At 34.3% G+C, this 72,089-nt stretch overlaps 1 protein-coding gene across 1 annotated transcript; it reads left to right on the top strand.

The window, feature by feature from the left end:
* The first annotated feature begins 33,013 nt into the window (after positions 1-33,013).
* LOC131073208 (pentatricopeptide repeat-containing protein At1g63330) lies at positions 33,014-50,976 on the top strand. Its single transcript, XM_059213270.1, has 2 exons — positions 33,014-35,021; positions 50,419-50,976. Exons 1-2 carry the CDS (start codon positions 33,222-33,224, stop codon positions 50,974-50,976), a joined length of 2,358 nt encoding a protein of 785 aa, XP_059069253.1. The 5' UTR covers positions 33,014-33,221.
* Positions 50,977-72,089: the final 21,113 nt, after the last annotated feature.

Genomic DNA, 72,089 nt, shown 5'->3' on the forward strand with positions numbered 1-72,089 from the left:
GGTTCAAGAAATGGAGGAGGAATTGGATCAAATTGAGAAGAACAACACTTGGACTCTGCTACCCCGATCGGTAAACAAGAATGTCATAGGTACTAAATGGGTGTCCAGAAACAAGTTGAATGAGGATGGTGTTGTAATTCACAATAAGGCTAGATTAGTTTGCAAGGGTTATGCACAAGAAGAAGGAGAAGATTATGGTGAAACGTTTGCACCAGTAGCAAGACTGGAAGGTGTCAAAAATTTACTTGCATTGGCAGCCCATAAGAAGTTCAAGGTATACCAGATGGATGTAAAGTCTCCATTTTTTAATGAGATATTGGAAGAAGAGGTATACATAGAGAAACCAGATGGTTATGCTTTGACTGATGAGAAAGACATGGTATGCAGATTGCATAAGGCTTTATATGGATTAAAACATGCACCCAGAGCATGGTATGAAAGGCTTCATACACATCTAATGAAGATAGGCTTTGTAAGAACTAGTGATGATAGTAACATTTATCTCAAGTCTGAAGGAGATCAAATACTGGTTAGTGAAGTATTTGTTGATGATATTATATTTGGAGGTAATGATGTCATGAGTAAAATTTTTGCAGATGAAAGGAAGAATGAGTTTGAAATGTCTTTAGTAGGGGAAATAAAAAATTTCATAGGCTTGCAGATACAACAAATGAAGAATGGTATTTTCATTACTCAATCTAAGTATGTGAAAGAGGTTTTGAAGACTTTTGGCATGAGTGACTGCAAACCAGTTGGAACGCCAATGGTTACAAGTTGTAAATTGTCCAAGGAAGATGGATCTAAGTCTGTTGATGAAAAAGAATATAGGTCAATGATTGACAATTTACACTATGTTGTTCACAGTAGATTGGATATTGCCCATGCAGTTGGTATAGTTGCTAGATTCTAGAAGAATCCAAAGGAAGCACATTTGATATCAACCAAGAGAATTTTTAGATATCTGAAAGCTATAGTTGACTATGGGTTATGGTATCCTTATGGAGGAAATTTTGATTTGAAGGTGTACACAAATGCTGATTGGGCAGGAAATGTTGATGACTAGAAAAGTACTACCAGTGGAGCATTCTTTTTAGGAGGAAGGCTTGTTTCATGGAGTAGTAAGAAGCAAAGTTGTACTTCACAATCTACTGCTGAAGCTGAGTATGTTGCATCTTACATGAATTGCACATAGGCTATTTGGATGAGGCACATTTTGGAAGGTTTTGAGATGAAGATGTCAGAACCTATAAAGATTTTATGTGATAATACAAGTGCCATAAATATTTTTAAGAATCTTGTTTTGCACGTAAGAACCAAGTACATTGAATTGAAGTATCATTTCTTGAGGGAAAAAGTTCAAAGCAAAGATGTTATCTTAGAGCATGTTTCTACCAAGGAGCAACTTGCAAATATTTTTACCAAACCTTTGCCTAAGACTACATTTGAGTGTCTTAGAAGACAACTAGGGGTTGTACCCCTTCATGAGGTCAGTTGAGCATGATGCTGATTGCATCAGTCCCTGAATCACTTACAAAATTTCACATGGCTTGATGTTGAAGTAAATGTATTCCACAGGGGGAGCATCAAGTTGCAGTATGTTGATGGACAGTGAGAATTTACAATTACATGTTTTACTTTCAATTTGGTATTGCTGTCAAAGGGGAAGAAGAATTATGTGATTAGGAGAAGAATTATGTGATTGGCAAGGTGAACCAGCGACAAGATGATGACATATAGATCATGGTGAATACTTGGTATGTAAACAAGGATTTCTATTCACTAATCACAACAACAATTAGAGACATTGATATTTGTATTGCCATCAATGCCAAAGGGGGAGATTGTTGGTATTTTACAAAAAGATTGAATTAATGATATGTTGTCATTGATTTCAATTGAACTGGTAAATGATATTTATTGTATTGTTGATATTGTTGTTATTATTTCTATTGTCTTGTAACCGGTAGGATGAACTTTGTGGAAGATGTTGCAAACCGCTATGTAAGTTTGTAAGTTGAACTAGTAAACCGGTGTATAAGGTTAAACCCTTTCTATGTTATGTAACCGGTAAACCCTACCAGTTGTTTTTGTTAAACCCTAATCGATCAAGATTTGTTGGTTTAAGATCTGATGTTGAGCGATAATGATGGTGACACGTGTAGTCATTGTATGAAGATAAGTTCAAGTTATTTTGACATGTTTGATTGTCTAGGGAAGGAGCAAAGTGGATTGCATCTAATGCATAGCACGTGATGAGTTACAAGTCTGATGAAGTGGTGATCAAAGAGCGGTTGAGGTTTTCCTCTGAGGCAGGGATCCCTTGTTGTTTTTGGAGGAGACTTTAATGCTATATTGGATCCAAGTGAAAAAAGTGGAGGGATCTTACTGAATAAAAGAATTATGGAGAACTTTGGGAATTTCACTCTTCATATGGGTCTTTTTGATTGTAAATATCAAAATTGGATTTTTACTTGGAAAAATATGAGAAGGGATTTCTCACATATAGCAGAAAGATTAGATCGGTTCTTGCTTTCAGAAAATTGGTTGGAATCGAATTTTGAGTTTTTTTCCTCTATTTTGCCTATGCCAGGATCCGATCATTTTTCGATTTCTCTCTGTATTTTGGAAGATAAGGCTCCCTTTCAGTCTCCTTTCAAATTAGAGCTTATGTGGTTTAGGGATGCCTCCTTCTTTCCTCTCCTTAGAAAATGGTGGGAGTTTGCTCCCTTCTGTTCTGGGTCTCGTATGTTTCAACTTGTCAAGAAATTAAAATTCTTAAAATTGAACATTAAAGAATGGAATATTTCACACTTCAAAAACATTTTTCAAGAAAAATAGAGAATTTGGGATTTGATTGAAACTTTTAATAAGCACGTGCTTGATCATGGTATGGTTCCTCAGGTGTTTGATGAATTAAAGTCTTTAAAAATAGAACTTCAAGAGATTCTGGCAAGGGAAGAGATATATTGGAGACAAAAGTCTAGAGAAGTATGGTTGTCTGATGGGGATAGAAATACCAAGTTCTTTCACTCCTCTACTAAGTTAAAGAGGAGTAGAAACAGGATATCTTGCATTGAGGATTCTTCTAGGAAAATGCTTACAGAGCCAGAGGAGATTGCTTCGGAGATAGTTAGATTTTTCAAGTCATTGTTATCTTCTGAAGGTGGCAATTTTAAAGATGATTTTATTTCTGATATACCATCTTTAGTATCTTCAGAGGACAATAGGATGTTGATGTCTGTTTTTCCTCTAGAAGAAGTTAGAATTGCAGTTTTTGCTATGAGTCATGATAAGGCTCCGGGTCTGGATGGGTTTACTCCCTTATTTTTTCAGAAGTGTTGGGATTTTGCGGGTAAGGATCTACTTCTAGCTCTTGAAGAAAGTAGGAGAAATAGGTCGATTTTGAAGGAACCTAATACCACGATGGTTGCTATTATTTCTAAAAAGGAGATTGTTAAATCTTTTGCTGACTTTCGTCCTATTGCTTTATGTAATACCTTATATAAAAATTTTACTAAGGCAATTTCCCTTCGGCTATCCAAAATTCTTCCTAAACTCATTTCAGTGGAGCAAGGTGGTTTTGTACCTAGCAGGGAGACACCAGAGGGGGCTATTGTGGCTCATGAGGTATCGCATTCTATCTCCATTCAGAGAATCCTGTCCATGATTTTGAAATTAGACATGATGAAGGCTTATGATAGAGTTGAATGGAGGGCTTTAGGTCTTGTTTTGGAAAGATTGGGATTTTCTAGGGCTTGGGTCAAATGGATTACTGCTTGTATCTCTTCTGCAAGGTTCTCAATTTTAATTAATGGATCCCCTTATGTTTTTTTTCCTCCTCTCGAGGTTTAAGGCAAGGGGATCCATTATCCCCGTTTCTATTTATACTTTTAGCTGAGTCTTTTAGCTGGGCTATTAAGGCTGCGAAAATGAAAGAACTTTGGTTAGGGGTAAAAATCCCGAGAGTGCCAAGGTCTATATCTCACTGCCTATTTGCAGATGATACCTTGTTATTTGGTCAGGCATCTATGTGGGAAGCCCTCGTCATTAAAAAAATTATTCAAAATTATGCTGCTTTTTCAGGACAGAAAGTGAATAATGAGAACTCAAAAATATTCTTTTTAAATACCCCTCAATTAGTCCAGAATAGATTATTGACTTTTTGGGGTTTTGAGCCTAGTTCTCTTCTATGTACTTATCTGGGTATACCTTTCTTTATCAAATAGGATAAATCAAGCTTTTGGGATAAAATCATTTATGTCATCTCAAAGAGAATTCTTTCTTGGAATCACAGATGGTTGAGTCTGGCTGGAAAAATTGTTCTCATCAAGTTTGTATGGAATGCAGTTCCTATTTATCTCATGCCAGTGTTAAAATCTCCAAAGGATGTGTTGGTAAGCTTGCAGGATACCCTTAGGTTCTTTGGAGTAGCAATAAATATGGGAGGAATAAACTTCCTCTGGTGGCTTGGGATAAAGTTTGTTTTCCTAAGGACATAGGGGTTACAGGGATCGGAAATTTGGAAAAGCAGAACTTAGCTTTTGGGGCTAAATTGATCTAGAATTTGTATGAGAAATCAAGATCTTTATGGGCTCAAATTATGTTTGCCAAGTATCTTAATAATGGTCCTAGAGAGTATATCTTTCAAATTTCGAATTTACCTTCAAGATCAGTTATGTGGAACTTCATATGTAAATGCAGATCTCTTATTTTACCTAATCTCTCTTGGGTTGTCCATAATGGCACAAAGATTAGATTTGGGGAAGAAAGGTGGAATGGTCACCCTCCATTACGAAGCTTAAGGAATTGGTCTCCTCTGATATCTATTCTTTCTTCCCTTTGGGGATTCTTTGTGGCAGATTGTTTTGACACAATACATAATGAAAATTTGAGGTTGGCTAAATGGAAATCTATTGAATTTTCGGATATTGATCAAGATTTGAAGAGGCAGTAGACCAAGGTCTTGAGTGAAAGGGTGGTTATTCTCTCTGATTTTGAGGATGAACTGGTTTGGACAAATAATATTTCTGGTAATTACATGGCGAAGGATGGTTATAATTTTCTTATGAGCAAGAATGATCTTCCTTCTTGGCCTTATAAGCTTTTTTGGCATTCGGCCTGTTTGCCAAAAGATGGTGTTTTTGCCTGGCTGACAGTTCAAGATAGGGTACTTACAGGCATGGGATTGGATAGGCTTGGTATCACTATTGCTTTCCCTTGTGTGTTATGTCATAAAAACTTGGAATCCTCTTCTCATCTATTTCTTCATTGTGACTTTACATATCAATGTTGGCAGTGGTTGTTTGATAAATTGAATTTGGCTTTTGTTATGGGAAAAGATCTGACTACCTTCTTTAGTTCTTGGCCATTCTTGTTTACTTCATCCTTTTATGCTTGTCTCTGGATTATTTCTCCATCTATTTTAATCTGGAATATTTGGTTAGAGAGAAATAACAGGATCTTTAGAAACACTACCTCTTCTCTTCCAGAGGTCTTACTGAAAATTGAATCATCTATTTCTGAGGTTGCTTTGTCTCATATAAGCAAGAACTTGGAAAACATCACATCTTTCTCACATTGGGATAGTAGGGTGACTAGGGTTTGGAGGATGCTATATGTCCTTCCCTCTCATGGATCAATTTTGAAAAAGGGTGACGCTTTAAACAAAAGGAATTTGGCCTCTTGGAAACCTCCTCCTCTTGGTAAGTTTAAATTAAACTTTGATGGAGCCTCTCGTGGAAATTCTGGCTTGGTTGGAGTAGGTATGGTGATTTTTGACCATCATATTTGCATTATTCATGCTAAGTGTCACTCAATTGGTAATCAAACTAACAATTTTGCTAAATTTAAGGCTTCGTCTTTGGGCTTCAAGTTGGTTATCTCCCTAGGATTTAAGGATCTCATTATTGAAGGGGATTCAATGGTGATCATTCAGAGTGTGCTAAAAAGGAACTCTCATTGTTGGCAGTTGCAGTATCTTCTAGATCATATTCTTCAGGAATTAGAATTCTTTGATTCTTACTTCATTAGTCATTGTTATAGAGAGATAAATAGAGTTGCATATTTTTTGGCTAACCTAGCTATTGATAGTAATGCTAATCTACGTGATGTAAGTTTTGAAGAAATTCTTGTTTTAGTTTTGAAATACTTGCAGTGATATGAGGGTTTCTTGGTATCTGATTTTTGGATTCTACTCTCTTTTGCCAATTAGGGTAGTCATGTTTATTGTATATGTCCAGTTGGCAATGTGGCTCTGTATGTGGGAATTTGTTCTCATATATGTAGTTTGGTTATGAGCTAACATAGGTAGTAAGGGTGGCTATTTTTATTGGCTATTAGAGTGGTGGCTCGGTGTTGATCTTGTTTATCTCCAAAAGCTTTTTATTCTATTCTTGCACGAGGGGCATTTATGTTTCCTTTGATTATGTTGCATGGTAAGTGTGATGTGCTCAACCCTTTCGTATGAGGATTAATGGTGTACAGATTTTTGGCTTAGGTGGTGTTACTTCGTTACTTTTTGCAGAGGTAATGGTGTGGTATAATCATTATTTATTTTATTTCCTTGGCTTATTTTGGATTCTGTATCAGCCGGGATGCATCACTTGAAATGATTTTTTGGAAACTTGGCATTTTACACGAGCGGATCATTCATTATTGTATAAGGTGGTTTAATTGATTAAGTTTTTAGTTGCTTTTTATTTTTTGCTTTGGCTATATATTGATTATTGGTGCAGAATTCATCTCTTACCCACGTCAAAGGAAGCTTGGTGAGTATTTTTCTTTGTGGTATAGGTAATTATCTCTCATGTCTGTTACACTTCCGGTATATCGTGTTTCATTAGATTCACCAGTGGCAGAGATTATTAATAATTATTGGTATGATTCTGAGAAGCTTGGGAGAATTTTTGTACTGCATAATTTGGAGTTGGAGTCTTAAATTCGTAGGGTGGTGGGGAATCCTTGGTTGCTCTCTCCTTCTTTTATCCCCTTTTCAGAAGTTTTGTCTCATTTTTTTACTATATGTAATGATCTATTGTGGGATAAGACTCTGGTCCAACTTATTGCAACTAAATTTGTGGCTCCTCCATTGCTTGATATGCATTATCTTGGGTCAGCTTTGGATAGTTATAATTTTGACATGGGTACTCTTACTTATGGGGGTTTCTTTTCTATTCAAGATCTCTTGGAAAATGGATACCATGGAGAATTACTTTTTGAAATTCGAATGGGCCTGATTTGTGACACTATTGATGAAGCATTAAAAGCCTTGGAGAGGTTGGTTGATTTCGTATCTCCCTAGATTGTGAGTAGGGCACAGGATGTGTTAATCAGTCTACATGCTTTGATTAACTTCTGCTTTATTTCATCTGCTTCTCCTCTCCCTGTTGTTCCTATGCAGGCTCTGGTTCCTCACAAAGTTCGTCCTACTCCACCAATTGAGAGCTCTAGTAGTTGGTATATGGCTGATTGATCACATGTTTTTGCTAGTATCTCTTACTCTTTTTTTTGTAGGCTGTCTATGGGAGGGTAGAATTGGAAGCCACTTTGCACTTGTGGTGTAGGTTTTTTAGGCGACTCCATTTGGCTTAGATTTCTTGATTTGGATAATATTGGTCTAATTCAGTTTTGACATACTAGATTGTCGATTCTATGCTCCCCTTTTGGTACAAGTATATGGACTCCTGGGTGTCTTTGCATGATCTTCTCGAGGAGGTATTTTTTTGATATCCAGCCCTTCATTTTGTAACCAGCTAATGCTCCCCATTTGGTAAATGCCTATGGGCTCCTGGGTGTCTCTGCATGATCTTCTCAAGGAGACATTTTTTGATATCCAGCTCTTCATTTGTAGCCAGCTAAGAGATATAATTAGTTGATGAACTTTGTATCTAGATATGTCCTATGGGACCTCTTTTGTATGGTTTTGGGTGGGTTTACGGATCATCTGGATATGTAACAGCCATTTTGTAAGGGTAGTTTAGTTTTTTTTATTTATATTTAAGGCGATAACCGAAGGTTTTCTTGCGGGTTCTTTCCTGTCGGTATGCCTTTTGAACCCATTGTAAAAATTATTAAATATAATAAAAAAATTTAGTGGCTTGCCCACTTTTATTTTAAAAAAATAAAAAATAAAAAATAAATATTAAAATTATAACTCAAATATTTCCCATTGAACTTTAATGCTTTGGATGCTAAAACCGCTTAAGCATAAGATTTCATGGTCTATTTGGGGAAGGCCTTCATTTCAAGGAAATTTTCAGATTGTGGGTTGATTCATGATAAAGGGAAAATTCCAAAACTGTTATAACCTTGTTGAAGACAAAAATGCACCCAACAACAACAAAAAAAAAGAAGCCAAAATTGGAAAGCAAAATGGGTTATTTACAATGGAAGGAGAGAAGAGAAAAGGCTAAATATGACCATTTACAGGATGAACAAAGTATGAGCCTCTTCTATTCAATTTTTTGTAAGATGGAGGAAGAAAAGAAATGAGCAACAATATCAGTATAATACTTATCCCATCTATGAGAGAGGTACAAGACATGTGTGGGAAAATAAATATGGATTCAAGATATTCCTCATTGTTTACATCCATATCATCTTTCACAAAGAGAGTCCCAATGTCAATGATTTTTGTCATACCTTGAATATCTTGATCTTGTAACTGCTTATATGAAAATTGTTGTGTTGATTCTCCCAAAAGTGCATTTGAGATGAGAATTTTAGAAGTCTGAAAATTACTGGAATTATTTTCTTCTTCTTGCTGACTATGACTTGATTTTGCTTCAAGATCATTTCCTTGTTCATGCTTGATGTCACCAACTTCTTCTTATTCGCTTAAGTCTTGAGGTGGAGATTTATTTCTTTTTTGGATTGGCACAACACCATAAAAATCTTTCAAGAATTGTGCTTCTTTTATTAAATCTCCTACAACTTCAATGATTGGATTCTCTTTAAATGATGGTATAAAGAGTGAGATATCTATTTCAATCTCCTTTCTTGCTGGAATCCAATCTTTTAGTACTTATAGATATCTCACAAAGGCCTTCTGGTATTTATCTTCAACAGAGCCACCAACCTCCATCCTAGGGGAGGTACCTTAAAACTTTTGAAAATCGAATGCACAAGGCACTTCGATCCACAACAGAGTCGCCAAAAATTGTTAGCAAATGAATTTATCACTATGTTTTCTTTACCAATTTGCCCAATGGACAGCAACAAAACCTTGAAACATTGGATAAACCATCATGGAGAAGGATGATTTTTCTCTGCTTTCAAAGAGGAGCAACTCCCTCAAATGTTTATTTTATATTTCAAAATAATCCCTCCTTTCCAAGAAATAAACAATTGTGGCCAGAATAAAATATGAACATTTATTAATAGCACAAAGTCTATTAATAATTTTGGTATAATTCTAGTATGAAAAATGAAATAAATGCTTGTACATAGAAATATATAAATGAATATTAACAACACACAGTCTTTCAATATTCATAAAATCCTCCAATGAATAATTGCAAATATTGTTATAACATAGTTTATCAATATTTCTGCAAATCGATGATACAAAACCCACTCTCTTTGATCAGCACAAAGACCAATTATTCTTTTATCGAGCTTGTATTTCAACTATGAGTAAAAACAATAAACTCTGGTTACAAATCTCCTTTTTTTTCCGTAGAGGAGAGAATCCCTTCAAGAATAAAAATAATCCCCTTTTAAAGAATTCATCCATACCTAAAGTAGTTGGGTAACTACCTGTAACTTCCCTTTTACCCAACTTTCTTTTTCAACAATTTTTCCTCCCAATTTTGATTTACCCACTTACATTTCTTTTTCACTTTCATTAATATTTCTACATATTTGTGTACAATAATTCTGCACATTACAATAAAAATTAATTCTTGAAAGAATTAATTTACATGAAAGGTAAAAATCTTTGATTGAATTTCACCTAATTTTCACTTGACATAATTTGATATTTAACTATTTTGCACAATATGATAATATTTAATTCTTAAAGAATTAAATATTAATACAAAATAATTTATTAAGCCCTTATTAAATGAAAGTATTAAAAATTTATGTCCATTTTTCATAATTAGCCAGTGAAAGGGTTACCTAAGATTTTTTTTTAAAAATCATAAGGTAACACTTATTAAATCAAATGTCAATTGAAAAAATCAAACTGCAAATGAAATAATAACTCAAGTTGAAACTAAAATTGAAATCCAAATTGAAACCCCAAATAAAACTAGATCTCAACTTGAAACTGAAACTGAAATCGAAATTGAAACTCCAAATGAAATTGAAAATCCACTTGCAACTGAAACCAATAATGTGGATGTAGACATGGAAACACCAGTTAAAAATGAAACATGTTTGAATGCTAATAAAACAATTGAAAATTTTGAAATCAAAAGTGATGTACTACACAATCTTCCTATCTTGGTTTCATGGAGACAGATTAGGACACATGCAAATAGATTGTTTAGACATTTTTTTTATAATAAGAAATTTTGGGTTTCAATGTCAATTAATGGTACAACTAATTAAAATGACTAAAATGCAAAAAGTGATGAAGAAGTTAGGATTTTATGTCAAACCCAAGAAGAAGGATGAGTCGTTAAAACAAGTTGTATCGACTGTTGCTAGCGCCTCTGATACAATCGGAAATAAAAGTTGTCCTAAAGATAAAAATGTGGCACGATGGGCAATAACAACAACTTTAGTAAGCCATGTACAAGAGGACAAAAATGACAATATGAAGGGTAAGAAGGAGGATAAGATTCTAGAGGTGGATCGTGGTGAGGACATGAGTACTCAAGGATTGCAGAATGAGGGCCAAGAGAATAAAATGAGAAATCCTACTGACTGTCATGGGGATAATGATAGTATCAAGGGATTTTGTGATACTATTAGCAAAATTGTGAAAGATACCAGCAACCTAAAGAATGATATGAATGTTATCAAAAATGCCACGATAGGTGAGAAGCCTCTTTCTGAAAATGTTAAAGAATTAGTGGTTACTATCAACAATGTTGAAGCTATTGAGGCCATGGTCGGTAAAATTCTTGAAACAGAAAAGAAGGTTAAAGAAATGGAAGGGAATAGAGAGGTGAATGGGCTAGAAACTACAATGAACAACCTGGTCAATAGAGTCGACAAGATGGAATTAACTGTGAAGAGAATTCCCGAACATAATTTCCAAATTCTTAAGGCCTCTGTGGATAATATGACTATTCTGATCAACAAATTTGATAACATTAAAGACAAGGAGGGCGGAAAGGACCAGATGGAGAAAAAGGGTCATGAGAAGATAACTAGGGCCAACACCAGGAATAAAGGTGATATCAAGGGATGAGATTTGGAGGAATTGAAAAACTCAGTGGACAACATGAAGCAGATGGCGGTTCATGCAAAAGATATTATGAAAAATATTTAGATGAATCTGTCTCTGTCTTTGTCTTTGTGTTGTCCTTTTTCTATCCTTTAGTTCTCTTTGTGCGGCTTTCTGTGTTTTGATTTCCCTCTTTGTTTTGTTGGGAACTATTTTTTGATTGGGCGATCAGGCATAGTTTTCTTCTGCTTTAACGCTTTATCTTTCTCTTGATATGTATTAAGGTTTGGTTTCCTTTCAAAAACCTGTTTTTACTTAATCAAAACAACTTTAGTAAGCCAAACAACTTCTGATAAAAGAATGATGAGTAACATAAGTGGATATCTTAATATTCATCATAAATTTTTTTCAAGAGTTGTAAAAAGAAGAGTTAACTTTGAAAGTGATCTGGCAAACAATTTATGGACTTTTAGTGGTAGACTACCAAGGTCTGATATGAAACTTACTGATGAAGTCAACACTTTGATCAAAAAATTGTGGCACGATAATACGAGAGTATCACCTAATGCTAGAGATGTCCTTAAATTAAGGGTTGGGTCAAAAATTCATGATCCACATCCAAAACACCTATTGGACATGACTCAAACTAAATTGTACAATTTGTTTTTTGGATGATAAGGTGTTGACTATTAGCATTTGTCAAAGGTCTTTTGAAAAGTGTAAACCTTGGTATGTTCGAATTAACAAGGAAAGAGTCACATGTTGTTGCAAAATTCATGTTCAATTTCGCTACCATTATGATGTATTTTGATATATATGTGTTACCATGCATAGTAATGGAATGTTGCAAGAATGTGGTATAAATATACCGCTTGAAACTATAAAGGATTTTATATCAAGTTTCTTTTGCAACCCACCAAATGAGAAAATTTTTCTTTTCAATGCACATGTTTTCGGTGTATGTGATATATGTGGAAATCTTGCATTGTTGGATGAATGTTTGCATGAGAATCTTTCAATTAATTTTGGATAACAATTAGTTGATGTTTAAAGATTTGAAATTGTCGAGTATCCACTGAAGGATGGAAAGGTTGGAAGACGGTGCGATCTAATCACTGAAAAAGTTAGTGTTCATGCATTTATGAATGAATTTAAGAGTAAGATCCTACCTAAATATGTTAAACACTCTCAAAATGCTAGATGGATCGATGGTCAATTTTGAATATGTAAGGATACATTTCCTGTTGGTAGTATACTTTCGTTCATTGACTTTGCAAAGAACTACAAGCTTGCACCACAAGATGAGGTCCAATCAAAATACTACAATTTAGTGCAAGTGTCAATTTTTGTCCATATTGTCTATAGGCATGCACCAAATAGTATAGAAGAGGATCGTAAAATATTGAGAGAGTACCATTTCTATATAAGTGATAATAAATTATACTCATTTGAGTTTGTCCAGTATTATTTCAAGACCTTTTTTGAGAATTTCAGGGAGAGAGAAATTCAGATGACACAACATCTAATATGGTCAGTGTAGTACCCCTGCCCTAATCAATTTCTAATCTCGGTTTAATCTTGGTTAGTTTATCTTAATATAATGTTATAGTCAGATGTTTGATGTAATGCATAGCTGTTGATGTGGTTTTCACACTAGTTGTATGCAAGTTGTTTAGTATTCCTATTTCGTGGTATTAATATCGGGCTAACGCTTTCATTAAGTTTATATATATATGCATGTATGACTCTTGGTTGCAGGAGATTTCAGGTACAACACCGCATGAGTGCGAGGTTCATCTTCACTTGGATTTGCAGGTTTGAGTGTACCTCTTTAATCCTTAGAGTTGGATTAGGTGGCCGTAAGACCCTAGTTGACCATAGTCATGCTCAAGTGAGCATCGTCAGTCGTCGTTGGTAATCCCTTTTTGTTCGGGTTTGCGAGTCGTTTGTTTGGTTGACCTTCTCGGTTTGCGTGCTTGGTGTGTATGGTTAAATTGATTATTAGTCCTTAGTGTTTAATTTGATTAAATATCTGTTTGTGCATTAAAGATTAATGGACTAAATTAATCGGGAGTTCTTTATGTGAATTATGGTTGATTTTGAATATTAAATGCATTTTGTATATGCTGTTGAAAAAGGAAGTTTTGTATGTAATTGCAATAGATTTAATTGTATTCTGTTGGCTTTTTAAATTAGAAAGGTTAAATTGAATTAATTGAGAAAATCAATTTTAACTGGGAAAAACAATTCAATTTATTGATATAGTTAGAAAAGAATTAATTTTGAGAATTATTTTTAAATAAAAATTTTAATTCCAAAAATGAAATTCTGGTCAACTCTTCTTTATAACCTAGACTTTTGGAAAATTTTGGGGATAGAGTTTTTTTGGAGAAAAAAAAATAATTTTGGAAAAAGAAAAAAATAAAAATAAAAAAATAAAATAAATTATTGCACTCTATTCTAGTCTTTTGGCTTAATCCCTTTGGGGTTTCCTGGTGGGGCATTACAGTCAGATAATTGTATAGGGCAATTCAAGAATGCTAGAATATTTTATTGGTTGAGTAGGATTCATAATCAAACTAATATCGAACACATGTGAAGTTTTTTTTAGGTTGGACATGGGAAAGGAGAACATGATGGTGTCGGTGCATCTGTTAAGAGAGCCCTTTGCAGAGAGAAACTCAAATTCAAGGAAAAAGGCTAAATTTAAAAATGCAAGTGCAATTGTGGATTGGTGTAGTGCAACTTTATCCATAGGATCGAGTCAAAACTCTAAAATTAGATGTTTCTTCTGGCTAGTTAAAGTGCAGAGAGAGAGAGAATAGATAATAAGAGAGAGAGAGAGAGAGAGAGAGAGAGAGAGAGAGAGAGAGAGAGAGAGAGAGAGAGAGTAGGTAATATGTGAGAGAGAGAGAGAGAAGGTAAAAAATCTTATGATATTAAAGGTCCTACTAAGGGGTAGTTAGGTATCTTAAGGGGTCCTAGGTATCTTAAAAGGTTGTAGGTTATACTAAGGTGTCCTAGTGTTAAAACATAATATTATTAGGGATCACATCCTTATAACATTTATATATAATGTTCTAATATAAGGTTATAAAACCTTATATATTATATGCTTTATAAGCATATCCCATTTGAAATAATTGTAATCTAATAATTATCACATTATTAATTATTTATGAGTGGGTGTTATTGAAAAGTGTGACTAGTGAAGCCACCCTTCCTCCTATATTTAAGGAGGTTCTCTCTCATTTGATAGTATGTGAATTTGGAGCTTTTATGGTGAGTTATATCACTATTCACAAGAGGTATTATTGACCATGTGGAAGTATTGAAGGAGTATGCCCAGGTTCATGTCTATTTTATGATAGACTATATATGTAAGTGTTTTAATTAAATGATGCTTTATGGGATTTTTTACCCGAAAGGGTTTTCCCAATGTATATCTTGTGTAATGTGTATATTTATGCATGTATGTTTCTCATTTCATTTACTTTATGATCTTGTTTATAATGATTAGTATCCTAAGATCCTACTTTCTAACACCTAGGATATCATTTTAACTTCTAACTATACATGTTTAATATTTATAAATAACATTGGAAACATATAGAATGTAACATTTCAACACATGATCAATTTAAAGTTCAATTTAAACATAAATTAAACATCTAACTTTTACAAAAGAAACTTAATATTAAATACAACATTTAGAAATATAAATTTAAACATTCAAACTTTTACGCACGATTAAAATAGAGAGAGAGAGAGAGGGAGAATAGGTAATTTGAGATACGATTTAGAGAGATAATAGATAATGAGAGATAGAGAGTAGGTAATGATAGAGAGTGTAATGCCCCACCAGGAAACCTTGAAGGGATAAAGCTAAAACACAAGAATAGAGTGCAAATATATATTTTTAAAAATTAATCACAATATAATGATACAATGAGTTATCATAAGTTCATATTATAAAACAAAACACTTAAATAACACCTAAAGAGTTTCGCAACGCGATTAATTGATTCAACACTTAACTTAACTCACACTAATTAATCCAATTAAGTTGATTAACTTAATGACATGATAATACTTTAAACAAGGATAAATTTCGTTCGGTAAGATAAAAATATAGATAACATGTGAAGTTCATCCATTAAAATTTAACCATACATCACATCCAATCTTACATTCAAAGCATATGTCATGCATCTAATTTCCATACATATTTTAATTGTATTAAAACTAATCAATACTTTCCATTATACCAACCTACATGCTACATCCCACACAACACCCAATTGATATCGGAGTTCACCCCTCATGGGCTACATCTCTGGGTCTGCTCAACTGCAAGACCCCTATGATAAATAATAGGGTGAAGAATACATAAGGTTCACATCATTTACATCCTACCATCAAGGCGTACATAAACCAATAATACATACGACCACATTGGTCTAATAGATACATGAATGATCCTTGAATAGGAAAAGGATCCAACTGAACATGATTAGAAGCAATTACAAAGATCAATTGGAGCACCCATGAAACAAAGTCTTCGCAACCCATAATAAGAAACCCATGGTCTAACATGAATATCAAGTTCTCACAAGGACATAAACAACAATATACAACTCCACAACAATACTCCTATCAAAGACAACACAAACAACATACTAGCAAACATAAGGGACAAGAGTCATCAAATAACTTGGTATGGTTACCATGGCAATCCTCCATAGGTTCCGACCCCATCTACTGGATTACCTTGGCAACCTATCCCGAACCTCTGGACCATCCAAGTCTCATGTGGAACCAACACATCCTTTCGTGAAGACAAAGTTGTTGGTTTGCCATTTCAGGCCTTCTCATTGCATGTCGAGTTTGTACTAGCACTCATCCCATGCGTGAGGCACAATTATCTTAGTGTTTTCCTTAAATAAACTCTCTAATATGTTATTAGGTTATCACTTATTTAGACACACTTTCAATGGGTTACCTTGCAACCACTTTGGGCGCGACCCCCACTCGAAAGCCACTTTCCCATATGACACTAGACAATAATCAAACGAACTCCTAAACCAAGGAATACACCAGGACAAGCATACTGAGTTCAATATGATATGAATACCCACATGGTCAAACAAGTCTTCATACGAGGTGTACTAATTGACAGTACTCTAACTAGAGACATGACCAGCTATGGTCAACCACATACCAACATTTCAACACTCGCATAAAGGACATGACCAGATAGAAAACCATCACATGAAAACAGTCAATACTCGAGATCAAGGACATAAGAAGATAACCAAATCAACATAGGACAATATCAAAAAATCACTATTAAGGACTTGCCATTTCCTAATCAAATGCGAATACATAAAATTAAACATGCATAGGCATTAATTGGAAATGACAATCTTCCTCCATATCATTTAAACATTACAATCGATCCAATTTTCTAATAGATCTAATTAAATTGCAATTTGTCTACCTTGTCTAGGTACATGTCGCTCATGGTTTACTAACTCACTATAGTTCATTTTGCATCATAAAATAATATAAATACTTCATCATGAGTTTTAAACTAAAATCACATTAATATAATTATAATATATGTAAAACCTCCAAGGATATAATTATATAAACATTAATCAACTAAAATATGATATTTATTTTTCAAAATAAAACATCATTCCATACTGGTTCGAAAACAATTTCTGTAAACTTATCTTTTCCAGGACCAAGTTACACTTTTCAAAATATGGAAATATACATTTCAAGAAACTAAAATAGATAAACATTTCCCAAATTAACAAAATATTTCCTTGCGTATATTTAAACAAATATACAAACTAAAGATATTAATTAGTATATTTATCTCTATATATATACCTTAATTAATAAATTCATAAATAAACAACAATTAATAATGGCAATTAATATATAATTAATAATACACATTAATTTATAAATTGCAATAATTAATAATATAAATTAATTAGTAATTAGCAATTAATATATTATTAATAATATACATTAATTAATAATTAATAATAATAATAATAAAAACATTTAAAAAAACAAAACTTAATTTATTTGTTTTAATACCACAAAGTGGTCCCCACACCCGTGGTTACCACAACTGTGGAGCCATGGTCTGTGGTCTCCACAGCCGTGGAACCACAGGCTGTGGTTTCCATGTTGTGGAGTCACAGGTCGTGGTCTCCACAGTCTGTGGTTTCCACAATCGTGGAACCACAGACTATGGAATTTCATGGGGGCTGTGGGTAGAGCCATGTCTCCCCATGCCCGAACACACAGTCCCAAATAGATTTTTTTTTTTAACTTTTTAAAATGGAAAAACCCTAGTTTTATCCACAATCTCATACTGAGACCAAATCCAATTTCTAGAATACCCATGGTATTCAAAATATTTACATCTTCAGAATAACCAGACCCAAAAAAGGTAAATTTTCCAACCAAACACCATATTTGGCAAATAAGATTGATTTACGCACATTTATCCAATCCATTCAACCAATCATGCCCAAAACAAACTAATTTTTTCAAATTAAAACTTGAATCTAAAAAACATTCAATGGAGTTTTAAACAAAATTTTATTTAGAATAACCAAACCCAATTTTTTTGGTTTTAAAATCAATTTGAGCAGCCAAAATTTAATCTGGAGGTTTGGACAGGAAGCAAGGAGGGTTGAAATTGGAGATTTCACTACAACTCTTCCATTTTTCCCATAATATATGAGATTATCCACAAACACAACCAGAATTCTTCAAAATCAATACAATCTCTATTTAGCAAAGAAACCAAAGAGATAAACAAGAATCCTACCTTATTCAACAATCTTGGTAAAGATTTGATGAAGAGCCCAACCTGCAAGCTCAAGAAAATCCTTCTCCCCAAATGCCCAAAATTTGCATCCCAAAAATATTTTCCAAACCTAGGTTAAAAAGAAATTGTTTGACCAAAATTCATTTTTTTGGATTTAAAAATATTTTCCTCCAAATTAAAATGAAAATCATTTTTTTCAAACAATTTAAATATGCTAAACTTGCTTTTCTATTTTCTTAATTTAATTGAAATTAACATTTCTATTTCAAAATGCCAAAGAGGGTAAAATATTTCTATTTTTGAAATCAATTTAACCTTTCCTTTCAAAATGCATAAACTGAATAAATTCATCATTTAAAAATAACCATTTAATCGAACCTTCTACAAACATGAATATAACAATTCTAATTAATGATTAATTATACAAAAAGGGGTCCTATTTAATTTAGTCCTTTAATTTACTAATGCATAAAAGAACACATTTAATCAAATTAAATACTTAGGATTAAATATTCAATCTCTACCACATGCAAAACACGTAACCCAAGAAAGCCAACCAGATACACGACCCGCATACCCAACCAAAGGGGAAACTGACTGATGACGCTCACTTGAGCACGACTAGGGTAAAACGAGGGTCTTACGACCACCTAATCTAATCTCTAAGGACCAAAGAGGTACATTCAAACCTGTGAATCCAGGTGGAGACAAACCTCGTACCTATGCGATACTATACCTGCAATCTCCTGCAATCATGAACCACACATGCATACACATATATTTAATGAAAGTGTTAGCCCAAGATTAATAACATGAATCAAAAGAACAAATAAACTTGCATAAGAATTGATGCCAATACACATTTATAGGTACACACAATAATCATAATATCTTACTATAACATTATATCATGGTAAATCAACCATCCAAGAAGGCCACTTAAAAATTCAGCCAAGGTCAAACCGGTTTTAAAAATCTGATTAGGGCAGGGGTATTACAAAGAGAGGGTAATGAAAGAGAGAGAGGGGAACATGTGTTGGTATTCTACACTCATATGAGATTCGTTGATGTTGTCATTGATGGCAACCAACCGGTATTGGGTTACATAGGATCACCGGCAAAAAGTTATTCACCAGCATCGACATCGGCACCGACAGGCGCTTACAGCGGCATTCAGATTTCACCAACAATGAAGCATACTAGAACTTAAGCTGACATGGAATGAAATTTTGTTTATTGTATTATAATGTAATTATCTTTTGTAAGCCGACTTGATATTTTGTAATGACTCATATAAGTATGAGATCTCATATGTCATTGTAGATATATACAGAGATGAGATGTGTGGTAGCGAATATTGTAATCAAGGTGATTATTGTATAAGGTGATTTAGTGACATAAAGGTTTTTGGTTAAGGTATCTATCTGAGCTTAAACTTGTACTGAACCAGGCATTGGATATGCTATTTTGAGTAGTACATTGCATTGGATTTTATTATCCTTGTTGTAGTTAGTGAGACTCTTCTGAGTAGTGAGCTCTAGGTTGTTGGCCTTCTTGCATGTGTAGGCCTCTATTGTAAGTAGTATTTATTCATTGACCAGTGAGTAAATATTGTGGGTCACAAATCCCATTGAGGTTTTTCCCACACCGGGTTTCCTCGTTAAAAATCTTGTGTTATGGTGTGTTTCTGTGTTGTCTATGTTATTTGTGTTTACAGCATTAATTCTTGTTTACCGGTACACTCTTTTGGGTTGCAAAGTTATTAATAAGTTTAAATATTAATTAAATCTGTTAGACACTGATTCACCCCCCCTTCTCAGTGTCTTTGGGACTGTCATTGAATCTAACATCATGAGAGAGAGAGAGAGGGGTAATGTGTGTGAGAGAGAGAGACAGAGAGAGAGGGGGTAATGTGTGTGTGAGAAAGAGAGGGGGTAATGAGAGATTGAGAGAGAGTGTGTGTATAATGACAGAGAGGGTAACGTGTACGCGTGTGTGAGAGAGGGGGGATTTATTGTTGATTTTCATCTAGGGTTTATTGTTCATTAATTTTTTAGGGTTTGTTGTCTGTTTATTTTCTAAGGTTTTTTGTTCGTTTTTTTTTTCTATCTAGGGTTTATTGTTTGTTTTTCTATCCAGGGTTTATTGTCTATTTTTTGTGTCTATTGTTTATTGTTCGTTTACGTTTTTGTTTTTTGTTTTTTCCTATGGTTTTAAGTTTTTACTATTTTTTTACTTTTCATGTTTTTTGCAATATTTAAAAACTAAAAACTATTTTAAACATGAAATTAAATAAAATAGAAAATGTTTTTCAAACTTTAAAACACTATAATTAAAAATAACAATAAATTAACATTTTTTATGAAAAATAATATAAATAAATAAAAAATAATATAAAAAACAAAATTACGTACCTAGAAGGAGGTAAAAAATGGTCTGGGGGGTCAGCTGGGATGAAAAAAAGGGTACCCGTGCTCCTCTGAAACATTTACCCGTTTTTGAAGCAGTGAAAATGATGGAAAATGGTTTTAAAAAAATAAATAAATACATTCGCCCATTTTTTGCAAATCGGGTGCCCGATTTAAAAAAAAATGGGCGCCATTTAGCTTTGGGCACTCGGATCAAAATAGGCATAGGTTTCCAAAAAACGTGCACCTATTTTTGAACGCCTCGGGCACCCGAAGCGAAACGGGTGAATCGGGCACCCGTTTCTAGCAGGCTCTTTTCCCAACCCGCAAACTTGCTTGGGATTGGGACCAAACTTTGTGCATTTACCCAAAATTGAACCTTGAAGCTAAAAATAAACCATATCGAACCCTAAACATTAACCTAATTGTCCTTAACCAAATCAAACCTTATCCCTAGAGCAGTAAACAAACTTTAACCCTAACCCTAAACTCAATTAAATTATAAACATAACCCTAAACCATATTGAACCTTAATCCTAAACCATAAACCTATTATTAAATTAAACCCTAATCTAAACACTAAAAGTTTAAACCCTAACCCTACCCCTATACCAATTTAACTCTAACCATAAACCTAATAATACCATAATATTAACCTTATACCAAATTAAACCCTAACTAGAAACCAAATTTAGTGCTAAATAAAATCTTATTTTAAATCAAAATGATCCTTAATCATAAAGCTAATTAAAATCTAATGATAAACCAAAATTAACCTTGATTATAAACTAGATTGAACCATAACCTTAACCTTAAATTAAAATTAATCCTAGCCCTACCTCTAAAGCAAATGCAATTGTAACCCTTAAACAAATTATAAATACGAAAAATAACATTAGACCAAGTTAAACCCTAATTCTTTTAATAAATTAAATTTAACCCTAACTCCAAATGAAATTTGAACCATAAACATTAACCTAATTTTCCTTAACCAAATTGAATCTTATCCATACAGCTGGAAACAAAATTAAACCTTATACCTAAAAACCAAATTAAATCATAAACATAACCCTTAACCATGTTGAAACATAACCCTAAACCCTAAACCCTAAACTTGTTATTAAATTAAAGTCTAATCTAAACTTTGTGTTAAAAATTTAAACCCTAACCATAAACAAAATTTAACCCTACTCCTACCCCAACCCCTACCCCTACCCCTATACCAAATTAAGTCCTAACCATAAACCCTAACTCTAAACCAAGTTGAACCATAATCATAAACCAAGTCAAACCATATCCCTAAACCGAATTGAACATTAACCCAAATTTAACTCTAACAATAAACCTAATTTTACCATAATATTAACCTTATACCAAATTAAACCCTAACCATAAACAAAATTTAATCCTAACACTGAACCAAATTGAACTATAACCTTTACAATAACCCAAATTGAGCCCTAATCTTAAACCTAAGTCAAAACTAGAGAACATTAAATAATAACCCTTAACTTGATAGAACACTAAACCAAATTAAACTGTAACCCTAATCCTAACCCCATACCAAATTAAATCCCGACCATAAATCGATTTGAACAATATACATAAACCTAATTGAACAGTAAACCAAATTAAACGCTAACCCTATACCTAAGTGTACCCTAATCTTAACACTATACCAAATTAAACCCTAACAATAAATGAAATTTAACCCTAACCCTAACACAAAACTAAATTGAACCATAACCCTTATAGAAAATTCAAATTGATCCGTAACCTTAAACAAAATTAAACACTTAACAAAATTGAACACTAACCCTAAACTTAAGCCAAACACTAAACCAAATTAAACCCAAAGTTTTATTAATTTAGGCTTAATATTTCAATCATAGCCCTAAGCCTAATTCTATATCTAATCTCCACTCTAATACTACAAATAATTGAATTCTTACCATAAATTTATTTCAACCCTAAGCCTAATACAAAACTAAAATCCAAATTAAATCATAACCGTAAATCGAATTGAACACTAAAACAAATTTAATCCTAATCCTTAAATAAATTATAAATCCTAATAATAGCACTAAAACAAATTTAACCCTAACTGTAGTTCAATAAGTCAAATTGAACCCTAATCTTAAACCAAATTAAACCCTAATGTAACAATAAACCAAATTTTCAATGGTCGAGGTGCAGAGGTGCCACACCAAGACAGAGCAACAACATTCAACGGTCGAGTCACAGAGGCATGAGCGGGAGAAACCATTTTCAAAGGGATCAACTATTGTATGTTGATTGGATTGTTAAGTTGTATTAATCTAATATTATTCCTATTTGATGAAGAGAAGATCAAACATCTCGATAAAAATGTGGGCCTGAAAATGTGGAATCGTAGAAACGAGCTGCGACCTGTTTGACAAAATGCCTCATACAAATGTGGTATTGTGAAACGTTTGATAGAAATCCTGAATCAAATATGAGCTCATGGAAGGCCAACAATACGTAAACTTATGTCAGCCTATGTCGAGATACGAAGCGATGGATAAGCGAAGGGAACGAACTGTTTGACAAAATGTATTGAAGCAAATTGTGGTCACATGACACATCAGATGGTTCAAGGCTCGCCAGGGAGGATGAGCAAAAACCACGGCAGCAACATCAAAAACGCCACAACAGCAACATAACGCAACCATAGTAGCAAAAGAAACCCGACATCAACGATGAAGGGTAAAAACTTTTTACCGTGAGAGGAAGTTGAGCATTGAGTAACTCAGAGTGATGCAGCGAAACATGCAACCAGGGTTACTAAGACCTGGACTTGTGGGAGTTAGGCGGGTTACGTGGCAGCTACAGGATGATATATCAAAGAATAGACGCTCTTTTGATGGAGTCCAACGGTTTCCAGGCAAGCATCAGGATAAGGGGAGAGAAAGAAGATTCATGTGACATTGGTTTGCATGCTGACTAGATCGAACACCACAGCCCTCGTTTGACATTTGTGAGGGGACACCACCGTTCTCACATTGTTCTCTATCTGAATCGCAGGCTAATCCTGCTAACCTCCCATCATATGTGACTTGGCCAAACAATACCCAATTGATAAACCCCAAATTCCTTTCAATCCCAAACAATCTCCCAATAAACAACTTGCGTCAAGGAGCACCCTTCAAACCAAAACAGATTACATAGAGCTAGAGAAAGAAAACCCCTTCCACATTACTTCCCGATCCGCAAGAACTTAACTCGGATGCAGAAGGTAATGGGTAAAGTCTAAATGAAACAACTAAAGAGGGTAGTCGGGTTCCAGTCTCGCCAAAGAACAAGATTGCTGTTAACACTGGAAAATCAGATAAATCTGAAGGTGTGTATAAGATCGTTTTGCCAGACCACCTTATTCAGCCTCAAATAGATCTTCTACGTGCCACATCCCTCATTGGTAAACTTCATTCTACTATTTCCTTTATGCAACTTTCATTTTGGGCTAAATAGAATTGGTTGGGCTTGAAGGATATTTTTTTGATGGATAAGCAGTCTCTCTTTTTTATTGCCATTTTTTATTCTAAAGAATATAGAAATTGTGCTCATAGATTTAAGGGATGGTTCTGTAAGGGTATTGGTATTATCACTTTGGCATGGGTTCCAAATTTTAGCATGGAGTCAGTTCCCCCTCTTTTCATGCCTTTTTGGATTACTCTCTCGGGGCTCCCTCTTGAATATCGTGATCCAGATATTGTGGAAATTTTGGCTAACCAAATGGGTATTTTTATCAAGCACGATCTTATCCCATATGAACTGGCCCATTTAACTGTCAGAGTATGCTTATTGCTAAACCTCACAAAGCCACTTCCCAAGTCCATTATAATGACTTCCTCCCTAGGGAAATGGAATCAAGACATTTGCATATAGGGTACTAGAATATTGGTGACCGTATAGATAAATTGGGTCATTTTAATTCGCAGTGTCAATGTTCGGGCATTGATGTTGTTAGGGTCTGCAAGGACTTTGTGACTGATTACCATAAATGCTCCTTTTATCAATCTGCTCCATCTCCTCCTTCTACAACAAATGGGGAAACAAGTGTAATTAACTCAACAAAGAGCTCCATACCTCTAAACAATGTTGATAATATTGCAAGACCTTTCCAGGGTGCTCAGGTATTTCAAGATGTTTCTCCTCTCTCTCTGATCCTCTCTCAATCCTTTTTGGGCTTTATGACTGACGCTTTACTTCCAGCAGAAAAAAGAACAAAGCCCTCCAATTTGAAGAAATCTCCTCACTATCAGATTGCTATTTCTAGTTTAAGTTCTCTGCAAAAAATTGGGGGGAGATACAAGAAAGTATCTTTTAAGATCCACTACTCTTCAATCCTGGTTGATTGGTTGTACAAGAAAATATTTGCTTCCTCTCTCTTTAGGTAGCCCACTTCTTCTTTGTTGAGTTTAACTTCTATGGGAAACTCAGATACTCAACTCCAGGAACTCTATATATCACAGAATGCAAAGGCCAACCTGATTCACAACTTGATGTTTAATTGTCAACCTTTCCATCTGATTCAACGCAGTCCTCCAATTCTTGGATCCTCATCGGATTCTCCAAATATTGAATTAATGGCACATGATATCGTTATCTCTGTTGCATCGAACTTGATAGATGAAATTGCTCTTGAGGAATTTCCAGAAATTCAGGGTGTCCCTGTTTTTGATGCTATGCCTCTTGCTCTCAATACTTCACCACCCATTCCCTCATCCTTGTTAGAATCTAGTCATGTTGAACACCTTGTGGTTGAAGATAATTCATATCAGCCCTTTCAGCCTTCCATACAACTTGACTTTGATTTTGCTCAACATCTCTCTCTTGTTCAAACGGTTTCTTCATCTCCTCTGTTATATAAAACACCTAAAAAAGGAGGTCGGAAGCCAAAGATTCTTAAAACCCAAGAAGAGATTGCAGCAGGTATCCAGACCACAATTGTAGATAAGTTTTCACCACACACAAGACCGAGAAGAACATGTTCTTCTTCTCGGATGCAATGAGGATCTTATCTTGGAATGTTAGAGGTTTGAATGCCTCTGACAGGAGGGGGCAGATCAAGCAGTAGCTGGATTCCTCCCAAGCAGACATCATTTTATTACAAGAAACAAAGCTTTCAGATGAAGCCACTCAAAAGATTTTAAAAAAATGGACTTTATGGGATTTCATACATATTCCTACAGTAGGGGCTTCAGGTGGTATTTTAACCTTGTGGAATACCAAGACAATCAAAGCAAAAACTTTGAGTCAAGGGACAAATTGGCATCTTATTCTTATTGAAAATTTTGATTTATCCTTTGTTCTCTTTAATATCTATGGCCCAAGAACTCCTCAAGAGAAACATGCTCTTTGGAATACTATAACTTGTCAGATCCAACAACAGGGAGTTCAGAAAATCATCTTAGGAGGTGATTTTAATGTCATATTGTCTCAGAATGAGAAACAGGGAGGCAATCCTACAACACCTAAGGTGATTGAAGACTTTAGATCTTTTGTGTCTGATAACGCCCTTTCTGACATTTCACCTTCTAATGGTCAATTTACATGGACAAACTGGAGAACTTCCCTTCAAATTGCAAGTAGATTGGACAGGTTTTTCACTTCATATGAATGGATCCTTCAAAAAAATACTTTCAGCTCTAAAATTCTATCGTTCTCTGGGTCTGACCATTTTCCTATCGAATTATGTCTATATAAACATGAAGTTTCTCATCATAGATCTTCTTTTAAGTTTGAAAGAATGTGGTTTCGACACCCACATTTTCATGCTCTACTTCGTCAATGGTGGGTGAGTGCCCCCTTCTGCAGGGGGAACAAAATGTTTCAACTTTATATGAAAATGCAGTTTGTAAAAGAAAATATCAAAGTTTGGAATAGGAAAGTATTCAAAAATATCTTTGCAGAAAAAACAAAGGTAGAGAAGGAATTAAAGGACATCAATGAACTTATCTTTTCTACTGGGATTAATCCATAAATTTTCTTAAAGCAGAAGCATTTACAAAGCTACTGGGAAGAACTGTGCTCTAGAGAGGAGGAATACTGTTGACAAAAATCAAGGGAATTATGGCTAAAAGAAGGAGATAAAAATACTAAATTCTTCAAGGCTTCTGCAAAGATTAAGCAAGCTACATCTACTATCTTTTCTATAAATGCCTCTTCTTTAGGGGAAAAATTAACTAATGAACAAGAAATTAGGGAAGAGGGTGGACTCTTCTATAAAAATCTTCTTGCTCCCTCCCCTCCTTTTGTTTCTGAGGAGTCCAGTGTCGACATATTGTTAGACTCAATTCCTTGTCTGATTTCACAACGTGATAATGATTATTTGATGCAACCTTTCTCTCTTGCTGAATTACAAGAGGTGGTATTTTTTATGGCTCCTGACAAGTCTCCAGACCCTGATGGTTTCACCATACTATTCTTTCAAAAGTGTTGGGACATTTTAGGCTTTGATCTTTTAATGGCTTTGGAGGAGTCAAGACAAAAAGCTTTTATTCTCAAGAACTTCAATTTAACCCATCTTTCTCTTATCCCCAACTCCAATAACCCTCAATCTTTTGCAAATTTTAGGCCTATCTCCTTATGTAATTCAATGTACAAGATTTTCACAAAAGCTATCTATCTCCGGTTAAAATCCTTGATACCTAAAGTAATATCTCTTCAACAAGGAGGTTTTGTTCCTGGCAGGGAAACATCAGAAGGTGCGCTTGTGGCCCATGAAGTTCTGAACTTAATTAACTCTTCACAGTCCCTTGCTTTTATAGCTAAATTAGACATGTTGAAAGCATATGATAAAGTATGTTGGTCCTTTCTTTTGAGAGTGCTTAAAAAGTTTGGCTTTTCGGATAAGTGGTGCAAATGGATCAAAAATTGCCTCTCTGGGGCACATTTTTCAGTTATTGTTAATGGTAATCCTTCTGGTTTTTTTTGAGCCACCCAAGGGGTTCGACAAGGTGACCCGCTATCACCTTTTCTATTCATTATCATGGCAAAAGCTTTTAGTAGATTGGTCAATAAGCAGTTGAGTCTTGGTTTCTGGAAGGGGGTATGCATCCCTAATACCTCAATTTCTATCACCCACACCTTATTTGCAGATGATACACTTTTATTCAACTGTTCCAATATACAAGAAGCAAGGCATATTAAGAAAATATTGGACATATATACTTCTGGATTTGGACAGAAAATCAGTGCGCAAAAATCTAAACTATTCATATTCAATACTTCTGAAATAGTGTCTAACAACATTATCCAGACATTGGGCTTTCCAGTGGATTCTCTTCCATCATCATACTTGGGTATCCCTTTCTTTATGGGAGTAGAGAAACCTTCTTTTTGGAATTCTGTGATTGACAGATTAAAAAGAAAAATTTCTGTGTGGAAAGCTAGATGGTTATCTCTCTCAGGCAGAATCCTTCTCATCAAAATTGTTTTGGCTACAATTCCAAACTACTACATTTCAATCCTTCAAGCCCCGAAATCTATTCTCTCATATCGAGAAAATTATTTAGAATTTTATTTGGAAAGGTAATCTTTCAGAAGAGAAAAAGATCCCATTTGTGTCTCTCAACAAAATGACTCCAAGCAAATCTATGGGCGGGGTGGGTCTACACGATCTGTCAAAAAGGAATAAGGCCTTTGGGGGAAAGCTAGTTTGGAATATGTATGAAAAACCACATGCTTTATGGTGTCAAATTATGCAAGCAAAGTATTTAGATACTCCTACCCCTTCACGTATATTTACTATCTTTGATCCTCCATCAGGATCTGCAGTTTGGAACTTCATGATGGACTCTAGGAATGTGATTACTAGATACTTATCGTGGCAAGTACATAATGGCAAAGACGTCAACTTTTGGCATGATTCATGGAGTGGTCTCCCCCCTCTTAATCTGGAGGAGTCCCTAGTAGATGTGATCCCTATATTTACTACTCATTGGGGTTCACACCTTTATGATTACATAGATGATCTTGAGAAGCCTTCAAATCGTGTCATTTGGAAGAAGCCAACTCTACTCCCAATCTCCCCGAGTCAAAAGGTAAAATTTTCTTTGATTCTCAAGAACCGCATTATCTTTATCTCTAATGGTTTGGACAAATTGATATGGTGCCTTGAGAAGAATGGAAAGTACTCTATCAAGGAAGGGTATAAGGCAATTCATCAAATGTATGTTCAATCCTATTCACAAAGAGCCTACAATTTCTGTTGGAATAATAGTGTTCTTCCCAAGGCAGGGATGTTGCTTGGCTTGCTCTACATAAGAGAATACTCACCAGTGAGAGACTTGTTAAATTGAATATTGCACATCCATTTGCTTGTGTACTTTGTAGTGAACACAATGAAACGTTAGATCATCTCCTCCTCCAATGTGATTTTGCTCACTATTGTTGGATGTTCATGCTTGATAAGCTTTCCTTTAGCACACCTCTTCTAGATAATGTATGGGATTTGTTCCAGTCATGGCCAGTCTTATACTCATCCTCTCTTTTTGCATGTATTTGGAAAGTGATCCCATCCATAGTAGTATGGTCACTTTGGTGGGGAATAAATAAGCGTATTTTTAGAAAGCAAACATCTCCTCTTTCTGAAGGTTTCAATTATATTGAAAAATCAGTATCAGAACCGGTTAATGCTCAAGTTTCAAATCAGTTCAATTCAAATAGGGAATTTACTTCTTGGGATGGTCAAGTTATTAACTGTTGGAAGGGCATCTCTATTCCTGTATCACCTTGTCTTCTAAGAGTGAGAACTAGTAAAATTGATAGAAATAAAGTGAAATGGTGTCCTCTAGATTCAATGCATTTCAAACTAAATTTTGATGGTTCCTCTAAAGGGAACCCAGGTGATGCAGGGATAGGAGTATGCATAAGGGATCACACAGGATGTGTTTTAGCTTTGAAAGCTGCTTTTATTCTGCCGGGTACTAACAACTTTGTAGAGGCATATGCTTTACTTGAAGGTATTCTACTAGTAAAAAAATTGCACATCTCATATATACACATTGAAGGTGATTCGACTATTATTATCAATGCTTGCATAAAGAGAAATATTGATAATTGGCAGATAATATATTTACTTGAACAAGCATGGACACTAATTGATACATTTACAAACTTCACCATTTCACATGTGTATAGAGAAGGGAACCGGGTTGCAGATCATTTGGAAAATATGGGAAGTTCCAAGGAGGAACTTAATGTGATGGGTCCGAATTGTGATTTTGATTCTTATCCAATTCTTAAGGCAAAATTTTTGGAGGATATGGGTATACGATAATATTACATATAGCTATACAGTGGTCTTTTTCATAATGATATAAATTGGTATGTGTGATATTATAAGTGCAGGGTCCTATGGTTTTGTTGCATCTGTATATTGTGAAGGGATATCGATTTGAGAAGTGTGCTAGATTGTAAGTTCGATAAATTCATAAGTGAGACAGATTGTGGACTACTATGTAAATGTGCACAACTCTCATGATGTTTTGGTTTAGACTGCATCTTGTTCAATACATTCCAGAAAATATTCGATACTGGGGGATGTTTTATGGCACTCGGTATTCTGGACACTATAAGATATTGTATTTCTTGGCATATTTGAGATTTAAATCTTACAACCTTTCTATGTATTGTAGAGCAAGGATCGAAGTTTTTCTTACTAGTTCTTTTCTCCGGGAGCTCTTTGAATCAACTTTATATAATAAAATATATTAAGTGGCACCGCCACCTTGTTTTGAAAAAAACAAAAACAATAAACCAAATTGAATTGAAAGCCCAAGCCAAATTAAGCATAAACATTGAACCAAATTAAACATATAATTAACTCTAATTAATCCTAATATTAACTTTAACCCTAATTATATTGTAATCTTAATCGTAACCCTACCTCGAAGACTATTTGAAGCATAATCTTGATCCTAATTGTAACTAAATCATAGCCCCATTTAAACCCTAATCCAACTTCAACCCTAATTGTTATTAAACTCTAAATCAAATTCAACCCTAACCCTAACCCTAATTATAAAAATAACTAAATTCTAATCCTACCATTAATCCTAATTGTACCATAAGCCTATTTGAACTCTAATTGTTTTTTTTTAATGTAAATTAAATCTCACCATTAATCCAACACTCACCCTAACCCTTTCAATAACCCTTATAAAAACGTATCACTAACCCAAACACTAATTAAATACTAACTAAATTTAAACTCTATTCCTAACCCTAAATGAAACCCAACAGTAACCAGGGTAAAATTAGGTATATACTTCAATAATGGCTACATTTCAATTTGAGTTTTCCTTTAATAAGAGTTAAGTTCAAATTTCTAAATATATTAAAGCAATTTTATTAAAGTTAAACACTAAACTAAATTGAACCCTAACCCTAATTACACCAAGTCAAACCCTAGACCTAATTCTAATCAAATCAAGGCTTGTCTTTCTAAACCAAATGAAAGAATAACATTAACACCATATTGAACCCTAACTTGAAACAAAATTAAACACTAAACCACAAATCAAATCCAAACTCTTAAGCTAATTATATACTTAATTGAACCCTAACCCTAAATCATTATAGCCTAACCTTAAAACAAAATTGAACTTGAAATCTAAATCTATTTAAACAATAAACCAAATCAAACCCTAAACCTAATACTAAACAAATCAAACCCAATCACTAAACCAAATCAAATAGCAACATTAACACCATATTGAACCCTAACTTGAAGCAAAATTAAACACTAAACTAAATTGAACCCTAACCCTAACTAAACCAAATCATACCTTAACCCTAAATTATATCATCTACTAACTCTAACAAGAAACCTAATAAAAATTAACTTGAAACAAAATTAAACTAACCCAAAGCAAATCCTAACCCTAAATTGAACCAATACACTAACTCTTACAATAAACCTAATCAAATTGTAACTCTAAACCAAATAAAACCCTAACCCTAATAGTAAACCAAAATGAACCCTTATCCTTATTGGAATAGGGCTACTATTTTAATCCCAATCCTAAGTATATTATTAAATCTAGAATTGAAAATATACAACAATATATATTATTGAAATTAATTTATGTCATGTCTTCCAATTCACGTTGCGATTGCTACTAGCTTATATATATATATATATATATATATATATATATATATATATATATATATATATATATATATATATATATATATATATATATATATATATATATATATATATAATAAGTCGAGAGGTATCCTTCTCGAGGAGCCTCTAGAAGGATACTTCTCGACTTATTCTATATATATTATTTTATATATATAATATTAATACATACATACATACATACATACATACATACATACATACATACATATGTATGTATGTATGTATGCTAGTTAGTCATCAACGTTTCAGATCACACTCTGTGATCCATCATGATGATGAATGAGATTTTAGGAAGATGAAAAGTCAATAAGTATTTTTCTATTATTTGACATTCTTCAATGTCACAAAATTGACATTATTCTAAATATAATCTAATCTTCAAGTGATCTAAATCATTATTGTTACAATGTTGATTAACTAGGCAACATGTTATAAATTTTATTTTCTAATGCATCTCTTTCATCAATGTTGACATGCTTTCTTATAAAACTTATGTTTAGTTCATGCTCATAAGACTTAAGACTCTACAAAATAACTTTTTTTAAGGTTAGAAAAGTTTTCCATTTTGTAGCGCTACATTTTCTAATCTTTTCACTCTCAAATTTCACTATCTTAGAAAAATCTAAACTTGTATACCAATAAAATGATGTGTTATTTCTTTTTTATTTTCATATTTAATAAAATCCACATATATCTATAATTAAAAAAACTTGAATTACATGCATTGACATGGAAGGAAATCGCAATATAACCTTATAGGTATATAGTGTATTTTGAGAATCCCATTTTATTGTATTGTTATACATCTTATGGTAGAAAAATATAACAAAAGAATATCAAATTATTATTTAAAAATGTCAAAATTTTAATATTATTACTACTATTTATAAAACTTCCAATTTTAATTAAAAAAAATGCATCTCTTGTTTAATGTGTCCTTATATGCCAAAAACATATTGAATAGTGAAATTTAAAATTATTTATTTAAAATTTAGTTTTATAAATTTCAATAAATTAATTATTTATATTATAAAATACGTAGCTATATATGATTTAAAAATAATAAATTGATTATATACTATCAAATATAAATATTATTTCAATAAAAATAAAATTATCTATGACAGGGTTTGTGGCTTCGGAAAATCCGTCAAATAAATGTTTTAAAAAACTAAATAAATCATATTTGCTTTTAGGTTTTAAAAAATAGATAAATCATATTTGCTTTTATTTCAGCTGTTGACAAGAAGAGAAGATATTTTAGGGTTTCGATCTTCTCTGCCCTGTTAACCGCAAGAAGATGCAGATGATGCACAGCTTGAAGATATTTTAGGGTTTTGATAGATAAATCATATTTGCTTTTATTTCAGCTGTTGACAAGAAGAGAAGATATTTTAGGGTTTTGATCTTCTCTGCCCTGTTAACCGCAAGAAGATGCAGATGATGCACAGCTTGAAATGGATGCGATACCCCCTCTTTAAACAGGTAACTTCTCATTCTCTTCATTTTTCAAAACAATACTGCAAAACACACACACACAAGCAGGACAAATTTAATATTAAGCACTTCACTCAGTCCATTACTGCCCTCTGTAAATCGGGAAACACAAACAAGGCCTGGGACCTCTTCCACTACGCCCTCTCAATGTCGTATCCTCTCGATGTCGTATCCTTCACCGCTCTGTTAGGTGGCCTTGTAAACTCTGGTGATCTCTGTAGAATCAAACCCCTTCTTGCTGAAATGGGAGAGCTGGGAATACATCCAAATGTTATCACTTATAGCACCCTCATAAAGGCTTTGTGTAAACGGAATCAAATTGAGGAAGCGCATAAGCTCTTGCAGAGAATGAGGCATGATCATTGTTTTCCTGATATTGTTACATTTAACACTCTGATCGATGGAAACTGCAAGAGTGGTAGAATAAGTGAAACTCTTATTTTAGTAGCTGAAATGATACAGGACGGCCTTTCTCCTAACAACGTTACATACAGTACCCTAATATGTGGTCTTTGTAAGGTAGGCAGGGAAGACGAAGCTATCAGATTACTAGCTGGAATGAGACATGGGTACTGTTCCCCAGATATTGTTACATATAACAATCTGATAGATGGTCTTTGCAAAGTAGAAAGAGTAGATGAAGCTCTAGAATTAGTAGCTCAAATATTACAAGACGGCCATTTTCTTAACATCCATACTTATACTAATCTGATAGATGGCTTTTACAAGGCTGGAAAAACAGACAAAGCCTACAATCTGTTTGTACGCATGATGGAGTTTGGTCCTCTGCCCGATGAAGTGACATTTAGTGCAGTTATTGATGGACTGTGCAAAGATGGCAGGATGGACAAGGCTTGGGATTGTTTTCATATCATTTCCAAAAAAGGTTTACAGCCAAATGTAATTACTTATAGTTCTTTGATGTGCGGCCTTTGCAAATTACATGAGTTGGATAAGGCTCAAAAGTTGTTCAAAGAGATGCTAAGGAGAGGTTGCTCCCCAAATGTTGTTACCAACAACATTCTAATTGATGGTTTGATTCAGAGTAACAGGGTAAAGGAAGCATTTAGTCTTATTTCTGAGATGGAAAACATGGGACATCTTTCTGATGTAATTACATATAACACACTAATAGGTGCATTCTGTAGAAAAAGAGACATGGATATGGTAGGCAAGATGTTAGAGGAGATGGCAATGAGGAATTTGAAACCTAACGAAGTGACATACAACACAGTCATTTGTGGTCTGTGCAAGGCAGGGGATCTTTCTACAGCTCATTCACTCATGAATAAGATGCCTGATGAAGGCTTGACACCTAATGCATTCACTTATAACTGCCTGATTGATGCCCATTGCAAAATTGGTGAAATAGATAAGGCCTTGAAGCATTTTTCAAACATGAAAGTGGTTGATATTTCTCCAACTGTTGTAACCTATACTATGTTGATTAAATATTTCTGCAAGGAAAACAAACTTGACAGGGCTCTCTCAATGCTGAAAGAGATGAGGACAAAGGATTTGGTTCCAGATATTTTTACTTACGACAGCTTATTCCGCGCCTTCAAGCAAAGACATGATCTTGTAAAAACATTTTGGTTGATGGATCAGATGAAGAAAGAAGGCTGTGCTCCAAGTGATGCAATTGTCAGGACACTTAACTGGCTGGTTGATGTTGGTGAAATGAAAAAATTAAGTGACTTTGTAAATGATGATTCTTTTATTATTTCTAAAGGAGCGTAACTCACATGCCGTGGTAACTGCTAGCCATATCTTTGGAGTGTCCGTCATTTTCAGGTAATTGTATCTCAGATATTTTAAAATGAGTTGCAGCAACCCAGAGTTTTGAACTTCTGTTTCAAGAGATGACTTCTGCTTCAAGTTTTTTTCTGTTAATAATATCTTATTCTATGCTGACTTCTTTAACATGAGTTATCATAATTAAAATATTATGCTCGGGTGAAGTTTAGTATGTGCATCATAGAGAGCAGAACTTCATTGTCCTAATTGCCACACTAATTGCCACCATTGTTGCATAAGAAATAAGCCACCATAAGGCCATTAAAAAGTTTATTGTTCACAGTATTAGGGATTTCAATTTCATCATCCAAAGCGGCCAAATTAAGGGAGAAACACTGCCTCATGAAAATAAAAGCTATGAGAGAAAACTTGTGGATATGACTCAAAGCCTGATGTAGGAGTGGAAAAAGAGAAGGAAAAGGGAGAAGATAAGAATTAGAAGAAAACGAGAGAAAAAGGTAAGGGAAAGGAAGTAACTAGGGAACAAGAGTGAATATACATGAAAATTGATTCTAATCTAGACATAGGCCCCAAAAGCGGCGAGTCCAACACACCTTTCCCTTTTAATTTCCAAACTATAGTGAAGACCCCATCTATTAAAAGGATTATGTTGTTTATCCAAGACTCTATGCAAAGTGCTATGAAAACATTGTCTTCCCCATTTTGGTTAGAGACATCCTTGTATGGAAAAAGGAAGATTGAGTCTTCTAGGAAGCCACCAAAGGATATTGTGTCACAATTGCTTCAATCCGCTCCTTCTCCAAAGGCCAAGAAGCTCAAGATTGTTGCAAGGATAGTGGTAGATGAAAAATCAAATTACCTGTTCTTGGAGATTGTTCATCCCATTAGGAAAAAAGACTCAAGTCAAGCCATTAGCTAATTTTAACATGACCAAGACTGACATGGGGCCTCCTAACCAATATGTGAATTCACACAACTTCTAGGTGACTACCACTAAGTTGACAAAGAAGAGTTAAAAGCATTGGTAAAAGCTTAGAGAAATAGAATAGACATTGTGGAATATATGATAGTAAATTTCATTTTAGAAGAAGAGAAAGAACAAGCCTAGAATCCCATGGTAGGTTTTGAGAGGATGGTGGAAAGATTTCCTCATGTGATTATAGCAATATATCTCGTTCCTCAAGTAAATTAGCATCGAAGATATGAAAAGAATTAACCCCAAAATCGAGAACAACAAATGAATTAGTCTATCAAGATAACATACTATTTCTAATCTTTATAACACCTTAGAGATTGAAAGATTTACTAGAAGTGCATGCAATAGGGGAGATATTGATCCAACTTTTCAAGCATTACAAGGAGTTAATTTTTCTGACATTGCTATCCCTTCTAAAAGGGCAAAGAGAAGGTTCCCTGACCACTTGTTTGAATCACTACACAATCTCCTAATTTATAAGCATTAGTGCTACATGGAACTGTTCTTCCATCTTCCATAAACTTTGTTCCAGTAATGGCTTAACTAGTACCATGGGGAGTGAAGATTGGTCCTCTCAATTTGGGAGTACAATTGAATGACCTACTCAAAGATTCTAGAAATAATCTACCCAAATTTAGGGGTGATGGGAAAGTATCCATTAATGAGCATTTGGCAACATTTTATGTTGCATATGGGTTCCTTGGTGTATGGTGTAGGAGCACCTATGAAGACCTATGAAGACAAGGTACACTAGGGTCACTGATAGGCACTATTGAGGATTCAATGAGGAAAGGAGTCAAAAGAGACCTTTAAGGTCTTCAATCAATGTAATGTGACCATTAGAGCCAATAAATGATATAAAATGTAATGAAAAGATCAAAAGTTGTACAATTGTCAAAATTGGCAATTAGGCCTAAAATAGGCTATTTTTGGGTTTATAGGGTAGAATAGGTAATATAATGAATAAAATCATGTAATAATGTTTAAAAGGTCATTTAATGACCATTTGAGTTGGTTGCGATGGTTAGGCTTCAAATTGCAAGTTGATAAATGAAATTGTCAATCTTGACAACTTTTTGAACAACTTTTGTTGCTATTTTGCAAAATATGGTAGTTATAGGTAGTTGAAGGTTGGTTTCGGCCTTAGAAGGCTTGGAGCACTATAAAATAATGTATTTCAATCCATTTTAAGAGAGAGAGTTGATGTATGGTCGAAGACAAAGTGTTTTGAGCAATAAAATTGTATTTTAATGTGCATTTTCTGAGTTTGCACGTTCTTACAATTTGTTCTTTGACATTTTTGATGGATTTGAAGATATATATATTTAAAAGAAATTTGTTTTGAGATGATAGGCAGATGAGTTAAATTCATTTTGGTGGTAGTGGCATCCAATTTGGTTTTCATTTGTTAAAGTTATCAAAGTTTTTGTCAAAAACTGCCAAAACCCTTGTTTAGGGCATACCGTGATAATGAAAATGTTATTTCTTTGTTTGGTTTGCATTTCAAGACCCCACACTTGGTCAGGATGTTGGAGGAGATGTATTATAACTTTCATAAAAATTGCAGGAAGCCATGATAAGTTTGACATGAGTTATGGGTGGAGGAAGTGAGTAGTTTGCAGAGGGTGACATAATGACAGTCATAGAAAAATGTAGCTTGATGCGGGGGCCATATCTCGGAGTTAAACCGTTGGATTTGTGTACATTTTGGATATGTTGTTCGAAATCAATATCTTTAGAATCTCATCGGAGAGATTGAGGAGTTTTGAACCGGTTCAAAATTTATATACCTTTGTGTATAGGTATATCTAAGAGGACAACAAGAAGGTAATTTTGATTTTATTTAATCAAAAAGTCATTTTTGATTAGCCTAATGGTATGATGGAGTGTGAACAGAGCCTTGGGTGAGTAGTGAAGTCATTCTAATGCTTAGAGGGACCTTTGAATGGAGGGTTTGTGTGTTGGCTTTGTGAAGGTTGCAATTGACTCTCATAAAGACAGCATAACAATGTTTTGTTTGGAGTTGTTGCAGACCTGCTTAAGGTCATGGTTGGGTGTAAACCATCAAATACAATCTTAGAATAGTCTACCAAGGTGTTAGGGTATTGAAACCCCAAGTGCAAGGTGTGAATCCTAGTTGTGATTATTGCAATGAAGAGGCATATTGTTGTCATGATCAAGAAAGGTCAATGATGGTGTTAAGTTAGTATGTGGAGTTTGGTGGATTAAGGATGCATGCTTTGACCATTGAAAGGTCTTGATAGGTGATTTGAGCAAGTGTGTTTGAATCAAGCAAGGTTGAGGGGTAAGGTTGTCCAAGAGTTTTTGTTGAGATCCACTACTCTTTGCATCAGTGTATAACATGAAGACGTTGTTGTAAGGTTGTTTGTCAAATCTTTAATTAAAGGTACCGCAAAATGGTTTTACCACTTGACCACCAAATCAATTGATTCATGGGACACTATAAGGACAAAATTTGAAGATAGTTTTAAAGTGCTAAAGATGAACATTACTTGTTGGCTTAGTTGACACAAATTAAGAAGGATATCCACAAGCCTAGGAAGGAATTTCTAGCAAAATTTAATAAAATCATAAATCAAATTTCCCAAGCAAAGAGATGAACCACTAATAATTATAAAATGTTTCTTTATTAATTCAATTCCTCCAAATATAAGTTTTTATTTAAGAAGGGCTAGGGTGGTAGGTTTGGTTATTGCTCAAACTACAACTATTGAACTTGAAGACTACTTCATAACTGTGGGAAAGTGGAAGAAAGAACTACAATAGCTGGGAACACCCAGCCTTTGACATCTTTAGATATTGTAGTCCAAAGATTAGCCAATAATATTGTAAATCCTTTTATAGTGGTGATCCTTTCTACCTCTTTTCTCATTTGAACAAAAAGCTTTGTTTATTATTGCAAGATAGGCTCCATGGGATACATGATTTGTGTATATCCATATGAGAAAACCTTACTTCTTTGGTTTTCCTCCAATGATGTGCCATGTGTTGACATGATAGAGGAAGAAGGTCATACATTATAAAGGGCTCCTCGAGTCTTCGATGATGTGCCACATATGGTGATAGTCCAAGTTCCAACTCCAACACTCTTGGCTAGATGTCTCTGGGTCTATGAGGAGGGACTATGTAGAATTTAAGGCTGCCATGACCTGATACAAAAAACATGACACAACCCATGTGTTTGGCATGCCAGTGATTTTAAGAAGATAAGTAAACTCACAAACTTTCCAACACATAGGTGGACAAGCACTGCCATTTCAAATCAGATCTTTCTGAATGACATTTAAATGAAAATTTTATCCTCCTTCTAGAAGGCTATAAAAACTAGAGACGGGAAATGATAAAGAGAGGATTTTCTTTTTAGAAAACAATATGATCTAATGGGATCCTATTTTCTTCCATGTTCTCAAAACTGAAATGTATTAGCTTTAGAGAGAGATTGAATCTTTGTGTAAGTGATCAAGTTTTCTGAAAAATCTTGTGAAAAGTACAACTAAATGAGATGATCCAATTTGGTTTTGTAAAGTCTCTAAATTGGTAGTCGAGCCTTAATATTATTCTAAATACCAAATTGTGTCATGTTGCCTTTCTTAATGTTCCTAGTAATGTTAATGTTATGTGCTAAGTTTACTCACTGAATTCTATTTGTGTTTTTTTTGGATTCTTCTCTATAGAATTATGAATCATGTGCATAGATCAGTCCTTTGTGTTCATAAAATGAATTTTAGATTATACTATCCTTGTAAAACCATAATGGGGTCTTACCATGAATCATAGGATTGTCTATTGAGGCTGTACCTTTATAGGCACCCTCCCTCAATTGGATTAGAATGTTGTGTCCTATGTCGGAGTTACTTTGAATGCTTTATTCTTTTTGATATTTTGGTATTGTGATGTATTGTGCCTTCTCCGTTCAATAGTCAACCTCAGTACCTATTGTTTGCAGATGTTTTTTGAGGATTTCCCTACTTTTCTGAGTTTCCTTTGTGATTTCCAATTGAGCTAGGTTTAGGCTACCTTCTTTCCCCTTTCCAACTCACCTTTCCAACTCACCTTTCCAAAATAACAAAGAGCCCTCTTCTAAAATCCCAGAGGTCATTCCATAGGATGCAACCGATCCCACACCTATGGAACTTCTCGACTGTTTCGCTTTAAGTCTTTGGACCTAATTGGGGATCAACAATATTTTTTGGCATGCTCAGTGGGACCACCCTAAACAACCCTACTTTGGGATGGTTTTCTCAAGAAAATACGATTAAAAATTACTCCTATTATTTCCTACAAGAGAGCTCATTTATGGCTTCCCCTCAGAAGAGGAGGTTAACTTGACGGTCGAAGAGATCTTGTGTGATGTATACAAAATAGTTAAGGGCCATTAATGTAGAAAGAATGTTGCATCAGTCTTACTAGGCCAAGACTCCCCAGTTTCAACACCAAGAAGTGGAGAGAGGAGGATTGCTAACTATAGTCCCCAATCAATCGAGCATGGATGTTCTTGTGGAATAGGATATTACCTCTAAAGAGGAAGATTCTATCTAGAACTGCACATTTTCCCTTCCTTTCTTAGAAAAATGTCTTCTTTCCAATTTCACTCAACCCAAATGATTTCACTTTACAAGGGCGGACCCATAGTTTGGAGGTCAAACTGGTCATTTGAATCACGAGTGGAAACCTTCACGCAAGCCTCAAGTCCCGATGGCCAAGTGACAAGAGATGATGGCAATAATGACAAAGAGATTCTTGTATCTAAATTGAACAAGGAGGCCACCCAAGAGACCTACCAAGACGAAAGCAATATGGATGATTCTAATTTCTGGGAGAAGTTCAAGCTATTCTGCAATTCTCTAGAAGCGAGTCCCGAACTTGTGAAATACAAAGAGCCTCCTTCTAAAGGACATCAATTGGGCTCAGAAGAGGTGGCAGTCAATGGTGACTTGATAACTCAATTGAAATGGCCCATTGTACCCATGTGTGGATGCCCTATAAGAATTATAGAATGACAAACATGTAAAATTGTTTTGATTTTATCCTTTTCCGAACACAATGATGACTTATCAAAGGTAAGATCTTTTACTTAGTTTTCATTATATGATAATACTTCCCTAATTTTTTTTCCCTTTTGCGGTAAGGCCCAACGTGCTGAAAATTTAGTCCTCTTTTTATTCTCAGTTTTTCCTCACAAATAGAAAAGTTGTATAAGATTAGGAAGAAAGATGAGTTATTTTCAGAATCCGATTAATGGATTTATTTATTTTAAACTTTTTAAAGATTCTAGAAGTAGGATAGTTTTCTTTTCCATGAAATGCTACTACACAATTGCCCTTTAAGGTTGTGTATAGTTTTAATAAAGTGGTTTTTCTTTTCTTTTAGGATTTGCACAAGTTTGGTTATTACAGCACAATTACTCCAAATCTCTGAAGCTTTTTGCAACCATAGGTGGTAAGTATGGAGTTGGGTATTTTTTCTACCCATTTGTCGGTTATCATATAATGTGTGTGTCTGTTGCCCTTGTAAATCATTCAGGAATAAGAGTTTCAATAGTACATAGAAAGCAAAAAAATTCTACCTATTTTTTTACCAACCTAATATTGTTGGTAGTTTGGTTGTTGTTGACCTCCCGAGATTTAAGCATTTGTATGTTGTTGACATTTAGTGTGTTGTTGGTTTTGTTGTTGTGCTCCTAATTTTTTATACTGGAAGACAACATTTTGTTGATATTTATCATAGTTAGTTCCTACAATAATAGGTCTAAAGATGGTGATTTGCAAGAGGTACTGTAGCAACTTAGGTATGCGAATATGCCCAAAGGTGTATCCACTAGTGACACTATAACTAGAATTATTGGTCTCTTTAAATTGTGACACATCAAATTGGTAGGTAGCTTGGCACCTTGTCGGGAAAGTGACGGAAAGTAACAATTTGAATTTAAATTTAGCATTGTCTCACTATCAGATTGTTCACCTAAGCAGTCATACTTCACTGAATCACAAATGTGTACCGCAAAGACTATCACTAGAGATCCAAAAGAACCAAAATAAATCATTATTTTCTATCTCAATTATCTACAAGAAATCTCCATACATTGGCACATCTTCTATACCAACTTCCTTTCACCACACTACACTGAACTACATTTGGACCCAAAACTTTGCTAAGTAACACATCCAGACCAAAAAGTTTGACATCAATGACAACATGAACTCATATTTACAATAAAGGGCCTATACAATCGTTACCACCATATTATTTCGATAGGATAACTATATAAAATTCTCCAACCAAAATATAGGGTAAAGAGCCAACTAAAGAACAAACAAATCTTATATGGTTTCAAAGAAAGACCTTATTCAAAAGCTAGTTAGAGCATAAACATTACTAAGCATTATCATAACCCTAGAATCAAAGCAATAAGATAACAAAGAGATTGAATTTCTACCTCTATAGGTCATTAAGAAAAAATTATCCTACGAGGGTTTCAAAAGCAAGCCAATCCCACAACAAATCATTGCATACTAGTACGAAGACAATTCCCTCCTCTCCAAAACTTAGCATAGATAATTTCTATATATTTAATTGAAATTTTTGTTTCTTAAACGAAAATAGTTTTTGGGTTTTGAACAAGAATAAGATATGAGGTAGCACTTGATTGAGGGATCCTTCTCAAATCCCTCACATTCCAAGAAATAACAATATTGTATTGATAACATGATATAATTCATCAACTACTCTCTAATCAATTTGACCTTTTTATATTCTTCCTCCCTACTTTTAATCCTTTACCATTCCATCCTTTCTTGATTTTTATTTCGTACACCATGAAGTAGAGGTACTCTCTTTTTACTATTTTCTTTCTTTGCCTATCCTTATGAAGGATTTGAATGATCAACCACTACAAGATACCCCACTTGTCTTTCTATCATGGGAGCAATTCCAATGTCTTCAAGTTGTAGATCTATAGTTTCTTCTTGTTTGTAATCTTTGCCTATATTAGTAGAAGTTGAAAAATTCCTATTGCTAAGTTTACCTATAGCTCTCAAAAAGGATTTACAAAGGGAGGGTTGGGAATCAAAATTGATTCTAAAAAAGACGTATCATGGCTTGCAATATTATTATCCTGATCTATCATAAGGACATCCTCAAAGTTTTCAAGAGCATTGAACTTGTTAGGAGCATCTTCAACTTCGTGAGTTCCATATTTCCATTTTGATCGAGATTTTACGACAGTGAAATCATTTGAGTTTATCATCTTAGGTTGGATTAAGGCATTTTCTTTTACTTTAATACACATAGTCTCTAAATCTTTTGTGGGTCAACATTGATTTTAGGACAATTTCTATTGGTGGTCATATTCATGAGATAAATGGTATATATAGGGTAAAGCTTCATAATCAATTTGTTAGATTTAATCCTAATCTCTCTGATTTAGGAATTTTTTAAGTAATTTAACATAGGGATGAGCTTAAGTATCTACGTTTTGTTCACATCTTGTCTATTTCACATTTGTGTTCTTGTTGAAAGTTGATCTATATTTAGTAAGGTTGTTTTGACATATTTCAGAGAGAGACCAACCCACATTCGCTCTATTGAAAGTGTGAGGCGATGTTGAAATCATTTTTCAATGTGTTTGAACCATTTCTTGGGCAAGAAGGTTTTGTAAATTAAAAAAGAAAAAAGGAGGGATCAGTATTGTTGATTGACTAGATAAATAAGTGCCACTATTATTTGTAGTCCACAACATCTTCTTGTTCATAATGTAACATGATAAATAGTCATGCTACCTTCATAATCAAAATCTATTTTAGAACTAATTCACTCAGACCTATGCGGTCCCATGTCAACACCATCCCTAACTGGATCCTTATACTACATAATCTTTGTTGACGACTACTCTCGAAAAACATGGATATATTTTCTAAAGTGCAAAGACTCAAATGAAGTACTATCTAAGTTCAAAGAATTCAAGGCACTAGTAGAAAACCAGTTAGGGAAGAAAATCAAGGTGTTAAGATCCGACAATGGGGGAGTATACATCTGACAACTTCAAAGACTTTTGTAATTCTGTTGGGATTAAGAGGGAGTATACTGTACCATATAATTCACAACAGAATGGAGTAGCAGAAAGAAAGAACAGAACCATAATTGAAGCAACAAAAGCCATGACGCATGACCAAAACTTACACACTTCATTCTGGGCAGAAGCTTCAAATACAACAGTCTACATTCAAAACAGATGTCCGCACTCAATTCTAGAAAACATAACTTCTAAAGAAGCTTTTACAGGGAACAAACCAGACTTAAGTCATTTAAGGATATTTGGCTGTCCCGTATATATACACATTCCTAAAGAAAAGATGACAAAACTAGAACCATCCGAAAAAGAGGTATCTTCGTTGGCTATAGTGAAAATACTAAAGGATATCGCATTTACATTCCAGGGAAAAAATCTGTTGAGATAAGTAGAGATGTAAAGTTTGAAGAAAACACTACACTCAAAGAACCTGAGGATGATAACATTACTAAAGAAGAAGAAGATCGCATAACTGAGATTGAGAGGGAGAATATCATAGAAAATTCCGAACCTTCAGACACTGAGAGGGAGGACATCATAAGAGCTTCTGAACCTCTTGTTGATGAAAATATTGAAACACTCAATAACAAGAAAAGACCTCTGTGGGCAAGGAAAATGATTGAAGAGAATAATGTAGAACCAAATGAAATTTCCAAAGAAAATAAGAGAACAAGAACTCTAAAATATTATGCTGCACTTCTAACCGAAATCACAAATTCTGAACCAACAAATGTCAGAGAAGCTTTATCAAAACAGGCTTGGAAAGATGCTATGGTTGAAGAATATCAATCATACTAAAGAATGATGTTTGGGATATAGTGCCTAGACCAAAAGACAAATTAGTTGTCTCATCCAAGTGGTTATTCAAGATCAAATATGCATCTGATGGCAGCATTGAAAAACATAAAGCTCGCTTTGTGGCCAGGGGATTCTCTCAGAAAGCAGGAATTGATTACGAAGAGACATTTGCCCCAGTTGCCTGGTATACGTCAGTTGAACAATCATTGCAATTGCAGCATCCAAAGGATGGAAAATTCACCAAATGGACGTAAAGACTACCTTCCTAAATGGTTCAATTGAAGAAGTATATATAGAACAACCAGAAGAATTCACCATACGTGATAAAAATTGCTATGTTTCTAAACTAAAGAAAGCTCTCTATGGGCTAAAACAAGCACCTAGGGCCTGGTATGCAAGGATAGACAATTATCTCTCCAAACTAGGGTACTCCAAGAACCTAGTAGATCCCAACATCTACTTCAAGGCTTCAAACGACAATATGATTATATTGGTCCTTTATGTGGATGATCTTTTGATAACAGGAAAGGATAATCTCATTGTGAAATGTAAGCAAGATCTGGCAGCAGAATTCGATATGAAGGATCTAGGGCTTCTACATTATTTTCTAGGATTAGAAGTATGGCAGAAGAAAAACTACATCTTCCTAAATCAAGGAAAGTACACCACAGATATTCTAACTAGATTTGGGATGATGGAGTGTAAGCCACTAGCTACACCAATGGAAACTAATTTGCACAAGTTAAAAATTTGAGGCAGAAGATTCAGAACCTACAGATCCCACACTGTACAGACAAATCGTCGGTTCACTCGTGTATTTGGTAAATACACGTCCTGATATCTACTATGCTACAAATGTATTAAGTCACTTCATGTGTGAACCTAAGAAGACACATCTAATGGCTGCTAAACGCATTCTAAGATATTTACGAGGCACAATCGGACTTGGCTTAAAGTATGAAAATGTTGAGATTAAACTTGAAGGATATTCTGATTCTGATTGGGCCGGAAGTACCACTGACCGTAAAAGTACTACAGGGTGTTGCTTCAGTCTTGGTTTTGCTATGATATCTTGGTTCAATAGAAAACAATTAGCAGTTGCACAAAGCTCTACTGAAGCAAAATATATGGCAGCCTCCATGGGAGCTCGTGAAGCGGTATGGTTGAGAAAGTTATTATTTGGATTATTTGGAAAAACTCTGAATTCAACAATAATTCACTGTGATAATCAGAGCTGTATCAAGCTCTCAGTAAATCCAGTTTTCCACAATCGATCCAAACGTATTGAGATCCCTTATCACTACATAAGAGATATGGTAGATCGAAACGTCATAAAACTAGTGTACATCAGTACTGAAGAACAAAATGTTGATATCTTCACCAAGCCACTTGCAAGATTGAAGATAAAATACTTCAGAAGTAAACTTGGTATGACTAGATTATAATTGAGATTATTAGGATGAAATTCCTACCATGTGTAATTTGTTCATGAATAAATAAATAAAATGTATATTGCAATATTCTAACTGTGTTCAAGAAGATGACGATCTTCTTATGTTTAAGGTTACTATTTCAAGGTGACGATCTTGACAATAGTTGACCAAGTGTCAAGATTGACTACATTAAGTTGTTGTCCCGGACTGTGCTGGATATCTTGATCCTAAAGTATGTGATCATCTCATAATTGACTTCTTAAGTGATTGTCCCAGACTGAGTCGAATATCATGATAGTGAGTCTATTGTCATGACAAGACTATATTAAATATTGTCCCGAATTGTGTCGGAAGTCATGACAGAATATGCTCCCAAGAAAATTACTTAGATCCACTCTTGCTAAGAGGGAGTGTTAAGATATAGCCCTCGTGAATATAACTGATGGTAAATCGGTTATTATATATATATGATCGATGCCTGAAAGTCATTCTGGAGAGTGCTATTAAGACACAGTCCCGATATGTAGATGGACATAAACTTTGTATACAATGCGATGATTATCACAGTGAGCACGATATTTATCGTGCCACTGTGATTACATTACAATACACACTGTAATGTAATCACAGTGGGCACGATAGTTATCGTGCCCATGTGATTCTCGATCGCATTATATTAACGAAGCATGCAGTTCGGAAATTAAACATAAACAAACTAATTGTTATGAACGGTTGCCTCCGTAGGGGCATGTCCATACGTGGCAAATGCCACGTATGGACATGTCCCTACATAGGCAACCTTTCCTCTTGTATTTAAACCGGATTCAATGATGGAGACGATCAATAACTCACGACAATCAGTCTTCCAGAATCACTGTCATTATTCTTCAATCCATATTTCACAACATACACATATAGACAAGCATACATTCACTATTTGTGGTTCGTAAGATGTTCATTATAGTTTGCTATCTATTTTCCAACATTTAGTTCCATTATAGATTGTATTATTGAAGATCCAATCTATAATTTGCAAACTATTTTTCAACATTTAGTTCCATTATAGATTGGATTGTTGAAGATCCAATGTATAGTTTTCTAACTATTTTTCAACATTTATTTCCATATGAACCGATCTATTATATATTTGGTTCTTTTTTTTTCAAATGTGCAACTCACTGACCTTTGTAGACCCATCAATCTAGGTGCTATTTTTTTTTTTCTATTATAAAGCCTTTATCACATGTGGTAGTTGTTAAAAATTGTATCATCTTGCTATGACATTCTTTAAGTTTCTAAGTGCAAATTAGAAAAAAAATCATTATAATTTTTAATTGCCTTCTCAAATTAGAGTATTTCTTTTGTGAATGTAAATAATATGTTGCTTCCTTCCTTAGAAATGATATCACACTAAATTATATAGTGTCATCTTTTTCGATCCATTGAAATTGCCAATGCACTAAAATATATAAAGTGTCAAACTCAAGGGGGCATCAAAATGATAATTGAGGGTTGTTTTCATTTTTGTTCTACCTTATGCACTTTATATTCTCTTACATTTTTTTATATTGTAATTTTAAGTATACAATCAAAAGCATGAAGCCTAATTAAAAATAAACACCTTAGGGCCTTATTAAAAATATGTTTGGGTAGTGTGAATTACTCTTACTATGGATGTGAATGTATTCTCTGCATCAATAACTATCCACTCTTCATTTATTGCTATTGTTGATATAATGTTAAGGGCACATTGTTATAGGCCTCGGTAATTTGTAAATGAAAAAGAATATACTAACCAAAGAAACTAATGGTGAAATTCTATTCATTATTTATATATCTTTCAAAGAGACATGACTATTATAACAAATATTATACTAACCAAATAAGCTAGTGGTGAAAATCTATTCATTCTTTATATATCTTTAAAGGAGACAAGATTATTATAACAAATATAAAGACTGCAGAATAATGGGAACTCATTAAGAATCCTTATCATATTGTTGACTAGAAATGAGACTGTAAATGAAAAATTGATAGCACTAGTGTTGTATTAGGAGACAATGAATGAAAAAAGTTCTAGTTACACATGTCTCTATTTACCCATGTAGATAGTGTGAAAATAAAATTCGATAGGATTTTCACTAGCTCTTTTGGTTAAGAGGACAATCACAATTCATTTAAAAACCCGTTATCCATTTATTTGTAAGAAATATGCTTTGAAAATTGTGTCACTACCTTATTGGATTAGTAGTGGCTGAAATAATTTAAAGGGGAAGCACATGGAAGTTGGATTTAGATAATCAAATTGCAATTGAAATATCTCAAATAGTATATTTATTTTTTTATTTTATTTCCAAAATTAGCAAGGATTATTTTATTTGAATATGTAGTTTGTAATACTAAAAGTTAATTCTATTAGATTTCCACAAACCACGACAATGAAGTAAGCGGTTTCTGGATTTGATTATGTGCAAGATTTTTTAATCATCAACATTTTGGATCACATTTCGTGATCATCATCAGGAAGAATGAGATTTCAGGGAGATGAAAGATCGATAAGTATTTTGCCATCATTTGACATTCTTCAATTTCACAAAATTGGCTTTAATTCTTTATATAATCTAATCTTCAAGTGATCTAAATCATTATTGTTACAATGTTGGTTAACTTAGCAACATGTTACAAATTTTATTAGATGCATCTGTTTCCTCAATGTTTTGAGGTAGTCCTTCACTATCTCCCTCTTGAGACTCCTAGCTTCCATTGTTTTGAGGTAGTCCTTCACCCTCGTCATACCCACCTGAGTTGAGGCCCGTCAAACTTCCTTGTTTCTATTTACACTCCACACAATAAATGGGTGCTGGGGTGGGATGAATTCACTCACATGGAGCCATACACCACCTAGGAAACGAAACCTTGCCCATCTCATGCCATTTCCATGAGGTTATCAAAGTCTCCCCTCCATTCTTCTCGGATGCAATTCTCCACCACCCATCGAACTATCTCCTTCAATTCCAACTCGAAACACCACATCGTGAACATGGATGCCACATCAATATTGCTACGATACTTGAAGGTGGCATTCAAGTATTCCTCTCCCAAAATGATCTTGACTCGTGTCAAGAAATCCCTTTCTTCAAACTGAAAAATATTTGAAACTCTCATTCGATTTCAATCCCCAATAAGCCACCATTGGCTTTGAGGCCCTTAGTGAGAAATCCACGTCCATCATTTTATAGAGAGTGACATTCTTCTTTCTGTGTCTCATAGATTTTTCAACCCTACACTCTGAAATGAAACTAGCATCTTCTTAAGGAAGACTCACCACCCAACGTACTTCCGCCACCCAAGATCTATTAATGATAAATGCTTTGCAATTAATGTCTCATTCCTCCGTAGCCTCACAACAATCATTGCACCAAGGGGTGAACCGATGTTTATTGTATTGTTATACATCTTATCCTAGAAAAATAAAACAAAAGAGTATCAAATTATTATTTAAAGATGTCAAAATTTTAATATTATTACTATTATTTATAAAAGTTTCAATTTTAATTAAAAAAATGCATCTCTTGTTTAGATGTGTCCTTGTATATCAAAAATTTCTTGATTAGTAAAATTTGAATTTAATGAAAAAAATAAGAAATAAATGAATTTAAAAATTACTATATAAATATGTAAACAATTTATATCAATTTTAATTAATTTTAAATTATCTATTTAAAATTTAGTTTTATAAATTTCAATAAATTAATTGTTTCTATTATAAAATACATAGCTATATATAATTAAAAAGAATAAATTGATAATAGACTATCAAATATAAATATTATTTCAATAAAAATAAAATTATCTATGACAGGTTTTGTGACTTTGGGAAAATCCGTGAAATAAATGTTCTAAAAAAATAAATAGAAAAATCTGCTTTGGGGTTTCAAAAAATAGATAAATTATATTTGCTGTTGACAAGAAGAGAAGACATTTTAGGGTTTTGTTCTGCTCTGTCCTCTTAACCCCATGAAGATGAAGATGGAGATGATGCACAGCTTGAAATGGATACGATGCCCCCTCTTTAAATAGGTAATTTCGCCTCATCCTTCTCATTTTTCAAAACAATACTGCAAAACCTCCTCATCTCAACACACACTCAAGCAGGACAAACCCCGCAAATTTAATGTTAAGCACTTCGCTCAGTCCATTACTGCCCTCTGTAAATCGGGAAACACAAACAAGGCCTGGGACCTCTTCCACTACGCCCTCTCAATGAGGAATTTGAAACCTAACGAAGTGACATACAACAAAGTCATTGGTGGTCTGTGCAAGGCAGGGGATCTTTCTACAGCTCATTCACTCATGAATAAGATGCCTGATGAAGGCTTGGCACCTAATGCAATCACTTATAACTGCCTGATTGATGCCCCTTGCAAAATTGGTGAAATAGATAAGGCCTTGAAGCATTTTTCAAACATGAAAGTGGTTGGTATTTCTCCATCTGTTGTAACCTATAATATATTGATTATTTTTTTCTGCAAGGAAAACAAACTTGACATGGCTCTCTCAATGCTGAAGGAGATGAGAACAAAAGATTTGGTTCCAGATGTTTTTACTTACGACAGCTTATTCCGCGCCTTCAAGTGAAGACATGATCTTGTAAAAACATTTTGGTTGATGGATCAGATGAAGAAAGAAGGCTGTGCTCCAAGTGATGCAATTGTCAGGACACTTAACTGGCTGGTTGATGTTGGTGAAATGAAAAAATTAAGTGACTTTGTAAATGATGATTCTTTTATTATTTCTAAAGGAGCGTAACTCACATGCTGTCATTTTCAGGTAATTGTATCTCATATATTTTAAAATGAAGCCATAATAAAAAATGAAAAAATGAAGCATAATAAAAAAGTGGAGTGTCCGTCATTTTCAGGTAATTGTATCTCATATATAGCATAATAAAAAAACTAGTTGTGAGTTGCAGCAACCCAGAGTTTTGAACTTATGTTTCAAGAGATGACTTCTGCTTCTAGTTTTTTTCTGTTAATAATATCTTATTCTATGCTGACTTCTTTAACATGAGTTATCAAAACTAAAAGGATTCCTAATGAGCAAAATATTATGGTCGGGTGAAGTTTAGTATGGGAATCAAACATGATATTTAACCATAGCAGATCATCACTGTCCAAAGTTTGTATATCTTGGTATGAATGTATTGTCTTTGTGTTTTTTATTCATATAGAAATTGATTGGTATGAATGTATTGTATTATTATATATATTGGTATGAATGTATTGTTGTCCCCAAAGTTTGTAAATATTGGTATGAATGTATCTTGGTAATTATTGTATTCTTATCTGAAATTTTTTCAGCAGCAGCTAAGTGCAACCATTCTTATTATTTAATATTTCATTTTTGTGTCATCATTTTTGTTTGAGAGAAAACAAAACTGAAACTTCTTTGTTTTTTTTTTCAATTAAGTAATCTAGTTTTGAAGTGTCTATATTTTGACAAGTAATATTATCTTTGACTTGTAATGTTTATGGGAATTCTTGTGTGGTCTGACGGAGCAGAGAACTTAATAAACATGGAGTTCTAAGGTTGCAGTTATATAAATTTCCAGTCAAATATTTCATCCCAACATCATTCTAGTCCCGTGGCTAAGAGTTTCAAGAGCTTTTGCTATAGTTTAATGGTTGAGTATGAGCGCTCAGACAGGGATTGCAAAAGTTTGGTAGAAATCAATTAGGAATTTTATAGTGGTATCAGAGTTAAAACCCCGCCAGCCTGTGGGATGCTGAAGGTTTTTAGAGAAATGGAAGAAAGGGATTGCTTCTACAATTTCTAGATGGTATAATAGATATTAAAAGATGAAGGATCTATGGAAGGAAAAGGAAAGAGGAATTGTATCCTGAAACAAAAACTCAACCAGAGTCAAAGAAAGATCAAATTGCACCTACTCAAGAGGAAGTTGATGTTTGTGGAGAAACTGAAATGAATGAGAAATGTAAAGTGCTAAAACCAAAAGAAAAATTAGAAGTCATCATTAAAGAAAGGGAGGATATGGACCAACAAGAATCAACCATTGCGCCTACCAATAGAGAATACATAAGTATTCATGATAACCAGGTAGAAGAAAATTCTCTCTTGGGGTTGGCCAAACCAACATTGACTGATCAGCTATGTGAAGGTATGAATCCTACTAATGTTCCATTGCATGAACCAACTTTACATCTTATTGGTAAAGAATCAAATTGTGATTTGAATAGTGATGATGCTCATACATATGAAAGCAATACACAAATTTGGTCATGTAGTGAGATTTATTTTCCTTGCTTCATAACTCTAATTACACTGGAGAAATACATGTCAAGATCACATGAGGTATGTTGTCTTAGAGAGACGATTATGGAGACTAGGAGATTGCCCAACAAGAAGATCCTTCGGTTTCATAATGTTTGGTTTGTCATGGATACGTCGCCATGGAGTTGCTTGGAGGAAAAAAACAACTTAGCTGAGGAGGTGCAGGTCTGGATTAGTTTAATGGAAACTAAGGCAGTTAGGAGAATATGTGACTTTCAGCTGGACACACCTCACAGACCAACACTTATGGGGAAGCAACCTACCTTCAAAGTATATGTAATAAAAGATAACAAAGACACTTTGAAGAGGCATGCACATGATTCTAATTTCTTGGGAGTGACCAGCAGAGTTTGGCAATCACATAAGCCTCGCATTGTAGACACTCAAGAATTGATTGATAAGTATGAAGTTAAAAATTCAGATTGCTCACTATCTAATTTTGCATCAATAGTTGAAGAAAAGCATGAGGTAAATGATTCTTCTCACTCTTGTGGTGACAATCCTTTGATTGAGCATGATGTTGGCCTCGCTTCAAAACGTGAGTTTTGTGGAAGATTGGTTATGAAGGTAGTTGTTTTTGAATGGCATGATTATGGAGACAAGTCAAAACATTTGTTTGGAGACGTTAGACTTCCAGAGTCACATCACTTGGAAGGACAATTGAGAGTAAAGGAAGACAAGGTTATTGCTTCCCTAGCTCACATTGATGACACTCTGATGTTGGTGGATTATTGTTGAAAGACTCAAGATGGAGACAAAGGCCTTGAAGGAGAACTATCCCTTGCTCCCTTATAGCTACTCAAAGAAGCTTTGGTTGTGATGAAATCAAATTACATACACCTACTTCCAGATAGAGATTAGTGCCACCAACTTAATAAGATATGTTTAGATGCATTAAGAAGGAAGAAAGATGAAGTTGATAAGCTTAGCTTGGAATTGACCTCGAGACATTCTTCGTCATCCAAAGTGGGAATTCAATCAGTTGCATTCAGGGAGCAACAAGTCTGTATGGAGAGTAGACACATAGATGGAGAATTTGAGGGGCTCCGATATGGAGTTTTTAGAAAAGAGGACAAGGGTATAACTTGCAATTATGGGATAAAAGTTATGACATGTGATACATTGGTTTTACAATTGGAGACAACTCTTGAACCAACACTTATGGATAATCATCCACTCATAAGATGAGAAGTAACCAAGATCCATGAAGGCACAACATAGGAGCAAGAGGGAAGGATTGATTTCTTGAATTGAAGGAGCAATCCCTTACCTTTGCAGAAGCACGAGTTGGCAGCCCTTAAACATGAAGATGATAATTTTATGGAGTCTCCCAATGTTGGCATTCAAGTTTTGAGAGGCAAACATGAGGCATTTGATATGTATCCAAGCCACAAGGACTTTAAATTTGTATATTTCAGCATGGAAGATGTAAAGAAGAAACAAAGTATGTATGGTGGCTGGTCAAAAAGAGCTTGGAAGACAAATTTGTTGGTTGCCCAAAATAGACAACACTTCCAAGAGGTTGAGGAATGTCGCAGTCATATAGAACAAGCAAGACAACAAAGAGAAGCCTATCTTAAATCACTATTTTTTCCAAGGGAAGAAGGCATGGAGATGGTACATACATGGCATAAACCTCTTGAGTTGAGTAAGTGAGAAGACCATTCAGATTGGTGTGAACAAGAGAAGAGCTATGGTTCATGAAATTTTGTTTGGGTATCTACTTTGCATCGTGAGGATTATAAGTTTCCACTTTTAGACAATACATTGAAGGCTCAAATCATTGATGAAGATGGAATAGTTGTGCACACACTTGATGAATTAGCGACTAATGTTATATCTACACATGTAGAGGGAGGCATAAGTGTTTTGGTTAAGTTTTTGGTCATTCATGGAAAATTTAAGTAGTTAACTCTCTTAGGGGCTCTCATAGGGCTTACATATTTTGGAGCAGTCTACAAAGGTATGTACATGGATGAGGGCATTGGTAATTGAACTTTGTTTAAGCATGTGGACTCTCTTGGAGATGCTACTGATACACTTATACCTCATGATACATTATTGGAGTATGAAGTTATTCTATTCTCGGGGTATGAAAAGTGTGCTTAATGTTCTTAATGTTGAGTTGTATTTACTTGAAGAGGATAAGTTTCAGCTGAGCTTGGGTACATGGCATGATGACAACATAAAGATTTCAGGTTGTCTTCTAGGGACAATAGTTGTTTGGGTGTTTTGGAGAGAGATTAATCATCTCTTTATTATTGGAGGTTGGAATAACAATAAGGCTCTATCATCATTGGTAATTATAGACACCTTTTATATCATCATAAGTCTGATTTTTAGATTCACGGGTGTTGTTCGAGTTTTTATCAACAACCTAGGGTGGGATGATATGCATTTCCGTGCACCAAGGATGAGTATTTTGCATATCTATGGAAGATTGTGTGGAGTTGGAGAGTTGATTGTTATTGATAGCTTTTTGAGTTACCTCTATTTCCTCAATTTTGATGAATGAGACAGCGTGATGATTTGGGACTTATTAATTAACTTAATAATGGGAAGGTTTTAGAAATAAATAGAGCTATGGGTTTCAATACTACACATTGCATCAAAATGGAGCATTGGAATGATACAATATTTTTCATATGGCTAGTTTGGGATCTAGGTGGTACAACAGAGAATTGCTTGAGGACAAGCAATGTTTGGGCTGAGAGGACTATAATGTCTCCAATTTTTAAGGTGACATATAGTTAAATTGATTCTTATTAAGTTATCAAAATATAAATAATATATGCATGGATGACTTAATATTAATTAATTAATTAATAATAAATATTATATTGTCACTTTATTAAATAAAGTTTTCATTTTTCAAGTCGGCCTTATCTTCTAGAAAGTTCTTGAAGGTCTTTATAAGAGGCTTCCTGGGAGTTGCAATGGATGCTTTTGGATTTGATAAATGCTTCATGCTTTCTGCGGATGAAAACCTTGAGGAGTTTAATAGAAGGGTTGGATGAAAATCTAGTTCTTCCAAGGGGTGGATTTGCTATGGAGTCTACATCAGTGACAAATTTGTGAAGTCTCCACTAAAGATGAATTTGTCCACTTGCTAATGAGTCATTCTACACTTATTGAGGATATGAATGTATTGGAGTTGAGGAAAAATCAAACTCTACAACTCCCAAAGATCACTTGCATGCAAACCTGTCACAGAAAGAGAGAAGCAAAATAGCTATGGAGGTTTAGAATTCAAAGATCCAGAAAAGAGGAGTCATATTGATTGTGCAACAAGAATGCAATTCAATAATTATAGTTGTTATGAAGATACAAAGAGAGAATCCTTATAAAAGGATACTTGAAACCTAAAAGTGAAAACCCTAAAGAATTAAAAGATTCTTAAGTTTAGCTTAAGCATAGAGTATAATAGACAAATAATTAAATAAATAATTATTAGCTAATAAAATATTACTCAAACACCCCCCTTAAGATGAACTTAGGGAGTAGCTAAAAAACAACTAGGGACTAAAAAAACATGTAAAAAATGCAGGAAAACAACAATGGGTCCCGACCACTAGACCTGATGAGGTACCTAAGTACAATAAAATCTCTGTAAAGTTGAGAAAAATGAGAAAACCCCGTGGGAACAAAAATCCTCTCCAAGAAGAAATGAAAGCTCAAGTGAAGGACTAAGAAGTCTCCAAACAAGAGTGTTCTAGAAGATAGGAACAAAAGAAGAGCATGAAGAACACCACTGAAGCATGAAATAGCTGCAAACATCATCAAAGAGTAACTGCTAATCTGAAGAACCTCCTTTGAAATAGAACATGACCCGGTAGAGAAGACTGTAATCTGCATGAGTTCCCTCAAATGACACTACTCAAATCAGATGGCAAACAAAGGCAAACAATTGAACTCGAAGATACAAATGACATTAAAACACCAAAGCCTGAAGAGTTGATCAATCTAACCAAGGAAGCATTAGAGCCAACAGGACAAACCTCCCCATAATGCTGAAAAGGGAGAGGGACAAGTACACTGAAAAGAATGACCAACAAGAACTGCATGACGAAGAACCAGGAACATTGAAGGTGCAGAGAAAGTATAGTGTTGTGGAAGGAACACTCACTTGACACATATCATGAGGCTAATGTCATGGAAGGAACACTCACTTGACAAAGGTAGATGGCAAACAAAAGGCAAACATCAACCCCCCCATGGCACTTTATAAGTAGTGCATGTACAATAAGGCACAAGATGTGCAAGATCCCAAGTATACAATGCATGATGGCATTTTATCTCAGTGTGTTTGCATAAATAAAATGCTACAATGATAAGAAGAGACAAAAGACTAGAAACATAAAAAGAACAACCAAAGATGAGACCTCCTACTCAAAGAAAGAGATCCCAGGACTCGAAACATCCAAGATATTCACCAGAGTGTTGAAAAGAAAAAAAATGAATAAAATATACCTGGAGCATAATCTGGAAAGAAAACTCATATGAATGGAAATAACACAGAACATTCTAGGTAAATTTTGGGTCAACTATTGGTTGACTCTTCTATGCAAGAACTAGAATGATGTTTTTCAATACTTACCTTTGCCCCCACTTATTCAAAATGTGAAACATAGGATAATTATAATTTCACTATGGATGGTGTTGTCACCCTAGAATAGTGTTGAGGATAAATTTCTCCTCTCCATTTGTAATGAGGACAAAAATATATTCACTCTATAATAGATTCCCTTCATAGATATGTGGTTGGAGTATGTACTTAATATAATCCCATATATAATTACAATATTCAATATGAACTTCCATCCCCCATTTTGAATTTTGTGGGATGATTTTACCTTTAGAGCATGGGTTTCATCCAATGAATTCCATAATAAGAAAATGGTAAGTTTTGTGTCATTTTTATTTCTCATAGCAACAAGAGATCCTTCACTAGTTATGTTATATTATCAACAGTACCATCTTTAATCTTAAGATTGAATGAATGAGATGAAAAATTCCAAATCCACTAAGATGCATTGATCATTAGAGGTCATTTAAATTAATTAGGTAAGAAAAGGTAGATCTAAACCCTATTGAAACATTCAAGGGAGGTGTTGAAACTTGTTATTCCCAATTTCAGCTTGCTCAATTGTGGGATAACCCCTACAAAATTTGTACTTTTTGTAGCCCACGTCCTCTAAGCATGCATATCGAGGCCTTTTTTAAGTACCTTCACACGTAGTTTGATCCCTTGCAAAGCCCTTTCGATCAGATATCCTTTTTTTCTTGTTGTTTTTCGGAAGTCATTATTTTTCAAGAGTTAGATAAATTCCTTCATATGTAGTTCACATTTCAAAAACTGAACTACAGGTCATCCATCTTGCACAAAGTGAAAATCGAGTTTAAAACCCGATTTGCATATTTCTCTCTTGTCTCTCATTCACATCTAGTTTTAAAACCCTATTTTCACTTTCCTTGCATTTCCTCATACACATGTATATCGGTTTTTAAAACTCGATTTACATCACTTTGCGCTTGTGACATGCACATTAGGTTTTAAAACCCGATGTGCACCTTAGCATTACATGTGCACATTGTTGTTTAAAACCCAATGTGTAACCTTCCAAAATATCGCATCCAAAGTGTTCGTCAGGTTTTGAAACTCGATAAACACATGTTGCACCTTAAGTTCATCGTATGTGCAAATTGGGTTTCAAAATGTGACTTGCATGTATAATCTAGTCTTAAGTGCAAATCAGGTTTTGAAACCTGATTCACATGTTTTAACCTACCTTGGTGCAAATCGGGTTTTAAAACCTAATTTGAAATTTTTGATCCAAAAGGCAAAAATTTCTAACACTGGGGATTCTTCAATTTAGTCCTACAATTTCATTCCAAATGCCCGCTCCTACACACTAAGACCAAGTGACTTTGAAGAACGGGCTACCTTGCAATGATATGAATATTTTCTCAAGAAGGATGGTGATGATGAAGACATGGCTCCAGACACAACGATTTTTCATGATTTCAAGTTATTTAGTTTGTAGTTTGTTATCAACATTTTACATCTCTTTTTGTACATATAAATTTACATGTAAGAACAACACAAGTCCAACGTCAAATTGGGGTTTTATTGTTGAATAAGTCAAAGTTAGATTCAACTTTCCCTCTTTTTGCTCATAAGATAATTTCCTCTATAAACATGAGCGGCTTCTTTGTAAATATCAACTTTTGGTTAATGCATCGAAACATTATCTGATTCTAAAGTATCTAAGACTTTGTGCTTTCAAGCAATATCTGAAAATTCAATCAATAAATAAATGGAGTTGTTTGCTGATCTTTGTCTTGGATTCACTTTATTTTATTGTGAGATTCTTAATATATAATTCTTGTCATATTATCTTTAAAGATTGAATTGTGCAGGAAATTGTTTGACTAAAGGGTGTAAAGATATAATATTGTAGACTCTGAGCTATAGTATTTTATTAGGAATCATTTATTTGTGATTGATAAAATGGTAAAGCCTTTGTGCTACATCTGGTTATTGTTTAGAGTAGTAAATATTGTGATATATACAAAGAGACTTTGAGATATCTATATACTGCAATTTTGTTTCAAGAATCAATTGAAAGAACTATGCAAGACTTTGTTCTTACGAAGGTTTCTTAGTTATTGTAGATTTGTTGGTACATATTTTTATCATTCTTTCATATGGTAGAAACTTATATCGGTTATTATTGCTAGAATTAGTATCTTGTAATTTGTAATTTGTTGTAAAAGGAAAAAGTCCATTTTGAAATAAGAGAATTGGATAAACATTGTTTCTAAAAAAAGAGTATACAATGGTTGTAACATTTGAAGAATAGTTTAGAAAATAGAGGCTAGGTAGATACTAGTTGTTAGATTGCAATAAGGTAGCCTCCCCTTTGCGAGGAGAGTTTCAATCTCATCACACTGTGGTTGAAAGACACATTTTATAATTATCCTTTGGCTACAAAATTTTCAACCAACAATTTTTGGCGACTATGGCAAGGAGATGAATATGCAACCAAGTGCCTCATGCTTTTGGTTGAAGCATACTAGTCCCTTATTATTGGTATTTTCTTTCATTGTTGATCTAAATTTCATGGTAAAATGGTTGCAAAGGTCCTTGGGGACATGCTTTTGGTCCTTTGAATCTCACACCGTCTCTACATGATCTTCCTCATGGCTTGCAGAAGAATATTCAAAAGTTTTATGGAGATGGAAAGCAACATCTGGATGAACATATAACTACTTTTTACATTGCATTTGATGTTCTTTATGTAGAACACAAAGACTTTTTAGTAAGGTTGTTTATTGAAACACTCCAAGATATTGCTACAAATTGGTTCTACCATTTAGCACCTTAGAATATTACCAATCGACATACTCTCATAACGTATTTTAAAGAAAGATTCAATCTCGTTGAAGATGCTCATGCATTGCTAGCGCAACTTACTCAAATGAAAAAAAGATTCACATGAACCCATGCGGGAGTTTGTGGCTAAATTCACAAGTTGTCTAATAGAATTCCAACTATGGTTCAACCCACTATTGATATTTTGAAGTGCTTCTTCATCAATGCTCAATTGACTGAGGTAAGTTTCTTGTTGAGAAGGGCAACTTCAAGAGACCTTGTGGCTACACAAACTATAGCAGTTGAGGTTGAGGATGACTTGTTCCTTGCTAGAAAGATAAGAAAGGATCCTAACAAGTCTAGGGTGAATACATCAATGGAATCCTCATCAAACACAACTAATCCTATGGTGAAGAGGTTGGCTAATGAAGTGTTAGCCTTAAGAAGCAATTGTTACAAGGTTCTTCTTTTACTCTTTACAAGGATATCCTAAGAAGAGCATATCCAAAAAACGCTTCTAATTATGCCACAAGGAACCTAAACAAGCTTCCTTTACCACCAATAAGTCTTGTACTTAAGGCACTATCAACAAATGCAGAAGTGGGGAACTCTGAATCTGAACAAAGTGATCTTGCTAGTCTCTTCTAGGAGAAGGAAGCAAACTTAGGTAGAAACCCTCATATTTGGTCAGTGCATTATGAAGAATTAATAAAACAAGGAGAGATTATGTAGGATACCATGGGGAATAAACAACAAGAGGTTAAAGGCCACTTTTCCAAGGTGTTGGTAAATGAGGACCATCACATCATGAATGTGAAAAGATGGATTTGCATGAGGGTACCAATAAAGTTGAACAAGATGAAGAGAATGCATCTATATTTCAAGGTCATGAACTTGAGCATATTATGCGTGAGGAAGATAGCAATGAATTTGATGAAGATCTTTTCAGAAACATAATAGAGGAGTTTTGTTCAAGTCTTAATAACAATTCAATATCTCCCAAATCTAAGGTTTGTGAACAACATAAAGGTGGAATAAGCAGCCAATAAAGGTGGAAACAACACAAAGAGTTTTGATTTTTTTCTTTAAAAGGGATGTCAAATAAGACATCTAGCTTGGTTGGAATCCAGTAAGTCATTAAAGATCATGTTTGCACCCAACCATGAATATACGGTTGATAATGGATCCAAAGATGCATTCATAGTTGAGTATGATCAATCTGGATTCACTGATCCACTCTTGAACAACATTACATATGATCAATTTGAAGAGGCAAAATAATTTGTTCATGTCTTTCAGGGAGTGATGCATCAAGTCATGTGTTAATCTTAGAGGATCCGGTTAATACTGAGAGGGGGGGTGAATCCTTATTAAACTTAAAAATTGAACTTATAAAACTTCACCATATCAATCATAAACTAGTAATAAACTCTTTACCATTACCAGTAATCACTGATAAGCAACTATTAAACTGATTTAACAAAAACTGTTCATTAAGTGTTCACCAACATGCATAAACTGAAAGTAAATCAAATCAACACATCAGAAACATTCACCACATGAATGCCATGTTTTCACATGGAAACCCAAATAGGGAAAACCAGGGTGGGAATGCAAAATTAGTGCACTCTTTCTGAATGTGCCCTATTAGGATCCTAGCCTGGTTAGGAGCTTACAAAGATGCCCTTATTGAACACTAGATGTGACTAAGAGGGGGGGTGAATCAACGGTTTCCAAATCTTTTCCCTTTTCTATCCTATGCATATATATACCGGTTGACTGATCTAACATAAAGAAAACATACCAGTTGATGGGAGGATAACACAAGTGCAACCACACATGAAAGGGACATCACATAACACCAGATGTATGAGAAAAACCCAAGATGGGAAATATATCGGTGAGAAGTGATGTTGGTGACTACTGCTCCAATCTAACCTCACAATGAAAACCTCGGTTACAACATTTAGAATACTAGCCCAAGGAGTACCACTCCTGCTTTAGGGCACCAATCCAAGGAGCACCAACCCTTGATTTTAGGGCACCAACCCAAGGAGCACCAACCTCTGCACCGAGCTCCAACTCAGTGATTAAAAAATTATATTTTTAATACAAAAGTTATCTTCTTGTAAAAAAAGTACTTTGTAACTCTCATGTATGTCTCTCCACTGATTCTCCTCTCTATAGATCTATGATGGTTCTCTATTCACCTTTTCTCTACTACAACCTTGTTGGTTCAGCCTCTTCTTCTTTTCTGTCGGTTCTCCAACCTTTCTATCACACTGCTGCTGGCCACCACCGGTCCACTTTTCTCAGTTAGTTGTCTGCTATCTGATTGATATCAATTCTCAGCTAACCTTCTCTGCATTTTTTTGTGAATCTTCTCTACTAGTTCAGTCACCACTGGTATACTTCTCTGTCAGACTTAACATTAGGATACCGATTGCCTCACTGTCGCCGATTGAACTCTTCAACCTGATTCTCTCTCTCACACTCAGTCTCTCTTCTAATTGTCATTGAGAACTTGACTGATTTTCTCTTCCATGTAGCAACACCAACTACATTTTTGGCTCGCACTCTTATAGCCAGATTTTCTTGCCAAAACGTTGGTTTGAACATCAACACGCTAAGGTTTCCACCATGCACTGAATCTGCATCCGATCTAATCTTTGATCATCATGACATATCATATCCAATCTGATATCATGTTCTTGATCGATGTTCAACACTCAATCAATAAGCATCACCCAACCGTTTTCCTTGTGAATCACGTCTTCTCTCTTTAGTTGTCTGTAGAATGATTTTTGACCTTTTGTCTGATCAATCATGCACATGATGCGGTTTCCTTCATCCTCTTTAATCTGCAAGATCAGTCTGTACTGGATCTGTGTTGTTTCCTTTATCTTGAGTTGCAATCCTTTGCCTTCATTCCTCGAGATTCATAGTTGCCATAAATGTTGGACCAGTAGCCAACAACTTCACCGACACACCACACGCACCTATGCATGCGTGCCACTTCACCTCAATATAGCTCCTTTGTCGACATCCACCTTTGCTAAGTCTTCTATGTCAGTCCAGACAAGATCACCGACCAACCACTTTATGTGTCAGTCCGAAAGGCTTTTACAATCGCAGCAAATTTATGTGTCAACATTTGGGGGTTTTCAATTATTTTGACAGTCATTTGGTGGTATATAATTTGTCAAAACAATTAATAGATAATTTTTCAAAACCAATATAATTTGATAAAATAAACGAAAAATAATAAATTTATAATATAATTAAGCCAAAACCATTACTGGACGGTTTCATCCGATTGTGTAATTAAAAATTGTAGAAATCGTACTTGTAGAATTACAATCTTGTGAACATTTGCAATAAGAATTTCAGACAAAGGAGATCAATTACACTTATAAGTTTCTATTGCTGGAGATGGATTATATTTTCGCAGACATTATAATCAAATATTTGTTAAAAAGAGCCATGTAATACACAGGTTTATTCATATAAAATTCTGCAAACGTATGATCATGACTATTAAATACCATCCTTGAAACTTCATTTTATTTTCTCTATGATTGTCTTCTAAAATGTCTTTATTGGTTTCCTCCTTCCAAATTATGCTCATAGCTTTAAATATACAAAATTTTGTTTTATATTTGTCCCATAAAAGAGCTATATTTGTAACATTTCTTTCTGCATTTTATATACCAAATGTTTACACACTATTTATTTTATGTCGAAGTAAGTTTTCTCTTGAACATTTCTTCGTACTGGACAAGTTCTTTACTATCTTGGGCTTGAACCTTAAGTTCTTTATTTCTTTTTGTGAGATTAATGCATGTGTATGCATGCAATATTTACTTAAAACAATACTGAATTGTTTTTCCAGTGTTGATTGCACCCTTACAAAGAATATAGACTATGATAGAATATATTGAGTATTTGGATGACTTTTGTTTTTATATTTTTAATTTTTCTTAAGAAGGTAGGTTAGTACTTTGAAATGAGTGTACATTCCACTTTTAATTCAAATAGAACACTTTAAAAAAGTAATAATAGATTCTAATATAAAGATTATTTTAAAGAATTATATTATAAATTAAATATTCAAAAATAATTTTTGTCTTGAACTTTTAATTGCACCTTAACTAAAAAATGATAAAATTGATAGTTCTGATACCTAATGTAAGTACAGATCCAATAGCCAACAATATGAGAGGGGGGTGAATCATACAAACTTAATCTTCCATAAAAACATCAGATTCAACCTCGGTAACATATACTTCAGTAATATAACCAAAACTGCTAAACATGCTAAGTCAAAAGCATATAAACATCATAAACCTCATAACACTAGATTTAACATGGAAACCCAAATAGGGAAAAACCACTGTGGGATTTCGGACCCACTAAGAAATATACTCTTCTAGAGTATGCTCGGTTAAAAGCAAATCTTGTTAAAGATTACAAACACATTGCTAGATGTGACCCGGTTAAGGGATTTATCTTCACCTTGTTAGAGGTGACCTTGTTAAAGGATTTCAAACACTCAATTAGAATGTCACCTTGCTAGAGGGTTTTACAAATAAGACTGTTAAGTCCACTCGGTTAAGAGATTTTCTGTCACTTCACAAAATAACAGTAATAAAAATCTATCTGCAACTTCACATCTAAAATGCTAAAGCAGATTCTTATTTGTTCAATACAATCTAGACATAGAACTAATCTTGTCCATCTGTTGGGCTTCTATACTTTGTTATTCAAACAGGTCTTCAAGCTTCTGTGCTCAGTAATCACTATGTAGCATCCCTGTGCATACACTTGCCCGCATACATTGTTTATCAACAGTTTCCTATTTATAAATAATTTGCCAACCGCTTAATCTCCTTGATCACATTTCCCATGATCAATCATAGCCATCAGATCTCCAAACTTGTCCAGGTTCAATGTATCCTTTGATTTGAAATTTTTTTTACCCTGCCTAGGAACTTGCATACATTTCTTGGAACTTGTGCTAGAGTAATGCGGTTCAATCTGCGCTGTAGATCTTCATGCCGATTTTCCTTTGCCATAGATTCATTAACAAACTTCATTCACAACATACCAATCATTTAATCATAGTTAGCTCATTAGCTTCCTTCATTAAATAACACATGTAATCATTTAATGCATTCTGTTACAGCTCAGTTACAACTCGGTAACAACTTGGTAAATACTAAACTTCACTCGGTAGACATTTTGTCTTCATTAACCGATAGCGATAACCTTAGGGTTTATTGACTAGGTTCCTTAGGGTTTACCGACTAGGTTCTTTGTTCGGTAACATAGTATACTATTAACCTTACAATCAACAACATATGTAGGATATCAAAACAATCTAAACATCATGATCTCATCATTGTCTGACTCGGTAATAGTTGCCCATTGAATAACTTATTCATCCCCTTATTCATCATATTCTTTCTGTGTCTTTTACCGACATCTTTATACTCATCAAATCATACTTCTCAAGATATGGCAACATCATACTGAATTAGAAAATCAATTTCTTGACATCAATGACAAAATAATAATATTAAGACAGTAAATTATCCTTTAATCAGTTATATCCATAATCATCAACAACCTTCTCAATATCCTTATTGAAATGCCAACAATCTCCCATTGTCTGTTATAATGCCAACAAAAATGTGATTTTACAATCATGAAAATAAATATTCAATGTCATAATGTCATGATGATATTTAAATATGGTTTCTATTATTTTGAACAATAATATGATTATGTTTATAAACTTTTCTTTGAAAATGTTCAAATATATTTTCTAAATGTAAAATTATATATTTAACATTAATTTAAATACAGTAATCATCGTCTCTAATAAAAAAATCTTCATTACCAGTTTTCATTTTTTCTCTATTAATCATATATTAAGATGAATGTAATTTAAAAAAATAATATTATAAGTTAAATATTCAACAATTAAACCCTAACCTAAATCTAAACCTAACTTTATACGAAATTAAATCCTTTCTATAAACCCTAAATGTGAACCAAGTTCAACCATAATAATAATCCAATTAGAATCATATTCATAAACTAAATTGAACATTAAACAGAATTAAAATCTAACCCTAAACCTAATTGTACCCTAATCTTAACACTATACCAAATTTAACCCTACAACTAATCAAAATTTAACACTAACACCAAAATAAATTGAACCATAACCCTTATAATAAACCAAATTTAGCTCTAACCATAAACCTATTTGAACACTAAATAAATAAAATAGAACAATAAACCTAAACTTGAATGACTACTTTATTAAACTCTAACCCTAACCCTAACCCTATACCAAATTCAATCCTAACCATAAGCACAAACCCTAAACCAATTTGAACCATAACTATAAATCAAGTTCAACCACATCCCAAAAACTAATTGAAAATTAAATAAAATTAAACTCTAACCATAAACCTAATTGTACTCTATATGTCTTTCAAAGATTTATTTTTTTAGCGTTTGAATATTTTGTATGTCAATTTAGGTTTTTGGGCAATTTTTTATTATAAAGATTTTTTTGTTCTTTTCTTTATTTATTAGAAGGTAGGGTAGCACTTTGAAATGAGTTTAGATTCCACTTTCAATTTGAATAAAAAACTTTAACAAAATAATAATAGATTCTAATTAGAAAAATCTCCATTGACATTTTTCATTTTTATTCACAAAGATTTTGAATGAAAAAATTAACAATTGTGATTAGAAAATTCATTATCTTATATATTTTAAAGATTTATTTTTTATTTTCTTTAAGAAGGTAGGTTTGTACTTTGAAATGAGTTCACATTCCACTTTTAATTCAAATAAAACACTTTTAAAAAGTAATAATAGATTCTAATATAAAGATTATTTTAAAGAATTATATTATAAATTAAATATTCAAAAATGATTTTTGTCTTGAACTTTTAATTGCACCTTAACTAAAAAATGATAAAATGTGATTTTACAATCATGAAAATAAATATTCAATGTCATAATGTCATGATAATATTTGTAGACACCTAAAATTGTCATATCTATTTTATTTATTTAATTATCTAAGCTTAATTCTTCTATTAATTAAATAAATCCTTATTTATTTAATTAATTCATTTATCCTCTTCTAGCCTTATTTCTCATTTAAATAAATACATTTATTTATTTAAATTATCCTTTTCCTAAATTAAATAAATATCTTATTTATTTAATTATCCCACTTCCTCTATTAATTAAATAAATCTTTATTTATTTAATTAATTCATTAACCTTTTCTACCCATGACACATGTCATTCATCTCTTAATTCATACACTACCTACCCCTTTCATTATTTTATTATTTCTTTTACCTACCCTCTAATCATAGCCGACCTCCTTTTACACCTCTCAATCTTATCCCTCCATTTCATATAGTGTCTTCTATATAAGGAGATGCTTCCTTCATTATCAACCCTAATCAATCATTCTAATCAATCATCCTAATGACCTAACTACTTGATCAATTGACTACTTGGCATATACGATCCTACTTGCAACCATATTTCGTTCTTTGTTGAGCTCTTGTGCACATAAAATCTGAGAGCAAATATATCAAGCAAGATCAATGGAGATAGGAAGAATGAAGATCAAAACCCTATTGGACATGTGATGGTATAATCTTTGTGATTTCATTTGATTTGCATTGTCTTAGGTAATCTTCATATGTTATGGTGGATCTTTGTTGTTGTTAGGCTAGGGTTTTTGTGGTTGAATTCATTTAGCCTTTCAATATTGTTATTCTTGTTATCCATTTTCACCATATACATTTTGGCACGCCCAGTGGGACTCTTGTCCCTTTTTGCATTTAACATCTTGTTGCAAATTTTGTATTTTGAAGTTGCAGATCTGACGTTTTTGACAACATTTTTGACATTTTCGCGTCTGCGCACTTTCGGATTGCGTTTTTGATTTTCTGGCGCGTCTGCGACATCTGGAGTCGCGTCTCTGTTATTGGCAATATTTTATTTTGCAGGTTCCAGGAAAACGCGTCTGTGTTTTGAAGTCGCGTCTGTGCTGTTTTTAGCCACGTCTGTGTCCAGAAGACGCGTTTGCATTCTGTAGTAGCGTCTGTGCTTCACAGAACCGCGTCTGTGTCATGAAGGCACGTCTGCGTTGAGGGTAACCGCGTCTGTGTTCACCAGTTTCAAGTTTTGGGTTTTTATTGATTCAGTTTTCGGATTTTGCATTTAGGGTTTTAGATCTGGTTTATTTTGAGCTAACATTTTCGGATCTAGCTAACAAAATTGGTGCAGCTTGTCTTGAAGGCTAAATCGTTTGGTTGAAGGCCCCTATTTTCACAAAGTCTTTTGGGTTTAAAATTTACCTAACTTGTGTGCTTGCAGGAAGGGGTGATTATTTCAAACAATCCAAACTACTAACAAATCTTTGTTGCAGGACCTTGGCAAGGGTTTTTGGATTTTTATTGTGTGCCTTGTTTTCATAGACTAGCAAACACTTCAATTGGTGCACTAAAATTGAATCATTGTCTTTTGTGTCTTGAGCAATAGGCTCTTTTTGTTTAATCTTTAGAGGGCCTATCTTCCCGTGTGGTCATTAGGACTACTAGTGAGAAGAGAACGACCCAAGTGGTAGCAAAAGAAAAGCCATCTTCTTCCAAACCACTATAAATAACTGTATTCATGGTGAAAACTATGAATAACGTGTGCTGATTAGTTCATACCGACACTATGTCTCCCCATAAACCCATTTGATCAAATTTATTTGATCAGTTGTAGGGCGTAACCCCTACCGGCTGGGAGCCTTCTGTATTTACAGAGCTGAAAGTGTCGCATGTATGGCCACACGAGCGGATGCCCTTACTAGCACCTTTTTGTTTTAGAAGCCCAAATCCTTCTAGTTGTTGGGGCAGGAGGTCGGACCTCTGGTAGCGACCCACACACATACGGTTCTTAGTAGAGATACAAAGTTCGCCACGGGGAGTTTTCATGGGGACTGATGCTTGGCTGACCCGAGAAGTGAGTGCCGAGGGTGGAGCTAGTGAGGTCAAGCATCTAAGTATCCGCTCTGAATAGCGTAGCCTCGGGGGTAAAACCCCATGTGGGATCAACAACTATTGTCTTGGCCAGCCATAAGAATTGTGCTTGACTTATGTTAAACATTCAAAACATTCAAGATCAAACAGCAAAACATTGTGTCTTTTGTGTCTTCAAGTGTATGCAAAACATTTTTACATCAAACAACACACTTTTCTTGGAGTCATTTTGAGTCTAGACACTTGCAAACATTGAGTCCTCATCAACATTGTGTCCTCTTGTCACAAATAGTCAAACAGTCAGATTTGGTCACAACAAAACAACTTCACAGATTGGAAAAATTGCACAAAATTTACAGAAACGCGTCTGTGTCAGGCATAATAGCGTCTGTGTTGTTTAGCCGCGTCTGTGAAGGGCAGAATCGCGTCTATGTTCCAACAGTAAACATTACACTTTGCAAAAAAATTTTAGAAACGTGTCTGTGTTAAACAGAGTAGCATCTGTGTCGGGAAACCGCGTTTGTGAAGTATACAGGCGCGTCTGTGTCCAGAATTGAAAAAAAAAACTGTTACAGTCCAGCAAACAAACACAGTCAGTTTCGGAATTCTTGAGCTTCCTAGGTCATTTCTCCAGGGTTTCATTTAGCATTCTGTTGTCTTCAAAACCTGATTCCCTTTAATATCCTCAAATTTATATGGTATAAAGCTTAGTGCACAAGGGATATCAAAGATAAGGAAATTCTCAAGACAACATATGACAAGGTTTGGATAGACCTTCTACACTTCGGGCTTTCTCGAAACCCAGGTGGGTATACCTTTGTGAATTAAATTCACACTTTCAAACATAAACCCACAGCAAACCAGTCCAAAAAACCAGTGGGTTATTCACCTTGAAATCAACTGAAAACAAAGGATGAAAATTGTACTTAATTTCAGCATTTTGATCAACAAAGCATGTAATAAACAACTCCAATTAACACCAGTGTCTTATCCAAGGTCACAGAGTCATCTAAACTCAAATAAAACTCCTTAAACAACACATCTTTATATTTCCCGTCGGTTTGGTTTCTATTAATCCTTATATATGCCTGACACATACAAGAATTCAAGCATTCCAAACTAGGCTATGGTCCTCAGAATTCAAAGTTCCTCCCAAAGAAATTACTGGTATGAGTGATCTCGCGTATTTAATTTCCCTCCTAAAGACAAAAGCTAACAAACACTTATACTAAAATTGCTTAGCAATTCTATTCAAACAGAACAACCCTGGATTATTCAGAATGAAAACAGTAAATAAAATTATAAAAGAACTTGAAGACAACACAAAGCTTTACTCAAAACCGATGGCCTGTATATTGATATTCAGTTCAAGAAATGTTACAATAAATTCTGATTCTCCATTAAACTTAGAAAAGCTCAGATAAATTTCTGCAGCGTTTTCTTACAAAATTTTGTGATCCCTCATCCTCTAGTCCTGGTATCCATTTATAACAACATGGATGTACAAAGCTTCAGACCTTTCGAGGAGAGTTTGTTACAATTATTTCTTTTCAAAAATTAAGAGGTTACAAATTTTCTGCAAAAAATAGTTGCGAGCTCTTTTCAGCCTCTACAATTTGTTCAATAGGCTGTTCGATTGCAACCTCTTCTGTCTTTTCAGGGGCACTCTCCAACTGTTCCGGATCATGGGTGGCATACTTAATTTCCCACTCACCATATATCTCTTCTGTCGGCCATGAAAAATTAATCACATCATCTTTAATCTTAGTCAACCTTTTCCAAGAAGTTCTCAGTTTGTTGACTTCTGAATTAAGAAAACCATAATGTGATTTAATTTTCTCTATTTCCTGTATTGTCACAACAAAGAAAGAAGTATCATCAAGATCAATGATTCCTTTAACCCTTGCTGACAATTTAACTTCTATCTCCTTAAGCCATATTCGCTTGTCTTTTAACTGATCCGGATTAGCAAAAATTCCTGGGAGCAACTCAAAAACTTGATCAGTGTATTCCTTCTTACACAAATTAACCTTTCTATCCACATTATCCACTTCTGCTGCCAATTTTAATAAAGCTTTAGCGACATCAGAAGTGGATTTGATAATAGCTTTGGCTCTCGCTTCATCACAGGATACACACATGAATTCTAGATCTTGCTCCCTAGGCCTCCATCTGTCAAAAATGGGTGTCAAAATGGCCTTATCTCTCCTCAGCTCATTCCATATCTCCATAATTTTTCCCACATTGTTGTAAAGCAATGAGGCATTTATTGTATCTGCAAAACTGGAGATTGTGGCTCTTACCTTTTCCTCATATTTCCCTGCATATAAGGCCTGAGCTTGTTTCAGGTTTTCTAGTTCTTGAGGAGTAATCTCAATCATTTGAGAGCTGGAGGGTGCTGGAGATGGTGGAAATTCGATGATAGGGCTAGTAGGCGGAGGTCTTGCAAAGAGAAGAGGAAATCATTAGTGTTGAAGACTCACCTTGTTAGTGTTGTCCCATTAACTGGCTTTGTAATTTGGCAATAATACTATCTTTACCTCTCACCTCCTCCTTGACACTGTTATAGGCCTTCAAAACTGTTTCCAACTTAATTTGGAGGGCCTCCTTTTCTTTGGCTTCCTTCTCAGCCACTGCAACACTGAATTTTGCAGTTTCTAGCACAGCGCTAGCAGCCTCTACTACCCCTGTACTCTATACTCTTTTTACCATCATTCCACCAAAGTAACTTGACCCTGGGGTGTCTTTGCCTTTCTTGCCCTCATTTCTCTTGAGAGACCACATAACTAGTGCAACATTATCCTTATTGAAGGTAACTCCTTCCATGGGTTTGGTCTCTTTTCTTACTGCATCTAACACCAGGGCATCTGCAATATCCCACTCTGGTAAGATAAACACTCCAGCTTGTGCTACCATATCCCTTCCCTGCTCAGGAGTGATGGTTTTGAACT

The sequence above is a fragment of the Cryptomeria japonica genome, chromosome 2 (assembly GCF_030272615.1).
Source record: "Cryptomeria japonica chromosome 2, Sugi_1.0, whole genome shotgun sequence".
In the NCBI taxonomy this organism is placed as follows: Eukaryota; Viridiplantae; Streptophyta; class Pinopsida; order Cupressales; family Cupressaceae; genus Cryptomeria; species Cryptomeria japonica.

Bases quoted from the DNA above. Each gene is read 5' to 3' on its own strand.
- LOC131073208 (XM_059213270.1), top strand. From the start codon at position 33,222: ATGCAGATGATGCACAGCTTGAAATGGATGCGATACCCCCTCTTTAAA. The intron at 35,022-50,418 runs TAACTCACATGC...CTCTTTAAATAG, and splicing joins TTATTATTTCTAAAGGAGCG to GTAATTTCGCCTCATCCTTC.